This window comes from Monodon monoceros, unplaced genomic scaffold (genome assembly GCF_005190385.1).
Source record: "Monodon monoceros isolate NGI ecotype Baffin Bay Population unplaced genomic scaffold, NGI_Narwhal_1 Super_Scaffold_15, whole genome shotgun sequence".
NCBI classification, from domain to species: Eukaryota; Metazoa; Chordata; class Mammalia; order Artiodactyla; family Monodontidae; genus Monodon; species Monodon monoceros.
Genome location: NW_021703771.1, coordinates 2,687,538 through 2,759,626, shown reverse-complemented (window position 1 = coordinate 2,759,626; position 72,089 = coordinate 2,687,538).

Sequence of the window (72,089 nt, the reverse complement as noted above, 5' to 3'; positions counted from 1 at the left end):
TTTCCTTGGGTAAGGATTTCCTCTCCTAACTAGAGAGCTGCAGGTTCTGCTTATTAAAAGAAGGCAAGGCAACTTCCTATCCTAAGAATATTATTTCTTAATTATATATATCCAAAATACAGATAAAATTAACAGTAGAATTATGTGAACAAGAAAAAAATTAACTCTCTTGCATTTTTAAATTTGTGTGTATATATTTAGAGCTGCTTTATTTAAATTTTTATGAATCATCTATGGTGAAGTAGAAGCCATGAAAACTGAAATTAAAAATTATCTAGGCAGGACCTTCAAGATGGTGGAGGAGTAAGACATGGAGATCACCTTTTTCCCCACAAATACATCAGAAATACACCTACATGTGGAACAACTCCTACAGAACACTTACTGAACGCTGGCAGAAGACCTCAGACTTCCCAAAAGGTCAGAAACTTCCCACGTACCTGGGTAGGGCTAAAGAAAAAAGAAAAAACAGAGACAAAAGAATAGGGATGGGACCTGCACCTCTGGGAGGGAGCTGTGAAGGAGGAAAAGTTTCCACACACTAGGATCCCCTTCATTGGTGGAGATGGGGTGTGGCAGGGGTGGGGGGGAAGCTTCGGAGCCATGGAAGAGAGTGCAGCAACAGGGGTGCAGAGGGCAGAGTGGAGAGTTTGCTGCACAGAGGATCAGTGCCAACCAGCACTCACCAGCCCGAGGGTTGAGGTTGGGAGCTGAGGCTCGGGCTTTGTAGATCAAATCCCAGGGAGAGGACTGGGCTTGGCGGCATGAACACAGCCTGAAGGGGGTTAGTGCACCACAGCTAGCCAGGAGGGAGTCCAGGAAAAAGTCTGGAACTGTCTAAGAGGCAAGAAACCATTGTTTTGGGGTGCATAAGGAGAGGAGATTCAGAGCACCACCTAAACGAGCTCCAGAGATGGGCACAAGCCACGGATATCAGCGTGGATACCAGAGACCAGCATGAAATGCTAAGGCTGCTGCTGCAGCCACCAAGAAGCCTGTGTGCAAGCACAGGTCACTATCCACAACTCCCCTCCTGGAAGCCTGTGCAGTCGGCCACTGCCAGGGTCCCGTGATCCAGGGACAACTTCCCCAAGAGAACACACAGTGTGCCTCAGGATGTGGCAACGTTATGCTGGCTTCTGCCGCTGCAGGCTCGCCCCGCATTCTGTACCCCTCCCTCCCCCAGGCCTGACTGAGCCAGAGTCACCTAATCAGCCACTCCTTTAACCCCCTCCTAACTGGGTGAAGAATGGCTGCCAGAGGGTGTCCTACAAGCAGAGGCAGGGTCAAACCCAAAGCTGAGACCCAGGAGCTGTGCGAACAAAGAAGAGAAAAGGAAATCTCTCCCAGCAGCCTCAGGAGTAGCAGACCAAATCTCCACAATCAACTTGATGTACCCTGCATCTGTGGAATACCTGAAGAGACAACAAATCATCCCAAAACTGAGATGGTGGACTTTAGGAGCAACTGTAGACTTGTGGTCGGCTTTCTGTGCCTAATTTGTTTCTAGATTTATGTATATCTTGGTTTAGTATTTAGACCTTATTATCATTGATAGATTAGTTTACTGATTTGGTTGCTCTCTTCCTTTTTAATATATATATATATATATATTTTTTATTTTCTTCTTTTTTTGTGAGTGTGTATGTGTATGCATCTTTGTGTGATTTTGTCTGTATAGGTTGGCTTTTACCATTTGTCCTAAGGTTCCATCTGTCCATTATTTTTAGTATAGTTTTTAGTGCTTGTTATTATTGTGGATTTGTTTATTGGTGGGGTTGCTCTCTCCTTTTTTTGTAATTACTTTTTTATTTTAAAACTATATTTTTAATAACTTTATTTTATTTTTTTCCTTCTTTCTTTTTCTTTTCTCTTTTCTTCCTTTTATTCTGAGCAGTGTTGCTGACAGAGTCTTTGTGCTCTGGCTGGGTGTGAGGCCTGAGCCTCTGAGGTTGGAGAGCTGAGTTCAGGACCTTGGTCCACCAGAGACCTCCGAGCCCCTCATAATATCAATCAGCAAGAGCTCTCCTAGAGATCTCCATCTCAAGGCTAAGACCCAGCTCCACACAACGACCAGCAAGCTCCAGTGCTGGACACCCCCTGCCAAATGATAAGCAAGAAAGGAACACAAGCTCACCCATAAGCAGAGAAGCTGCCTAAAATCATACATTCACAAACACTCCAAAACACACGACCAGATGTGGTCTTGCCCACCAGAAAGACAAACCTCATCCACCAGAACACAGGCACTAGTCCCCACCAACAGGAAGCCTAGACAAGCCACTGAACCAAACTTACCAACTGGGGGCTGACACCAAAAACGATGGGAACTACAAACTTCCAGCCTGCATAAAGGAGACCTCAAACACAGGATGTAAAGCAAAATGAGAAGACAGAGTAATACACATATGAAGGAGCAAGATAAAAACCCACTAGATGAAACAAATGAAGAGGAAATAGGCAGTCTACCCGAAAAATAATTCAGAGTAATGATCATAAATATGATCCAAAATCTTGGAAATAGAATGGAGAAAATACAAGAAATGTTTAACATGGACCTGAAAGAAATAAAAAGTAAACAAACAATGATGGACAACACAATGAATGAAATTAAAAATTCTCTAGAAGGAATCAATAGCAGAATAACTGAGGCAGAAGAATGGATAAGTGATTGGGAAGATAAAAAAGTGGAAAAAACTACCATAGAGCAGAGTAAAGAAAAATGAATGAAAAGAATTGAGGAGAGTCTCAGGGACCTTTGGGACAGTAAATGCACCAATGTTTGAATTATAGAGGTCCCAGGAGAAGACGAGAAGAAGAAAGGGACTGAGAAAATACTGGAAATGATTAAGATTGAAAATATCCCTATTATGGGAAGGAAAATAGTCCAATCAAGTCCAGGAAGCACAGAGAGTCCCATCCAAGATAAATCCAAGGAGAAACATGTCAAGACACATATTCATCAAACTATCAAAAATTAAATACAAACAGAAAATATTAAAAGCAGTAAGGGAAAAACAACAAATAACATACAAGGGACTCCACATAAGTTTCACAGCTGATCTTTCAGAAGAAATTCTGCATGGCAGAAGGGAGTGGAAGGACATACATAAACTGATGAAAGGGAAAAAGCTACAAACAAGATTACTCTAACCAGCAAGGATCTCATTCAGATTTGGTAGAGAAATTAAAAACTTTACAGACAAGGAAAAGCTAAGAGAATTCAGCACCACCAAACCAGCTCTACAACAAATGCCAAAGCAACTTCTCTAGGCAGAAAACACAAGAGAAGGAAAAGACACACAATAACAAACCCAAAACAATTAAGAAAATGATAATAGGAACATACATATCGATAATTACCTTAAATGTAAATGGATTAAATGTCCCAACCAAACGACATAGACTGGCTGAATGGATACAAAAACAAGACCCATATGTATGCTGTCTACAACAGACCCATTTCAGACCTAGGGACACATACAGACTGAAAGTGAGGGGATGGAAAAACTTATTCCATGGAAATGGAAATCAAAAAAAGCTGGAGTAGCAATTCTCATACAGACAAAATATACTTTAAAATAAAGACTATTATAAGAGACAAAGAATGACACTATATAATAATTAAGGGATCATCCAAGAAGAAGATATAACAATTGTAAATATTTATGCGCCCAACATCGGAGCACCTCAATACATAAGGTAAATACTACAATCATAACAGGGGAAGCTGACAGTAACACAATCATAATAGGGGAGTTTAACACCCCATTTTAACCAATGGATAGATCATTCAAGATGAAAATAAATAAGGAAACACAAGCTTTAAGTGACACATTAAACAAGATGGAGTTAATTGATATTTATAGGACATTCCATTCAAAAACAACAGAATACACAGTCTTCCAAAGTGCTCATGGAACATTCACCAGGATAGATCATATCTTGGGTCACAAATCAAGCCTTGGTAACTTTAAGAAAACTGAAATAATATCAAGTATCTCTTCTGACCAGAACACTATGAGATTAGTTAACAATTACAGGAAAGAAACTGTAAAAAATACAAACACATGGAGGCTAAACAATACACTACTAAATAACAAAGAGATCAGTGAGGGAATCAAAGAAAATATTTAAAAAATACCTAGAAATAAATGACAATGAAAAGCAATGACCCAACACTAATGGGATGCAGCAAAAGCAGTTCTAAGAGGGAAGTTATAGCAATACAGTCCTACCTCAAGAAACAAGAAACATCTCAAATAAACAACCTAAACTTACACCTAAAGCAAGTAGAGAAAGAAGAACCAAAAACCCCAAAGTTAGCAGAAGGAAAGAAATCATTAAGATCACCTCAGAAATAAAAGAAATGAAGGAAACAATAGCAAAGATCAATAAAACTAAAAGCTGGTTCTTTGAGAAGACAAACAAAATTGATAAATCATTAGCCAGACTTAAAAAAAAAAGGAGAGACTAAAATCAACAGAATTAGAAAAGAAAAAGAAATAACCACTGACACTGCAGAAATACAAAGGATCATGAGAATTTACTACAAGCAACTATATGCAAATAAAATAAACAAGCTGGAAGAAATGGACAAAGTCTTAGAGAAGCACAACCTTCTGAGACTGAACCAGGAAGAAATAGAAAATATAAACAGGCCAATTACAAGCACTGAAATTGAAAGTTTGATTTAAAATCTTCCAACAAACAAAAGCACTGGACCAGCTGGCTTCACAGGTGAATTCTTTCAAACATTTAGAGAAGAGCTAACACTTATCCTTCTCAAACTCTTCCAAAATATAGCAGAGGTAAGAACACTCCCAAACACATTCTACAAGCCCACCATCACCCTGATATCAAAACCAGAAAGAGATGTCACAACAAAAGAAAAATACAGGCCAGTATCACTGATGAACATAGATGCAAAAATCCTCAACAAAATACTAGCAAACAGAATCCAACAGCACATTAAAAAGATCATATACTATGATCAAGTGGGGTTTAACCCAGGGATGCAAAGATTCTTCAATATATGCAAATCAATCAATGTGCTACAACATGCTAATAAATTGAAGGATAAAATTCATATGATTATCTCAACAGATGCAGAAAAATCTTTTGACAAAATTCAACATTCATTTATGATAAAAACCCTCCAGAATGTAGGCATAATGGGAAGTTACCTCAACAGAGTAAAGGCCATAAATTACAGACTCACAGCCAACATCATTCTCAATGGTAAAAAACTGAAATTATTTACACTAAAATCAGGAACAAGACAAGGTTGCCCACTTTCACCACTATTATTCAACTTGGTTTTGGAAGTTTTTGCCACAGCAATCAGAAGAAAAAGAAATAAAAGGAATCCAAATTGGCAAAGAAGAAGTAAAATTGACAGTGTTTGCCGATGACATGATACTATACATAGAGAATACTAAAGATGCTACCAGAAAACTACTAGAGCTAATCAATGAATTTGGTAAAGTATCAGGATACAAAGTTAATGCACAGAAATCTCTGAGATTCCTCTACACTAATGATAAAAACTCTGAAAGAGAAATTAAGGAAGCACTCCCATTTACCACTGAAACACAAAGAATAAAATACCTAGGAATTAACCTCCCTAAGGACACAAAAGACTTGTATGCAGAAAACTATAAGGCACTGATGAATGAAATTAATGATGATACAAACAGATGGAGAGATATACCATATTTTTGGGTTGGAAGAATCAACTCTGTGAAAATGATGATACTACCTAAAGCAATCTACAGATTCAGTGCAATCCCTATCAAACTACCAATGGCATTTTTCACAGAACTAGAACAAAAATTTTCACAATTTGTATGGAAACACAAAACACCCCAAATAGACAAAACAATCAAGAGAAAGAAAAACAAAGCTGGAAGAATCAGACTGCTGGACTTCAGACTCTATTACAAAGCTATGGTAATCAAGACAGTATGGTACTGGCACACAAACAGAAATATAGATCAATGGAACAGGATAGAAAGCCCAGAGATAAACTCACACACATATGGTCACCTTATCTTTAATAAAGGAGGCAAGAATATACAATGAAGAAAAGACAGCCTCTTAAATAATTTGGGCTGGGAAAATTGGACAGCTACATGTAAAAGAATGAAATTAGAACATTCTGTAAGACCGTACACAAAAATAAACTCAAAATGGATTAAAGACCTAAATGTGAGGGCAGACACTATAAAACTCTTAGAGGAAAACATAAGCAGAACACTCCATGACATAAATCATAGCAAGATCCTTTTTAACCCACCTACTAGAGAAATGGAAATCAAATCAAATTAAACAAATGGGACCTAATGAAACTTAAAATCTTTTGCACAACAAAGGAATCCATAAACAAGATGAAAAGACAACCTTCAGAAAGGGAGAAAATATTTGTAAATGAAGCAACTGACAATGGATTAATCTCCAATATATACAAGCAGCTCATGCAGCTCAATGTCAAAAAACAAAAATCCCAATCCAGAAATGGGCAGAAGACCTAAATAAACATTTCTCCAAAAACGATATACACTTTGCCAGAACACATTAAAGGATTCCCAACATCTGTAATCATTAGATAAATGAAAATCAAAAGTACAATGAGGTATCACCTCACACCAGTCAGAATGGCCATCATCAAAAAATCTATAAATAAATGTTAGAGAGGGTGTGGAGAAAAGGAAATCCTCTTGCACTGTTGGTGGGAATGTGAATTGATACAGGCACTATGGAGAACAATATGAAGGTTCCTTAAAACCTAAAAATAGAACTACCATATGACCCAGCAATCCCACTACTGGGCATATACCCTGAGAAAACCATAATTCAAAAAGAGTCATGTACCACAATGTTCACTGCCCCTCTATTTACAATAGCCTGGACATAGAAGCAACCTAACTGTACATTGACAGATGAATGGATAAAGAAGATGTTGCACATATATACAATGGAATGTTACTCAGCCATGAAAAGAAACAAAATTGAGTTATTTGTATTGAGGTGGATAGACATAGAGACTCTCATACAGAGTGAAGTAAGTCAGAAAGAAAAACAAATATCGTATGTTAACACATATATATGGAATCTAAAAAAAAAAAAAAAGGTTCTGCAGAACCTCGGGGCAGGACAGGAATAAAGACACAGACATAGAGAATGGACTTGAGGACAAAGGGAGGGGGAAGGGTAAGCTGGGATGAAGTGAGAGAGTGGCATGGACTTATATATACTACCCAAAGTAAAATAGATAGCTAGTGGGAAGGAGCCACATAGCACCGGGAGATCAGCTCGGTGCTTTGTGACCACCTAGAGGGGTGGGATAGGGAGGGTGGGAAGGAGATGCACGAGGGAGGAGATATGGGGATGTATTTATATGTATAGCTGAGTCACTTTATTTTAAAGCATAAACTAACACACCATTTTAAAATAATTATACACCTATAAAGATGTTAAAAAAAAAAAAAAAAGACATCAGAGGTTTGACTCCTGAATGAACCTCATATAGAACCAAGAGTCATCTTGCTTGGAAAAATTCCAAGATGTCTGAGACTCCCGCAAATGCTTTCTTTCAATAACATACATAAACTACAATTTGCATCCTATTTTAGACTCATGATCTAGGATTAGATGAATTCCACCACAGAGGAAGTCAGAATTGAAAGCTAATTAAAGTGTACTCTGCCTTTTCTCTATGTAAATGATGGTATACGTTTGCTAAAAGAAGGGTGCAATTTTCATTAGCTCTTTCTCAAATGATACATTTTATATACTGTTATTGTAACTGCCTATAATAAACTGGTATATAATTCTTCAGTAACTAGGCACAGATAATTAATGGACTCCAGTTATTTTTTGCACAGATCTAGTCCTTTTATTTTAGAAGTCATTTTGGTTTCCTCAGATATAACAATTTCAAACCTAAAATGGAATTATGCTAAACATATACTTATTTTTTTAACTTCTTGTCTGTGTAACAATATTTTATTCTCCTTTTTTGCTTTTATGTTTATATCTGAATTAAAAGAAGAACTTTGTGTGAAAATAAATTATCTAGAAAAAAATTACAGTTCCTTGCTAAATTTAAATATTAATGAGTAGTAAATATAATTACATATTTATATAGCTGTGATTATATTAGTGTGCATTAGATTACACAATATACATGTATTGCTTATAATATTTTACCTATTACTATATGTTATATACCATTTAAAACACAGTGCTTCATATTTTCATACTAGTTCATAATATGACTATAGTCTCTGACATACTTAACACATTCGTTGTCATTGGACATTGAAATAGTTTTCATTTGTCTTTACCTTTAATAAAACTGCACTGAACAGGCTTGGAAATAAATATATGTATGGGTGTCTTATCAGTTTGTGAAGATATATTACTTGAAGGATATTGGGTGAGACAAAATAATCACCATATTTAAGGGATTTTTTGTGAGACAATTTATAATTTACATTTATACTCATATATGTATATCAATATATACTACTTTACACTACTCATATGAATTTAAATTGTATTCAGGTATATAGAATTATGTATATGTGTGTATGTGTTTATACACACACATATATATATAGGTGTTTTTATACATATACATATGTATATGCATATTGTGTCTATAAACCTGATAGAATTTAAATTCACATTAGTAGTATATAATGGTGCTCATTTCTTCATACTTCCTCCATCCTGATTACTAACTTTATTGTTACTTTTAATAAATGATGATATAATAAATGGTGCTATTTTAGATTTTTTTCTTTCTCTGAGGTTTTGATAATATTGAATATTTTCCAAATTTATCTTCATCACTAATGTTTTGAAGGTAATATCTCTACTCACACTTGATGTCATTTTGTCTTTTGAGTTGCTTTCTTTCACTTGCTTGTAAAAAATCTTTTTTTCTTTTTTTTTACATCTTTATTGGAGTATAATTTCTTTACAATGGTGTGTTAGTTTCTGCTTTATAAAAAAGTGAATCAGTTATACATATACATATGTTCCCACATCTCTTCCCTCTTGCATCTCACTCCATCCCACCCTCCTTATCCCACACCTCTAGGTGGTCAAAAAGCACCGAGCTGATCTCCTTGTGCTATGCGGCTGCTTCCCACTAGCTATCTATTTTACGTTTGGTACTGTATATATGTCCATGCCACCCTCTCACTTTGTCACAGCTTACCTTTCCCCTCCCCATATTCTCAAGTCCATTCTCTAGTAGGTCTGTTTCTTTATTCCCGTCTTACCCCTAGGTTCTTGATGATATTTTTTTTCTCTTAGATTCCATATATATGTGTTAGCATACGGTATTTGTCTTTCTCTTTCTGACTTACTTCACTCTGTATGATAGACTCTAGTTCCAACCACCTCACTACAAATAACTCAATTTCATTTATTTTTATGGCTGAGTAATATTCCATTGTATATATGTGCCACATCTTCTTTATTCATTCATCCAATGATGGACAGTTAGGTTGCTTCCATCTCCTAGCTATTGAAAATAGAGCTGCAATGAGCATTTTGGTACATGACTCTTTTTTTTAATTATGGTTTTCTCAGGGTATATGCCCAGTAGTGGGATTGCTCAGTCATATGGTAGTTCTATTTGTAGTTTAAAAAATCATTTTTATGTAATAGGAAAAAAAAATCTATGCTTCTGATTAGAAGATAAGTTAATCTTAACAATTATACTCCCAAATAATTTCAGACCGGGATTTAATAGAAACAAAGAAAATACAATTTTGACCGACACACTTTTAGTTTTTCCTCTGTTTAAAAGAGGTCACCCAGATTGTTAACTTGGAAAATAAACACTAAACAGAAAATAGTAATAGATCCAAGAAACAATTGCTTGTTATCATGAAAAATTTAGCAATTGGAGTAGATTCTAAGGGTGCAAACACTTCTGTAAATTATACCAAAATTGAAGCTGCAAAGCTAGGAAAAACAGTGTTTTGATGGGTTTGCAATAGTAGGTTCAACTAATGCATATTGAAATAGATACGGTAAAGAAACTGAGATACCAGAGGCCTATAAAGGCAATTTTGAAAGAACATTTAACAGAATAATCTGCCAAATTCCAATAAGAAAAATAGAATACATTTGAAAAATGTTCAATGAAGAGTAACTGAGAACATGGTGAATCTCTCCATCTATTTGTATCATCTTTAATTTCTTTCATCAGTGTCTTATAATTTTCTGCATACAGGTCTTTTGTCTCCTTAGGTAGGTTTATTCCTAGATGTTTTATTCTTTATGTTGCAATGGTAAATGGGAGTGCTTTCTTAATTTCTCTTTCAGATTATTCATCATTAGTGTATAGGAATGCCAGAGATTTCTGGGCATTAATTGTGTATCCTGCTACTTTACCAAATTCATTGATTAGTTCTAGTAGTTTTCTGGTAGCAACTTTAGGATTCTCTATGTATAGTATCATGTCATCTGCAAACAGTGACAGCTTTACTACTTCTTTTCTGATTTGGATTCCTTTTATTTCCTTTTCTTCTCTGATTGCTGTGGCTAAAACTTCCAAAACTATGTTGAATAAGAGTGGTGAGAGTGGGCAACCTTGTCTTGTTCCTGATCTTAGTGGAAATGCTTTCAGTTTTTCACCATTTAGGACGATGTTGGCTGTGGGTTTGTCATATATGGCCTTTATTATGTTGAGGAAAGTTCCCTCTATGCCTACTTTCTGCAGCGTTTTTATCATAAATTGGTGTTGAAGTTTTTTGAAAGCTTTCTCTGCATCTATTGAGATGATCATATGGTTTTTCTCCTTCAATTTGTTAATATGGTTTATCACGTTGATTGATTGGCATATATTGAAGAAGCCTTGCATCCCTGGAATAAACCCCACTTGATCATGGTGTATGATCCTTTTTATGTGCTGTTGGATTTTGTTTGCTAGCATTTTGCTGAGGAGTTTTACATCTATGTTCATCAGTGATATTGGCCTGTAGTTTTACTTCTTTGTGACATCTTTTCTGGTTTTGGTATCAGGGTGATTGTGGCCTCATAGAATGAGTTTGGGAGTGTTCTTCCCTCTGCTATATTTTGGAAGAGTTTGAGAAGGATAGGTGTTAGCCCTTCTCTAAATGTTTGATAGAATTCACCTGTGAAGCAAGCTGGTCCTGGACTTTTGTTTGTTGGAAGATTTTTAATCAAAGTTTCAATTTCAGTGCTTGTGCTTTGTCTGTTCATATTTTCTATTTCTTCCTGATTCAGTCTTGGCAGGTTGTGAATTTCTAAGAATTTGTCCATTTGTTCCAGGTTGTCCATTTTATTGGCATAGAGTTGCTTTTAGTAATCTCTCGTGATCTTTTGCATTTCTGCAGTGTCAGTTGTTACTTCTCCTTTTTCATTTCTAATTCTATTGATTTGAGTCTTCTCCATTTTTATCTTGATGAGCCTGGCTAATGGTTTATCAATTTTGTTTATCTTCTCAAAGAACCAGCTTTTAGTTTTATTTATATTTGCTATTGAACTGGAAAGTACATGTAAAAGTATGAGATTAGAACACTCCCTAACACCATACACAAATATAAGCTCAAAATGGATTAAAGACCTAAATGTAAGGCCCGAAACTATCAAACTCTTAGAGGAAAACATAGACAGGACACTCTATGACATAAATTACAACAAGATCCTTTTTGACCCACCTCCTAGAGAAATGGAAATAAAAACAAAAATAAACAAATGGAACCTAATGAAACTTGAAAGCTTTTGCACAACAAAGGAAACCATAAACAAGACCAAAAAACAACTCTCAGAATGGGACAAAATATTTGCAAATGAAGCAACTGACAAAGGATTAATCTCCAAAATTTACAAGCAGCTCATGCAGCTCAATAACAAAAAAACAAACAACCCAATCCAAAAATGGGCAGAAGACCTAAATAGATATTTCTCCAAAGAAGATATACAGATTGCCAACAAACACATGAAAGAATGCTCAACATCATTAATCATTAGAGAAATGCATATCAAAACTACAATGAGATATCATCTCCCACCAGTCAGAATGGCCATCATCAAAAAATCTAGAAATAATAAATGCTGGAGAGGGTGTGGAGAAAAGGGAACACTCTTTCACTGCTGGTGGGAATGTGAATTGGTACAGCCACTATGGAGAACAGTACGGAGGTTCCTTAAAAATCTACAAATAGAACTACCATACGACCCAGCAATCCCAGTACTGAGCATATACCCTGAGAAAGCCATAATTCAAAAAGAGTCATGTACTAAAATGTTCATTGCAGCTCTATTTACAATAGCCAGGATGTCAAGCATCCTAAGTGTCCATCATCGGATTAATGGATAAAGAAGATGTGGCACATATATACAATGGAATATTAGCCATAAAAAGAAACGAAACTGAATTATTTGTAGTGAGGTGGATGGACCTAGAGTCTGTCATACAGAGTGAAGTAAGTCAGAAAGAGAAAGACAAATACCGTATGCTAACACATATATATTGTATTTATGAAAAAAAAATGTCATGAAGAACCTAGGGGTAAGACGGGAATAAAGACACAGAACTAGAGAATGGACTTGAGGATATGGGGAGGAGAAAGGGTAAGCTGTGACAAAGTGAGAGAGTAGCATGGACATATATACACTACAAAACATAAAATAGATAGCTAGTGGGAAGCCACTGCATAGCACAGGGAGATCAGCTCCGTGCTTTGTGACCACCCAGCGGGGTGGGATAGTGAGGGTGACAGGGAGTGAGACACTAGAGGGAAGAGATGTGGGAGCATATGTATATGTATAACTGATTCACTCTGATATAAAGGTGAAACTAACACACCATTGTAAAGCAATTATACTCCAATAAAGATGTTAAAAAAAAAAAGTAAATTTCAACATTAAAAAAAAAAAAGTAACTGAGAAGTAAACACACTGCTGCAAAGATGTCAGTTAATTACCTGATGTGGAGAGAAAACACTGGCGACCATCGGCGAAAAAGTTTTTAGATAAAAGCATATAATGTTAACTTCATAGAGAGAAACAAATTTTATAGCCCCATTTTTGAGTGTTAGAGTTATTTGCAACAGTTTTTTAATGTTGTGAAAATATCATGGTTAACGTATTTTATTTTATTATATCATGGTTTTCTCATGCTAGATTGAAGTAACAGTTTTGAACTCTCATATATATCAGACTTTAAGACATATTTTCACATATTTTTTTCAATCCTGTATAACAGAATGAGATATCACCGCACTTTCCCCAACACAACCAGAAATATTTTTAGCCTGTAAACTGATACATATAAAGTAAACAAAACAAAACAAAAAAAGAAACCAAAGGAGTTACTTTATAGTGGCTGAAATAAGCTTTCTTCTATGATAGTAAGGCACAAGAAATACCGCAGTTGAATAGGAGGCTTAGAGTAGTTTACAACATGTGACATACTTAACATATCCAAATTTTGATTTAGGAAACACAGGCCCACTCTATCTCCTTTCCTCACTCAATTCAGAATGAAATCTTCCCTCACCACCAAATTCAAGACAAAAGGCACAGGCCACCGGGTCAGAGCATAGCTGGTGTTTTGCTTCTCTTATAACCACCACTCCTGGAGTCATGGGCTGATATCACCAACCACAACTGAGGTAAAGTGTTTTCTGGGAAGGAGGACCTTATTCAGGAAGCTCCCTTGTGTAGACTGAGTTTTGAATGATGTGAAAAATCATGAAATAAGGTCCTGGAGTACACATTCTTCTGAATTGCCTGTCTTTGCTCAGGAAACTAGTAGTAATGATGTTTAATGAAGAACCAAAGTATTTACTTCTCCTACCTTTATGAGAGGTTACACTGCGTAAGGACTCTGAGAAGTAAATATTAGCAGGCAGATTGGTAATGGAAGCTAAAATTTGAAAAACAGCAAGACAAGAGCAGTGGCAATGAGTTTCTGGGTTGCGTTTCTCTCATTATCTCCCAGTTTTGATATAAGAGCAGACTAAATCAAGAAATGCACGGCAGATGATTTTAGTAAACCCATGGAGAGGATCTCATCTTTCTGATAAAAGGAACTTCAAAACCAAAATGTTTGCCAGCCCCGGTGTGTGAGGAGAAGCCTCATTTTTTCGTGTGTGTTGGGGCATGAGGGACATTTCCATAATTTTTCTCCTTTTTATTTATTGGCCTTACCCTGAAGCAAACCTCAGCTGGGGAACTACACTACTGCTGTGCAGTAGGGGAAGCTGAACACCTAAAACTCTTACATTTGTCCCTCTAATAGAGGAAAACTTTCCCTACTGTTAAAATTAAATACAAAATGGAAACTGGACTTGAGAATTCCTTGAGCAGACAAAGACATTTAAACTATGTTAGCAAAATTAAATCTAGTTTATGTCATGAACATAAGCAAAACTTAACTTTGGTTATTCATTATAAATGCCTCTGATAATCGTGAAAGAAACATGTCAGCTTTCTAAAAATGACATAATATAATCACTTCAAAACAATCCTTGCCACCTGGAAACCTCCATTGTAATAACCAATCATTGTAAATGGTAAATAACCTTCTTATTTTTCACTTTATAAGCTGTCCTATAACTTCATAACCATGAACATCTTCATATCAGTCTTTGATTTTGAAGCTTCCAGTTCCCAAACTGTTCTTACATGCACAATAAACTCTTACTAAATGCTATTTATTAATCTGGTGATTTTAGTTTTGCTATTTCTGGGTTTTTGGCAGTTTCTGGTGTCAGACTTGGAACACAAAGATGACTGCCAAAGTCTCTGAGGCCACTGAGAAACTAGGTGCTGTTATCCACAGAGCCCACTGATCTCACTTGCTTTCTCGCTGACCCTGGAGTTTGAAGGTATGTCTCTCTCTGCATTTTGAGCTGTATGATTTTATTGTGAATACCTGTATTTTGTTTGTTGAAGTCACCCTATTCTGTCCAAAGTTGATGGGGGGCAATGTGTGAGTCCCTGTGTTTTGGAACAGCTGTTCAAAAAAAGTTCTCTCATAGTTAAGATCTCTTAGGAAATCTAAAGGCAAGGATGGGTTCTACCTGGTCTAAGACTCTCCACCACCCCCCAAAAACCTCCTACTTCCTATATGTATGCCCACTATGGACCAAGATCTTGCATCTTCTTGGAAAATGGGTGAACTTTTGGATAATTGAGAACTGTAATGGCCACACTGAGGAATATTTAACTTAGGTAATATAGTCCACCTTAAGAGGTACCCTTGAAAAGACAGGATCCTAAACTACTTAAAGATAATGGAATTCATTCTTTTATCTGCATGCAGAAGCTTCTTAAAAACAAAACAACTTTAAAAATAGATCTGAAAGGATCCTTACAGAATGCAAATAAAAAGTCTTTAGTAAAAAATTTTGGCCATCTAAACATGTAAACTTAACGTAGTCCAAATGCCAGAAAAACAATTTGGATCCAATTTTTTTTTTTTTTTGAGCTTTTATTTTGGTACCTGAGGCATGGCAAAATTTTTAATGGAAGCAATAAATTCAGTTTCTGTCTACATGTTTATATATATAGTCATATGTCTATACGTATACTATGTATAAGTGATATTTTTTGAAGAGCTCTAATTGATTGGCTTAAAGAAAACTAAGAATTTATATAAAATAAGTATTCCTAAAACTTTCAGAAATATAAAAACTAACCCAAATGTTTTTCAAGTTCACATGACCCATGATAAACTTTGATAATTAAAAGCTAGTGTAAGTTTGTTGGTTTAGTAAAAGCAGGCATTTCTTCTTCAGAGTTGTCTATATTAAATATAATGCAAACATAACTTTTTCTACCTGGGTTTACAAGTCAAGCTTATTCGATCTCTGTGGCACAGAATTTGTCAACAAGAAAAATGAAATGTTTGTTAGCTGTTTGATGTCTAATCTAAACAAAATTGTTAAAAACAAGTTAATTTAATTCAATGTAAATAAAATAAAATTTTATACTGTTAAATTGAATAAAGGATATTCTTTGAATATCTAGATCATTTCCAAATAAGATAATATACTGAGACATTGATTGTGAAACATATTTAAACTTATCTTTTTGACTTAAATTTTAGAGAGACAAAGAATATTTGGTTCTATTAATAAATATATGTTTTGCCACATTAAAATTATATTATGAAAAACATATGTAAATTGTAAGTTATAAGTGTTTATAATTATGTATTTATAAGTTTGCTAATCTACTACAGGATACTAATATATGACAGACAGTTCACAATTTCCTGCTTCCTAGTTTTCACTGGAAACTAAAGGTTACTAACACTCACAACTTATAATCAAATACATAAAAATAAAACCACTAGGAACAATAAGAAGAAAGGGAAACAAATATGCATACAAATATGGAAAGAAAATAGGATATGTTTTTAAATGAAAAGAATGCAAAGAATATAGAATCTGCTTTTGTCAGAGAAAAAGGAGAGTAACTTTGTCCTAAAAGAAAATGACTGGCAGGCTTCCTGACTTCAGACTATACTACAAAGCTACAGCAATCAAAAGAGTATGGTACTGGCACTAAAACAGAAATATAGATCAATGGAACAGGATAGAAAGTCCAGAGATAAACCCACACACATATGGTCAACTTATTTTTGATAAAGGAGGCAGGAATATACAATGAAGAAAAGACAGCCACTTAAATAAATGGTACTGGGAAAACTGGACAGCTACATGTAAAAGAATGAAATTAGAATACTCCCTAACACTGTACACAAAAGTAAACTCAAAATGATTAAAGACTTAAATGTAAGACCAGACACTATAAATCTCTTAGAGGAAAACATAGGCAGAACACTCTATGACATACATCACAGCAAGATCCTTTTTGACCCACCTCCTAGAGAAATGGAAATAAAAACAAAAATAAACAAATGGGACCTAATGAAGCTTAAATGCTTTTGCACAGCAAAGGAAACCATAAACAAGATGAAAAGACAACCCTCAGAATGGGAGAAAATATTTGCAGGTGAAGCAACTGACAAAGGATTAATCTCCAAAATATACAACAGCTCAATGTCAAAAAACAAACAACCCACCCCATAAATAGGCAGAAGACCTAAATAGACATTTGTCCAAAGAAGATTTGTCCATTTTGTTTGTCCAAGAAGAAGACATTGTCCAACACATGAAAGTATGCTCAACATCACTAATCATTACAGAAATGCAAATCAAAACTACAATGAGATATCATCTCACACTTGTCAGAATGGCCGTCATCAAAAAGTCTAAAACAATAAATTCTGGAAATGGTGTAGAGAAAAGGGAACACTCTTGCACTGTTGGTGGGAATGTAAATTGATACTCCCACTATGGAGAACAGTATGGAGTTTCCTTAAAAAACTAAAAATAGAACTACCATAGGACCCAGCAATCCCACTCCTGGGCATATACCCTGAGAAAACTATAATTAAAAAAGAGTCATGTACCACAATGTTCATTGCAGCTCTATTTACAATAGCCAGGATATGGAAGCAACCTAAATTGTCCATCAACAGATGAATGGATAAAGAAGATGTGGCACATATATACAATGGAATATTACTCAGCCATAAAAAGAAACAAAATTGAGTTATTGGTAGTGAAGTGGATGGACTTAGAGCCTATCATACAGAGTGAAGTAAGTCAGAAAGAGAAAAACAAATACCATATGCTAACACATATATATGGAATATAAAAAAAATAAAATGTTTCTGAAGAACTTAGGGGCAGGACAGGAATAAAGGCACAGACGTAGAGAATGAACTTGAGGACACGGGGAGGGGGAAGTGTAAGCTGGGAAGAAGTGAGAGAGTGGCATGGACTTATATATACTACCAAATGTAAAATAGATCGCTAGTGGGAAGCAACAGCATAGCACAGGGAGATCAGCTCAGTGCTTTGTGACCACCTAAAGGGGTGGGATAGGGAGGGTAGGAGGGGGATGAAAGCCGGAGGAGATATGGGGATACATGCTTATGTATAGCTGAGTCACTTTGTTATAAAGCAGAAACTAACACCATTTTAAAGCAGTTATGCTCCAATAAAAATGTTAAAAAAAAAATAAAGAAATAAAGAAACTGGTGTTTCCAGAATAGGAAAGAGAAAAAATGACAGACCTAAATGGATATAGAAAATTTCAGAAGGATCATGGAAAATAAATTTTATGTTATGAGATCAAAGCTAGGTAGAATTTAATATGTTTATTTATAAAGGATTTTTAATGTGTTCAATAATGTAGATACAAAACTGATGTTTAATTTTCTCTCTGTTAAAATAATAAATTGTCTTAGATTATTGCCCTGATCTTAGTAAAATATTATAAAATGTTTTTCTTTACATATAATGTAATTTGCCTAGGAAACAAAGACTCTGTTCCTTATGAAAATATTTTTATGCTTCATGTTGTCTGTATAAAGTTTTTGATTACTTAGAAAAACTGAGTCTTTTCAATACTAAAATACCTTAAGTTTTTTTTTTGTTTGTTTGCTTTTACAACTATATAACTTTCTGTATTTGCTTTTAAAGTCTTTTAATTGTCACTTTGGAAGAGTGGATAACTGAGTATTGTTTCACAGTGACCTGTGGTCCTATTTGATCAAGTGTTTTAAATTTTTTGACATTTTTAACAAACTTCCCCAAATCAAACTCTATATGAAGTCCATTTGACCTCAAACTAGGTGTCCAGAAGGCCCCAAAAGATCTGAGAGTTGCTCTCTTTCCTTATAAAAAGAGAAATATTAATTTATTTAGGTTTATTTGATGTGTTAAATTGCATGGGAAACATTATCATATAAAAATAGTGTTTAACAGTCTTAGATTTTATATAATGTGTATACATTATTAATATGTGTTCTTGAAATTATACGAAACTTCTAAAATTTTGGCATGTCTTGGTGTAATATCTCATAGTTCCAGTATTATTTTATAATACTGTATATCATAAAAATAACAATTTGCTTCTCAATTGCCTCATTTTTTTTGGTGAACACTCACCAAATCTTTAACCATGGCTATTTACATGTCTTTTGTTGCTCACAGACAATTATTGTTTTACTCTTGATTCTGATCTGAAAGCATTTACAATCAACTGTACACAAAAATGCTTCATCATCAAAGAGATTCATGGAAAAGACTCTAGCAAGTACTCTAGAATACAGGTTTGGTGTCTCTAAGATCATAACACTGAACTAAGTAAGAATTTCTAATGGAAAACTGATTGATTCATAACTCTGATAACCCAAGATGTAACAAAACAAGAATTAGTTACAGGAGACTGAATGAACTGATGAAGATGATTATAATTTGTATGACTTGTTCTGTTCGTAACTCTCGACTGATTTTATCCTTTCTATCCCATTCTATTTATTTGTTTTAATTTCTTCTGCATTTAACTTTCTCTACAAATGTTCTTTAGATTTTATTTAAAATACAGTTAAGATACATGAAAACAATTTGATCATTTCAGATCTTGCTTTATACTTTGTTAGGTAAGGTCAGGGCAGACTTCAGTTCAAGACTAGTTTTGCCCACTGCCTAGGCAATATCCTTTGGGGTACTCTCCCAAATACCGTATTGAATTATGAAGCATTCCATCCTGGCTGGTAGCAATGTGAACAGATCCTGGCCTTCTTAGAGACTGAATATTTTTTCATGGACTCCAGTAGTTCATTTGACACATATGTGCTCATCAGTAGTCAGCTGAAGATTTGAGGGGAACACCCTGATTACCTCTAGGGTTCTCTTCTCTGTGCAGCTCTCTCCCATCTAGTACTCTGTCCTGTGTACTGAAAATGCCTTGGCCTATCTTGGGCCCCATGTCTATCTCCTCAAAACAGGGAGTCTACCAGCCTCTGACCGGGTTCACCCCTGCCCTGTGCCCCTGGACAGTCTCTCAAGGCTGTGATCTGGCAATTTTAGGGCTCACCTCCTTTATTTCCTCTCTCTCAGGAATCATTGTTTTTGTTGCCTGATATACAATTGCGCGAAACCATTGTTTCAGACATCTTGTCCATTTTGTTTGTTTTTATTTCAAAAGTGAGGGTAAATCTAATCACTGTTATTCCATCTTGGCTGGAAACTTTGATTATTTATTTTTATATGTGTGGATCAGAAGCCTGGCAGTAAAGAATGTAATTAAGGACACTCAAGTATAAACATATCAAAAAGGATGAATTTCATATTTGGGAAGATACCCACTTATACACCTTTAAAAAAAGAGAAAAAGGTGTAATTAGAAACATAAGATCAGCTTCAGCTGAGGCTTGAGAACAACTGGCAATGCATTAAAACCACTCTCCCGGAATAGCAAAATGTTAATAACAGAAAATCTGCCAACCAACCTCCACACTCAACCAACTATGCTTCAAAAGAGTTTGGAAAGTCTGAGAAAAGAAGCACGGAGAGAAACACATTAATTTTTGTTGACCCATGAGCTCCACCATTTTAAAGAGGGTGATGGTTTGACTTTCCTGCTCTTTATTATAGGTCTGGTAACAGGTAGTAAGTAGAATCACCTAGCTTGAAATCTGTCCCTGAAGCAGACCTATGTCTGTCCTCACCTTTCAAATCTAAAATCAAGAGAGTTGCATTGCCTAGATGCTGAGGGGTGAACCAAATTTGGAGGGCTATATTTACCATCCTGCACTTTTAGATTTTATTAAGGTAAACAGTATGTTTTCTGTTGCCTATCAACCTGATGTAAAGCACAAGTGACATAGAGTCAGCATGGGGCTATACAGAATTCTTTCTAAGAGCAAAGGTGAACAGATCTTGCCAGAGTACCTAGGGGTATTATTAGATACCTGGGTGGAGATATGTTAGAAAGCAATGATCCAGGGAGAAACTCTCCAAAATTGAAGGTGAGAGGTTCCCAGCCATGTATCTGAGGAATGCATGGTAACAGTCATGTAAGAGACTGGGGCTTATACAGTTCCCAAAGTCATAGGTATGATGCTACCTGTTGACTGAACCCTTTACTGCCTACTTAAGTCTTCACTGTTCCTGTGCACTAGCACCGCAAGTTCAGAATCCAATTGGGTGGAGGAGAAATAGGCAAGAAATCAAAGGAGGAGAAACATACCATACTTTTTCGTGAATGCGGGCATCAAAGTTTGCTCACATTTGAGTGAGGGGTGGAGTGGTTTAGGGACAGAAGAATAGCCATGACATGAAGTCACTCAAAGTGTTCACTGCTATGTTGGGGTAGACATTTTAATTCCTGATGAGAGGAGCCTGAATTATTTTAGGATTATCAAAAATGTTTGGGACCTGATAATGTCCCCCTTCCCAGTCCAAGGGAGCAATGACTAATCCAGCCAAATTTAAAAATGAAAAGCACTTTAGGATTACATTCCATCAGTTATGCTTGTTCAGGGAAACAGTTCTATACTCACAGCAAAGCACAGGCATATCTCTCCATTCAAAGATGAGGTATTTGGATTCATGGATATGGGACTGGATTTCACATGACCTTGTCTGCTTGACTCACTAAATATTACACTATTTACTAATAGTAAGGCCAATTGATGTAGCATGATTTTGACTTCTTTCCTATTGTTTTATATCTGGGCTTTTTGTCCCATGAAGGCTTTTTCATATCTGTGTTCCAATTATGTCTGTGAGCATGAGTGGTGATTTCCTCATTGGGAAAACGGGAGAGACCTATTGGTCTCGCAAATGGTGACTATGGTACTGGTGATGGCCAAGGCTGTGTCAGTGTCTCAGGACTCTGCTTGGTAGGAAGCCAAACTTGCTATCAGGTACTATCTGGTCTATAGCAACTAGCAGCACATCTAAGGGGAGTTAATTATTCATCAGTGTCAGTAGAGCCTACTTTGCAGCAAAGTTTAATCTGGATGATTAATGACCCTTAGCTTCCCAGAACTGTAGGACTACATATGTAGATTAGGGGAATATCAGACACTTCATCAATTTCCTTGCCTTTGTCTTGACTTGTCCTGTGACTACATCTACTAATTAGTTCTAAATGCCACAAGCCCATCTCCAGCTTTCAATCCAGTCATCAAAGGGCAGACAGCATCTCAGAAGGGATTGTGGAGCCTGCTGTGTATCTCCATCATAACCAACATTTCCCCTTGATACTGAACCTCAACATTTTATCTGAGGCTCTGATATTCTGCTAAATGCTTGCCATATTCATCTTTTAAACAAGTATTTATTGAATGTTATCATGTTCCAGGTATTGTGTGACTTACTGGAAATACAAAAGCAAATATGGCAAAGACTAACCCTCAATTATTTTGAAGTGTAACCCCAAAGTTAAACCTTGGCTATGCAAGCAGATAAGCTCTTTTGTTGTCATAGTTAAGATGTTTACTAATGCAAAGATTAGAAACCCAATCTCAAAGAAGCCTAGCAAATAATGATCCCATTATCTCCAGTTGGAAAGTTTAGAAGTAGGGCAAACTTCAGGATATGTTTGTTGATTCAATTGCTTTAGAAGCCATTGAGGATTCAAGCTTTTTCTACTCCAGTTTTTTAAATTATGGAAATCTCAGGCAGCTTGTTTTGAAGTCACAGGCAAAACAGTCCTCCGACCAAACTGTCCTTATTTAGTCTCGCTTTTTAGATAGCCACCTTCAGACAAAACTAGCCTATTCCTTTATAAACTTGCCAAAGGCCACAAGAAATTGTGAACACACACCAATATTCTATAATTTGACTACAATTTGCAGAAATATTGTGGTCTCGGTTGGCTATTGGCCTGGAAACAATGCAGAACATACAGCAGCCTAGCCAACTTCACAACCAAGTTCTCAGACAGGAATTATGAAGACCTCATTGCTTAGAGTTCTACTTTTTCCTTACAAGTAACTCCATATTTTAGAATCTGTCCTTGCAGGGACCCAAGGATAGGACCTTATTTTGAATCAACTGATATATACTTTACTTTAATCAACAAAACCCCAGCTGAATGATCTTAAGTAATGCAGACAGAATCACACACGTGACAGGAGGTTTAGATGGAGGACAGACTTGAGGGTTCAAATGTGTCTTCAGGGTCCCAGGTTCCAAGCATCTCCTTGCATTTCTCTGTGTACTTTTAGCTTTACCCTAAGTTTGGTTCTCTTTATGGTCATGAAATAACTGCTACCAGAAACCAGGACAACATTCTTCCTTATTTTCAGCTACAGAGCAAAACTTACTTAACTTTCCTATAAGTGCCAAGCAAGCCTATTCTTGGAACAAAATGAGTGATGGCAAATTAAAAATGAAATTCAATCTCACAGTTAGATGTTAAGCCCACAATAATTGTATTTTTATAGTATAATGAGAAAAATTTTGATAAGGGAGTATAAGTATTTACATAATGAATTAGTGTTTGAATTTCAATAATACCCACCATCCTCCTCCTAATTTAAAAAATCGTTTGAGACATAGATGCATGATTCAGAATTACAATGGTCAGGATTTTGCTGCTACTCCTATAACAGAAAGTAGTTTGGTCAGATGGAGTTCCTCCATATTATTAATAACTTAGGTCCTCCAATTTGGATCTTGGGACATTTTGCATAAAGGAGAGTTTGTGTCTGAAGAAGATGCAACTGTAAGGAGGAATATTTGCCCTGTAGCTCTTGGGCAGTCAACAGTGTGCAGCATTAGGAATTTGCCTACTGGCTTGCCTCTAATAAGTAGAATCCAGCACACAACTGGTGAGCTCACTTTATGGAGGCCAGGAGAACTAGATGGATGTGTTGACCCCAGGATGATAGAGCCTGAAGTGAGAGAGAAAACCTATGCACAGATCATTTTTCCAGTCTCACCATCTTTAATTTTCATCCCTAGGGAAGAGTGAATGGGAGAGCCACACTTTTTAATATTTCCAAGATGTCTCAGGGGAGGATATTCTAATTCATAGACACAAAAATAAGACACTGAGATGCCTGCTTTCTACATTCTGTTGTCCCAGATTCTACACAATGTTGCCCTCACAGTTCCAAGTTGCTGAGCTCATACGCTCCCTGAGTGATGGAAGGTGCTGGCCATTAACTATAGCTCTGATGGAGCGTCTGGAATAGAGGTCCTTAATCCTCAGTGAGTGGTTCTTCTCTTTACCTGCTTTTTTTTTTTTTTTTTTTTTTGTGGTGCAAATCCTCACAAGGGGGCTAGAAGAAATTAAAAACTGGAAGAATAAATATGCACTCTGGTTATTACTGCTTTTTCTGATCCAAGTGGCCTTTGATGGTCAGATTCAAGAATGAAGAATTTAAGGATTTCTTTATTTGTTGACTAATTTGTAAGTCATCCATCAATGAACCAAGTGGTTATCAGAGGGTGATGGAGCAGCTAATATTGATGAGGATTGAGATTCCCACATAACATTTACCTCTATAATCAAAATGGAACATAATATAATGTTAAACTTGACACTATAAAATAATGCATTGCAATAAGTAGTGGCTGTATTTTTTGTTTTTTTTTTTTTAATACACATCCTGAAGGTATTAAAGATGCACAGCAAAATGACCCCAGAGGTATCTTTTCCTTACAGAGAATTTTTTAAATAACAGGCCTATCGACAGGTAATGAACATATCATAAAATTTTCCCTTTCAAGTGTACAATCCAAGTGTTTTTCAGTACATTTACAGAATTGTGCACCCATGACCACAATCTAATTTTAGCATATTTTTAATTGCCCCTCCAAAAAACTAATATGCATTAGCAATCACACCTCATACCCACCTCCCTTGAGCACTGGGAAATCATTAACCTAATTTCTGCCTCTGTGGATTGCCTATTCTGGAGATTTCATTTAAATGGACTTATAAAGTATGTGGCCTTTGGTGACTGGCTTCCTTCAGTTTACATAATGCATTTTGTAACATTGCATTATGTAAGGTTGTCCATGTTGTGGCACAATCAGTACTACATTCCATTTCATTGCTGAATAATATTTCATTGTATGAATATGCCATGTTTTGCTTATTTATTCATCAATTGATAGATAATTGTGCTGTATCTACTTCTTTGGCTATTATGAATAAAGTTGCTTTGGTCAATTACGTATAAATTTTTATATGGGCATATGTTTTCAGTTCTTTTTGGTATGTACCTAAGAGTGGAAATGCTGGGTCATGTTTAACATTTTGAGAAACTGTCAAACTGTTTCCCAAAGTGTGTGTATCACTTACAATCTTACTGGTAATGTATGAGGGTTCAAATTTCTCATCCTCATCAGCACTTGTTTTTGTCTGTCGTTTTAAATTTAGCTACTTTACTGGGGTTGAAAAAACAACCTCGTGTTTTTGATAGGCATTCCCCTACTGACTAATCATGTTGAGCATATGTGCCTATTTACCATTTCTGCACATTCATAGGAGAAATATCTGTTAATTCTTCTGCATGTTTTTTTTAATTGGGTTATTTGTCTTTTATGGTAATTTTATGAGTATATGTTCTGAATACCAGTCTCTTATCAGATATATAATTTGCAAATATTTTTCCATTCTATGAACTGTTATTTCACCTTTTTGATAGTAGTCTTTTGAAACAAAACTTTTTAAAAGTGGTGATGAAGTTCCATTTTTTTTATGTAGTGTCACATGGGCTTTTGATGTTATATTTAAGAAGTCATTATTTAATCCAAGATTAAAAGGTTTACTCCTATGTTTTCTTCTAAGAACTTTATAGTTTTACCTGTTAAATTTCCATGTGTAATTTTTGTATGTGATTTGAGATATGGTTCTAACTCCATCTTTTGCAGGTGGATATTCAGTTGTCTCACACTTTTTTTTTTTTTTTTGTGGTACGTGGGCCTCTCACTGTTGTGGCCTCTCCCGTTGCAGAGCACAGGCTCCAGACGCACAGGCTCGGGGGCCATGGCTCACGGGCCCAGCTGCTCTGTGGCATGTGGGATCTTCCCGGACCGGGGCACGATCCCGTGTCCCCTACATCGGCAGGCGGACTCTCAACCACTGTGCCACCAGGGAAGCCCAGTCACACTATTTTAAAAACTACTTCTTCTATTTAATTGTCTTGGTATTCTTGTCAAGTACCAAGATGATAAATGTGTAGATTTATTTCTGAACTCTCAAATCTATTCCATTGTCCTACATATCATTATACCAGCACCACACTGTCATGATTACTGTAGCTTCAAAGTAAGTTTTGAAGAAATGTGAGTCTTCCAACTTCATTTTTCTTCTGTAATATTGCTTTGACTATTCTGAGTCCCTTGCATTTTCATATGAGTTTAAGATCAGCTTGCCAATTTCTGCAAAAAGCTCTCTGGAATTTCAAGGGTATCATATTGAATATTAGATCACCTTGGGGAGTAATACCATCTCAACAATATTATGTCTTCCAATCTGTGAACATGGAGTACACTTATTTAGGTCTTCTTTAATTTGCTTCCATGCTGTTTTATAGGTCTCAGGGTACAAGTCTCAAACTTCATTTGTTAAATTTATTCCTCAGCATTGTGTTATTGTTGATGTTATTTTAAGTGGAATTATTTTCTTAATTCATTTTTGGATTGCTCTTTGCTAATGAATAGAAATACAATTGATTTTTGTATATTGGTCTTATATACTACAACTCTGATGAACTCTTTGATAAGTTCACAATCTTTCTGTGGATTCCATAGAAATATCTACAAAAAAGATCATATCCTTTCCAAAGAAAGAAAGTTTTACTTATTTTTTTCCCAATCAGGATTTCTTTTATTTATTTTCCTTTAGTAGTTCTTCTGATTAGAACCTCAAGAATAAGGTGGAATTAAAGTGATGAGAGCAGACATGAGAGTATTCTTCCTGCTCTTAGTGGTACAGTGATCAGCTTTTCACTATTAAGTATAATGTTAATTGTGTGGTTTTCATAGATGCTGTTTATCAGTTTGAGAATTTGCATTCTGTCCCTAGTTTATTTGAGTTTTTGTTTTATTTAGTTTTTAATCTTGAAAGGTACAGTCATCCCTTGGTATCCATGAGGGATTGGCTCCAGGACACCAAAATACCCTTGGATACCAAAATCCATGGATGCTCAAGTCCCTTATATAAAATGGCTAAGTATTTGCATACAACCTACACACATCCTCCCATATACTTTAAATCATCTCTAGATTACTTATAATGCCTAACACAATGTAAATACTATGTAAATGGTTGTAAATAAAATGTAAATGTTATGTAAATAGCTGTTGTCATACAACAAATTTAAGTTTTGCTTTTTAGCACTCTCTGGAATTATGTTTTCAAATATTTTTGATCCATGGTTCATAGAATCTATGGATGTAGAACCTATGTATTGCAGGGCGGACTACAATTAATTTTTGTCAAATACACTTTCTACATATTCTTAGATGATCATGTGGTTTTTTTCTTTATTCCATTGATATGGTGAAATACATTTTTTAAAAAATTGTTGAACCAGCTTTGCACGATAAATCCGCATCATTATGGTGTTCAATTCTTTTTATATTTTGCTTCATTCAGTGTTCTGGTATTAGAATTTTTGTACCTATATTCATAGGTATAATGTTCTATAGTCTTCTTAGGTTGTAGTTGTCTGATTTTTGTACCATGGTAATCCTAGCTTCATAGAATGTGTTAAGAAGTTTTGTTTTGTTTTGTTTTTCCTCTTCTGTTTTCGGAAGTTTGTAAAGAACTAGTGTTATATTCTCCTTTAAACATTTTGTAGAATTCACCAGTAATCTACAATTAGGCTTACTTTTGGGGAAGTTTTTGGTTATTAATTCAATATTGTATAGGTCAATTCAGATTTTCTGTTTCTTCTTGAGTCATATCAGTAATTTGTTCATTCAAAGGAATTTGTCCATTTCAGCTATGTTATCTAATTTGTTGCATACAATTGTTTATAATGTTTTCTCATAATCTTTTCTATTTCCCACAGTTGGAAGTAATGTATCCTCTTTTATTACTGACTTTGGTGATTTGATTCTCCTCTTGTAAACATATGATTTGTTAAGATAAAGTTTTGTTAATTTTATTTCTCCTTTTAATAATCCAATTTTGATTTTAATATCTTTTACTAGTAGGTGCAATGTCTGGTCATCTCAACAACAGTTTTATTGATTTTTTTCTCTATGTTTTGACCCTGCTTTCCTGTCTTTTTCATGACATGAATATTTTTGTTAAAAATTGGACATGTTAAATAGCATAGTTTAGGAGCTTTTGAAGTCACATTCTCCAGTTTCTTCCCCAAGATTTGCTCTTGTTGCTGTTTTTAGCAGCTTTCCTGCAGTCTGTAAGGTCTGTATTCTGTGTCATGTGTGACCACTGAAGTCTCAGCTTAGTTGGCTTAATTGTCAGGTCATGATTGGAAAGACGTTTCCTTAATTGTCTTAATCTACTGCCTTTTTTTTTTTTTTTTTTTCTGAAGGGCTCTGTGTGTGGTGTGTGTTTGGAATCTATCTTCAAGACTCTATCAGGTAGTTTCCATCTTGGCCTTATTGTTCACTTCCTGCTTGTGCAGAGCCTCCGCATCAGCCAGGGGTGAGAGATCCAGGCCTTCTCAGGTCATTCCTGGGCCTGCACACAGTCCTGCATGTGTCGCTGGCCTTCCAGATTCCCAGGATATATCTCAGACTTCAGAGTCCCATTTGCACATCTTTTTCTCTGGCTTTCATTTTGGGTACTCCTCCTCAGTCATCTGTGATGTTAGGCAATTGTTGATTATTTTAAGACGTACCTAGGCAAAAGACTATTTGAATTGAACAAAACCTGAGTCAGATCAATTAAGATGAGCCCAATAAGTGGGACTTTCAAGAACTACCACACAGGACAAGTACTGACAATTCTTTGGGATTGGGGCTTTTGGTGGAGCTCCAAACCTGTTCTCCATCCTCCAAGGGTGCTCGACTGTTGGTTTTCATCTACCGTGACTACAAGTCTAGTTTATTTTGTTGTTGTTGTTTGTTTGTTTTTGAGACTACCATGAGGCTGTTAGTGGAAGGATGAGAATAGGACAATTGAAAACGCTGTAACGTTTGCTTTTCTTTTTGTAGCTGTTTTCCTTTAATAAAAGTTTCTCAGATTGTTGCAAACCTTTGGCTAATTTTCAGAGTGCTGAAAGTTGATTTTGACCATTTTTGCCAACTTCTCATTGCTTTTAAAGAGGAGGAGAATTTTGCAGGTGCTTACAATGCCATTCTGGAAGTGCTTCCCAGTGACTAACTTTTAAAACACTCAATAAATAAAAAATATAATACCATGAGGGCAAGGTTTTTTTTTACTGTTTTTGAAACTAATTTTCCTTGGTTCCTAGGGGCTGCCACATATATGGGGACTCAATAAATATTTGTTGAATGAATCAATTCATTATTTTTTGTTGTTGATGAAACGAAAGTCAATATAAATTAAGTCTCAAGAAAAGTGGATTGAGGGTGCATAGCATATTGAGAATACCTCCAACATTTTTAGGCTGTGACTCTGGGACAGCAGTACACTTAGTGCTTGTTCCACACTATTTCATTTAACCCTCACAACAACCATTTGTGGTTTCACTGAAGTTAGAGATATCCTGTAACCTTCTCAAAGTAATACAGCTGGGCTTCCCTGGTGGCGCAGTGGTTGAGAGTCTGCCTGCCGATGCAGGGGACACGGGTTCATGCCCCGGTCTGGGAAGATCCCACATGCCGTGGTACGGCTGGGCCCATGAGCCATGGCTGCTGAGCCTGTGCATCCAGAGCCTGTGCTCTGCAACGGAAGAGGCCACAACAGTGAGACGCCCGTGTACCGAAAAAAAAAAAAAATCAAAGTAATACAGCTAGCAAGTGGTCAAATAAGGATTGCAAGTAAGAAACTGAAACTGGAAACAAATTTGTGTACATAACATAATATTGCCACTTCCCCAACTTATTGGATTTGAGAACTTTAAAATGTCATGGAAATATCAGAGAATAGATTTATTTAAAAAATAGATACAGATAAATTCCAGAAGTAATATTTTTCTTTTCTACTCTTTCTTTTCTTTTCTACTCCCGTCTTTCCTTACCTAAATCCTATCAGTTTTGTTTTTTACAAATTTATTTATTTATTTATTATTTTATTTTATTTATTTATTGTTTTTGGTTGCATTGGGTCTTTGTTGCTGCGTACGGGCTTTTCTCTGATTGTGGTAAGCCGGGTCTACTCTTCATTGCAGTGCATAGGCTTCTCATTGCAATGACCTCTCCCACTGCAGAGCATGGGCTCTAGGTGCATGGACTCACTAGTTGTGGCACATGGGCTTAGGTGCTCCGTGGCATGTGGGATCTTCCCAGACCAGGGCTTGAACCCGTGTCCCCCACATTGGCAGGTGGATTCCCAACCACTGTGCCACCAGGGAAGCCACCCTATCAGTTTTGAATTAAGAATAATTTACCAGACCTATACAATAGGTCACAATATACTAGCTTCATTATTCATCACTGAGAGGAGTCTTGTAAAAAATCAGCTGTTTACATGACAGAAAGCAAAATCCTTTCCTGGACAGCAGACACCTTTTCTTCCCCCAGCCTGGCTTATCCAGGGATCTCTTTTGCCTCAGACACCACTGTCATCATTCTCCTTTGTTCCTTCCTTCTCTCAGTTCTGTGATTTATGCCCCTAATAACTTCTGGTCTGATACATGTAAGAAAACATGATCACGTGATTTAATATAATTTCATTTAATTAACATGTTTGATTGTGTCTCTCCCTTTTTAAATTCCAGCAACTTCCTATTGTCTGAATAACAAATTCCAAACTATCTATCCCACCATAGGAGACTCCCTGTGTGTCTTCTTCCTTGCTACTCTCCTTAAACATAGATTTACTATTATCTGAAGATATATGTCACTGAAGTTGAAAGTAAAGGTTTTGAGTTCTCACATTTTGTCTTCAAATCTCCTTGCCATCCCTTTTGAGGTGTGTGACCATTGCCTAGTAAGGTCACTTTTGTGAGCCTCATTTTGTTCATCTATTAGATGGGCCAGATTATGCCACTTTAACAAGGTTATTGATAAGACTTAATGAGGTAATGCTTATACTTAGCAGGGTAAGAGCTCCATAAGTTCCCAGTATTTGGTAACTCTTGTAATTGGTAAATCCTTTTATTTGTCTCTCAGACCTTTTCTGTGGCTGTGTCCCCTCTGCTCCTCTTTCTTTGTCTTGGGGAAGAAGTTCTAGGATCTTGCGTCTCTTCTGCATCCCGTGAAGTCAGACCTGGCTCTGAGAGCCTCTGGTTTGTTTTCTCTAGGTCAGTGCCCTGAAGTGTCCCATTTGTGTATCTTCTCCCAGTGCAGCAAAATCCAGCTGGCTGGTGCTATTCGTGCGCTCTCTGAAGGAGCTTATGCGTGCCTAGGCAGAGGCTGCCCTGGTGCAGCCTGCAGGCGTCAAACTGCAACTGTGGGCAGTGCAAGATTCTGGGGGTATTGATGGCTGGCTGCAGGCATCCTCAGGTGGGCGGTCCTGTGAACTTTATGTGCAGTTCTCTGGGGAGCCCACGAGTCAGTAGGATCTGTGGCCAGTTGTTGAGATCCATGTGCTCTCTACTCTGAGCCTTTGCCCTTTTTCTCTGCCTCTGGTTGTTTCCAGACTACTCTGTTATGCTTAGTATTTTAGGTGGGGTAACACAGAATTGGACCAATGCAGCAAAGTCCCACAGGGCTGGGGAAGCTGGGTGGTCACTTCACTCTCACTTTCCAGATGGGAATAAGTGTGGACCAAAAAGACCTTCCTTGGCTCTTGGGGGATGGGGTCACACAGGCCAAGTGAAACTTTACTCTCTTCAGTGCGTCTGTTCTCAGATGTTTTCCTCCTAAGGTGCTGGGACCCCTGGGCTTCCGTGAAGGTAATTCTTGTTCATCGGCAGTTATTAAAATTAGTGTTTTTAGAGGGGGCAAGGAAAGAGAGCTGGAGCCTCCGATTCTACCATCTTGCTGATGTTAACTTGCTGTTCTCTGTTCCTCACTGAGCCAGACAGTATTTTATCTCCATCTTTTTAATTTAGCATCTCCTTACCATGGATTTACTTTTGTTTCTTGGGAATATCTGTCTTCCTAGAGCTTACAGAGATACTGGACAGTAAGCCCTGTGAGGGATGAGATTTAGATGGTCTTCCTCACTGTGTCCTACAATATCTATCAACTGTTAGTCATTCAATAAAGTTTAGTTAAATATTGGAAAAAAGCAGCAAATACAGATAGATGTTTTAATAATTACTTCTATTATGTGCAACAACTATTTCCAGATATCTGCTTTGCCTTGGCCTCTAGGATTTTCTCAGATTTCTGTGTTGCAGGTTTTATCAGGTGCTGTTTTTTTCCTGATTACTTACCCTTGAATTAGGAGAAATAGGTTTAGGTATTTTTCTGGGCACAGTTGTTATCATCCCTTTGTACACACAGGTTTTCTGGTGAAATACTTCCTTATACGTCACAGTCTGTAAAAGTATCAGTGCACAGATTTTAGCCAATATTTAGTGTATTATGACCATTCATTTAATATTCTCTGTAATATATTTGGACTTTTTTTTCCCCTTCAGAACTAAATTATTTAATTATATTAAAACACATGAGATAAAATCTTATTCTTTTCTGTATCTTTCTATTGTGAATTTAAAACTATTCTTACTCTCCTGGCCATGCTTCTTGGCAGGCTCTTTTGTCACTGAAACCACTTGTAACAGTTTCCCAAGGTGCCTTACACATTTCAGGATATAATGCACATCTCTGTATTATATCTTAGCCCTTTTCTCTGCCTGAGCTGAGTTCTGATACCTTCTGAATGGATTTAGTAGTAGAGTCCCTGACTGGGGTGGGTGGGAGGTTCACACAGAGACAACTGCCCGTTTATCCAGTTATTAGTGTTTTCCTTTACCATAGTGTCTGCAGTAAGCTTAAACCTCTTCCTTGCTGTTTCTCAAGTGTTGTACTATTCTGGTCAGTGGGTTATTTATTTATAGGACCTACCTTTATGTCTCATTCAAATCCATTAGTAGATTCATTAGTTGAGAGTTTCCCAAAGAAGCTATGCTTAGAATTTTGCTTTATATCTTCAGAATTGTATTGAGAAACCTGAAAAGATTATACAATGTATAAATAATATCACACCACGTAACTTTGGACAACTGCTGTGTTAATTTTATGTATCAACTTGACTGGGCTAACGGATGCACAGATAATTGATAAAACATTAATTTTGGGTGTGTCATGTCTGTGATGGTGTTTCTAGAAGAGATTAGTACTTAAATCCGCTGACTACGTAAAGATCTCCCCCATCAAATCGAGTTGGCATTATCCAATCTGTTACAGGTCTGAATAGAGCAAAAATACAGATGAAATTGGAATAATATAACAAATTGGAATAATATAAACTACTTCACTGTGTTTATTGTAAAGATGTGACCTCATGTGAGGTAAAACGTAAATAGATTAATGAAGCCTTAACACTAAGCTGTACTAACTCATGAGACAGCATAACTCTTTGTACCCTCTACAATTCTAAAAGTGTTTCCTTAAAGAGCATTTCCACCCCTCCCTTATAATACTCCTTTGAACCACTGAGGGAGACATAATATTGGCCAAACAGACATAAGATTTATTCTACTGTCTCACTGCTTAAGTTCTTAGGGTTTAATTTAAACTAACTTGAAAGCAAAAGCATCTCTGAGTAACACTAATAAAAAATGTAATGAATATAAGAGTTAAAGAACTTAACAAAAAATTCATCAATCTTAGAATCAGTTTACAGAAATTAAGAACAAAATCATATTTCACAGTAGATTTTAGGTTTTAACTGTACAGGCAATGTGAAAGTACAAACTGAACTACTTCTGCAAGGATGAGGGAAACTTAGAGATTTAAGTAGTCAAATATAATGTCCAGAAACTCAACATACATTTTAAAAATAAATGCTATTTTGACTCCCAAATTTTCTGCATAATTTTATCTTTTAATTTCATTTTCTCATTTTGACTTACCTGTTAAAATGTGTATCTTCAAAAATGAGCTAGAAAATCAAGGGAACGGGAGGATTGCCTTCAAAAAAAATCGGGGCTTCCCTGGTGGCGCAGTGGTTGAGAGTCCGCCTGCCGATGCAGGGGACACGGGTTCGCGTCCCGGTCCAGGAAGGTCCCACATGCCGTGGAGCGGCTGGGCCTGTGAGCCATGGCCACTGAGCCTGCGCATCCGGAGCCTGTGCTCCGCAGCGGGAGAGGCCACAACAGTGAGAGGCCTGCGTACTGAAAAAAAAAAAAAATTGGAACAAGTTTGTATGAAACTTGGTGTCCCAAAATATCCACTATATTGGAGAAATGTAAATTTGGGGAGAACCAAAACAACACTTTATAACTGCTAATCATGTAAAAACATCTGACAGGAGAGGAGGTAGTCTATTAAATCATTAGCCCTGAAAAATGTCTACAGAACATCTGGTACATGCAGAGAGGAATGAGGACATTATATATAAGGGAAAATCTCACAAGAAACAAGTAATTAATTTTCATTTACTATGTAACCTTGTTTCATGTAATGGAGAAAATAATCTTTGGAGATTTTATTTTACTTGATGTTTACTTCTACTTTTTGGCATTTTGGAGAAAAGAGTAATCAATTTAACTTACCTTGTATATACTTTACTAGATTTGTCCTAGCTTTTTGTATGGTTGCATGCTATACAAATTTATTAACGTAAAACTTCAAGCCTAGGGTGTAGCTCATTGGATTTAGATGCAGAAATATCCACTGGCATTTCTGACATTAAAATATTTATTCCCAATTCTCACCCTTACTCAGCTATCAGAAACACTTCTCACAATTGTCCCGTGTTCTCAAAGATAGGTCTTCAAGAGATAGGTGATTGCAATTTAAGACATACAACAACCTCTGTCATGAGAGTTAGACAAGTGCAGTGAGAATCAGAATGAAATTAGAATACTTCCTAACACCATACACAACAATAAACTCAAAATGAATTAAAGACCTAACTGTAAGGCCAGACACTATAAATCTCTTAGAGAAAACTACAGGCAGAACACTCTATGACATAAATCACAGCAAGATCCTTTTTAACCCACCTCCAAGAGAAATGGAAATAAAAACAAAAATAAACAAATGGGACCTAATGAAACTTAGAAGCTTTTGAACAGCAAAGGAAACCATAAAAAAGACAAAGACAACCCTCAGAATGGGAGAAAATATTTGCAAATGAAGCAACTGACAAAGGATGAATCTCCAAAATTTACAAGCAGCTCATGCAGCTCAATATCAAAAAAACAAACAACACAATCCAAAAATGGGCAGAAGACCTAAATAGACATTTCTCCAAAGAAGACATACAGATTGCCAACAAACATATGAAAGGATGCTCAAGATCACTAATTGTTAGAGAAATGCCAATCAAGTGACAATGAGGTGTCACTTCACACTGGTCAGATTGGTCATCATCAAAAAATCTACAAACAACAAATGCTGGAGAGGGTGTGGAGAAAAGGGAACTCTCTTGCACTGTTGGTGGGAATGTAAATTGATACTGCCACTATGGAGAACAATATGGAGGTTCCTTAAAAAACTAAAAATAGAACTACAATATGACCCAGCCATTCCACTACTGGACATATAACCTGAGAAAACCATAACTCAAAAAGAGTCATATACCACAATGTTCATTGCAGCTATATTTACAGTAGCCAGGACATGGAAGCAACCTAAGTATCCATCAACAGATGAATGGATAAAGAAGATGTGGCACATATATACAGTGGAATATTACTCAGCCATAAAAAGAAACAAAATTGAGTTATTTGTAGTGAGGTGGATGGACATAGAGTCTGTCATACAGAATGAAGTAAGTCAGAAAGAGAAAAACAATGTCGTATGCTAACACATATATATGGAATATAAAAAAAAAAGGTTCTGAAGAAACTAGGGGCAGGACAGGAATAAAGATGCAGATATAGAAAATGGACTTGAGGATATGGGGATGGGGAAGGGTAAGCTGGGACAAAGTGAGATAGTGACATGGACATATATACACTACCAAATGTAACATAGATAGCTAGTGGGAAGCAGTCTCATAGCACAGGGAGAACACCTCTGTGCTTTGTGACCACCTAGAGGGGTGAGATAGGGAGGGTGGCAGGCAGATGCAAGAGGGAGTGGATACAGGGATATATATATACATATATATATATATATAGATAGATAGATAGATTCACTTTGTTATACAGCAGAAACTAACACAACATGGTAAAGCAGTTATACTCGGAGAAAGATCTTAAAAAAAAAAGAAACAAAGCACAACATTTAGACTAGCAGAAGGTAACCAAATACTTTTTAAATGTCTCATGCTTTACCCTTCCTGCCTCCCTCCTTCCCTCCCTCTCTTGCTTTTCTAATTCTGTCTTTTCATTGTAACCAGTTATCTGTGATAATTCCTTTAGAAAAATATGTCCTCATTTGAATGTAAAAGAAACTCTAATATTTGTAGGTTTTTTTCTGAGTAGGAAATGTGTTCAGAATACGCTACGTACCTTAGAAAAGAATCATACTGACTAATATATCACCAGTGCTTCTGAAGTGCTTAGATTTACTAAAAATGGATTTTTTTTCCTTAAAGGTTTTCTTTCTATTTTTATTCTAATATTGAAAACCATGTTCTATGCACACACAGAAAAAGCAATATAACACATGGCTTCTAATATTTCTATTTAGATAGTTGCAGGACTCCTTTCAGTGACCACTGAGAGGGATTTCCTTCATTCTTCCTCAGTGAAAGTGACTGAAATGGAGAAATGGCTTCAGAATAATTTTGGACCTGCACATGTTTGAGCCAAGTATGAAATACTTTTTTAAAAAGGTGTTGGGGGTAGGAGTTTATTAATTAATTTATTTATTTTTGCTGTGTTGGGTTTTCTTTTCTGTGGGAGGACTTTCTCTATTTGTGGCAAGTGGGGGCCACTCTTCATCACAGAGCACGGGCCTCTCACTATCTTTAGTGAGATATCACTAAATATCTCAATATCTCACTATTTTTTTTCTGTCTTTTTTCTTATTTTCTGTCTGAATGATCTGACAGTTGATGTAAGTGGGGTATTAAAGTCCCCTACTGTTAATGTATTACTGTCAATATCTCTGTTGATGTCTGTCAATGTTTGTTTTATATATTTAGGTGCTCCTATATTAGGTGTGTATATGTTTACAAGTGTTATATCCTACTTTTGTATTGACCCCCTTATCATTATATAATGCCATTTTTTGTCTTTTGCTATAGACTTTGTTTTAAAGTATGCTTTGTCTGATGAGTGTTTTTACCCCAGTTTTCTTGTCATTACCATTTGCAAGAAATATCTTTTTCCATACCCTCACTTTCAGTCTGTTGTGTCTTTAGCTCTGATGTGATCCTTTTGTAGGCAGCATATAGATTTAGTCTTTTTTTTAATCCAATCAGCCACCTTATGTCTTTTGATTTGATCATTTATCCCATTGACATAAAAGTGATTATTGATAGATATGTTCTTATTGCCATTTTGTTATTTATTTTCCAGTTGCTTTTGTAGTTTTTCTCTATTATTTTCTCCTTTTAGTCTCTTCCCTAGTGATTTGATGATTTTCTTTAGTGTTATGTTTGTGTTCCTTTCTCTCTAGTTTTTGTGTATCTATTGTAGGTTTTTGATTTGTGGTTACTATGGGGTTCATATATGTTGACTTATAACTATATCTATTGTTTTAAACTGATAGTATTTTTTTAAAGGAAATGTTGGGGGTAGGAGTTTATTAATTAATTAATTAATTTTTGCTGTGTTGCATCTTCATTTCTGTGTGAGGGCTTTCTCTAGTTGTGGCAAGCGGGGGTCACTCTTCATCGAGGTGCACGGGCCTCTCACTATCATGGCCTCTCTTGTTGCGGAGCACAGGCTCCAGACGCGCAGGCTCAGTAGTTGTGGCTCATGGGCCTACTTGCTCTGCAACATGTGGGATCCTCCCAGACCAGGGCTCGAACCCGTGTCCCCTGCATTAGCAGGCAGATTCTCAACAACTGCGCCACCAGGGAGGCCCTGAAATACTTTTCTTGATGTTCATGTGGGTATATCTAGTCACTTAAAACTGCACATTTGATCAAACCCTTGCCCTCCAGCTCTGATTCTCACCTCTATATGACTATGTATAATTTCCTCATCATTCTCCAAAGATCCTTTGTTGTTTTTAAGATAAACCCTTAACAATCCTCAGCATGGCCTGTAAGATGTTTTATGGTTAAGCCTATGTTGACCTCTGTACACACACACACACACACACACACACACACACACACACACAATTCCTCTCTGCTATCTTTCAACTCATAGTAGCCTTCTGACTTGAATCCTAAGTTACCACTCTGTATAATTTTCCTTTCTGACACTTGCTATTGCTTGTAAATGCTAAGCTGTAAGCTATAGAATCTGGGGTCACATTTGTTTTGCTCACCAATATATTTCTAGCCCTTTGCAGAATATAGCTGGTACCAAACTATGTATTTTTAAAATAATGACTGGTTTGGTATTTATTTTTTTCTTTCAAAACGTGGTCATATTTTTCATACTTATATTTTTAGCCTTTTGATATTTCCAGTCTGGATTATGTCATTGTATTTAGATATAAACTATTGTGCTGCATAAACTTAAATTGTTAACTTTAATCCTGGTACTGTAGGGATTGATTCTTCCCTTCAGAATTCTACCTCTTTTTTTTTTTTTTTTTACTACTCAGACTCTTGCCTTTAAGTCTAATTATTGTACCTATGTGCTTTCACTTGGGAGTGCAGTTGGCAGATAGCCTGAGGTTGGTTTTAGGTTTGGAATTGTCAAGATTTGGCAAAGTTGACTCCTGCTATTCCTGCTGCTTCCTTTGGCTCTGACGACTTTGCTGGCCTGATTTATTTGCCCAAGTTCTGGAGTTTCACTCCGGTGGAGTAAGTCAGTTTTCTCATCATACCCTCTGTGAGTATTTCATGCTTTGCTGTCTGCTCTGATACTTGACCTCCTAACTTGCTTAGCATGTAATATGGGTCCCCTTTGACTTGAGTTCTAATATTCACAGCAGTGTTCACTTTGCCTTATGTAATTTGGCCTCAATCTCTGGTATTTTGTATTTCTCTAAATTATATTATGCATCTGGTTCCTAATAATATAGTTTAGGTTTTCTGGTAAAGAGGAAACTCTAATACTCTTCAATGCTTTTAGTATATGATGCCTCATTTCATTTTCAGATGTCAACATGTGAAAAATGAACAAAAAAGAATGCAATATGGTTCTTGACCATTAGTTAAACATTAAATATGTACTCAAAAATAACTCACTGCTGTGAAGCCTGACTCTTGTATGGGATTGCTGGATATAGCAAATAAAAATTCAGTACACTCAGTTACATATGTCCCCATAGTGCATTCCTATTTACTCATAGTAAAATAGTATTCTTTGTTTATCTGAAATTCATATTTAACTGGGAACCCTGTATTTATGTGGCAACTCCCCTACTCTATGCTATCTAATGTTAAAAATTAGATGAATTTATTTCTATAGTTACCAGACTCCACAAGAATCAGAAACCTTAGATATGGGTTTCTAGAAGGAAGTCTTGTTTAGTAGTATTATTAACTACTAAATGTTATTTCTGGTGAAGAATTTATTTTACAGAGTTATTTTCAAAATTATAGTTGTTTTTGACTTGAACTTATCTAAACCTTTGTCTCTAAATGAGCTCTTGAAATAATTACATAATTTAGTTTTTGTCTGATTTTTTCGACCATAACTTTTGTTCTTGCCTGTCTTTATTACTTCTGCCATTTTAACCTCTATTTACTTTTTCTCATAGGTGTTTTCTATTTCTTAATTAACTTTATTTGAATGAATTTTTCTTAATTCATTTTGAATTTTCAATTGCTTGCTTCTTATTATCTATTTTCCCTGAAGAGATCTCAAAAATCAACTATATAACTGATTTAGGTTAATGTTTTGTTGATTGATGACAATAAGGAATATTCTAATGACATCTTGATAATGTATAAACTTGAATCACTGACTGCATTGGTCAGTAAAAATTTCAATGTAAATATCCATTGGTAGATACATGAGAGGCATTTAGTTTCATAAGTAAAAATATTAATATGTATAAATAACAGAGCTATATATATATATGTTATTTTCAAAGGGGAGGGGATAACTTAAGAAACTGCCTTTATATTTAAATTATCATGTAGGAAAATATGTAATGAAATTGACAAATCTCCAAAAAAATGAAATATAATAAAAATCTATTACTGTGAAACATCTGCATAACACTAGGCTTATTTGTTCATGAACAATTCAGTTTTCAAGAAGTTAAACATTCCTAGGCAAACTTGTATAAAATTTCAGCAAAAAGTCATTGATGTATCAAAGCCAGTGTAATTATAACAGTGATATCATTACATTAATGACTTTGTAAGTGCTTAGTCTGGATTGGGACTTGGAGTTAGCAATTTACCTCCATTTCCATGTTTTATTTTTACTATAATGTTATGAGATGAACAATATCCCTCCTGTTTTTTAGAAGAGGAAATATTTGTTTTATTTCTTTAAAACAATTTTTTTTTTTTTTTTTTTGCGGTACGCTGGCCTCTCACTGTTGTGGCCTCTCCCGTTGCGGAGCACAGGCTCCGGACACGCACGCGAGGCTCAGCGGCCATGGCTCATGGGCCTAGCCACTCCGCTGCATGTGGGATCTTCCCGGACCAGGGCACGAAGCTGTGTTCGTGCGGACTCTTAACCACTGTGCCACAAGGGAAGTTATTTTTTAACTTAGGAAAACAGCTAAAATGTACATTAAACAGAACTATATTTAAACATGTTTTTGAACAACAATTAATGTTTCAGGCAACAATTCTTACTGTTATCACTCCTTGTTTTTTTTTCCTGGGACACCAACTCTCATTGCTCCTTTGAAGGGAAATAGAATACTGTGCTTAAGAGACCTGTCTGCTAACACAATCAGACCTACATTTCAACCCTAGTCTGCTAAATGCTAACAGTGATCTTCGACAAATTACTGTCAGGCTTCATTTCTCATATAATTTTGGATTAACAGGGCTTGTACCATAGGGCTATTGTAAAGACTAAATTAGATAATATATGAGATATACTTAGTACCTGGCTTATGCTAGTTACTCAGTAACTGGTAATAATTATAATTATTTGCTTAACCTATCATGGGCCAACTTTTTCCAGGTCATGTTTTGTCTCCTTTATCACCAGCATTTTCTTTCATTTATATTCAATTGAAAATGTCTCTGTGCAGCTTTCTTCAGTGTTTATCTCAACGTCAGTTATAAGAGGTCCTTTTTGCCTTCTTACATTCTTAGTTTTGCCTGTTTTTCATGATTCTAATCAGCTAAACAAATAGATCATTCTATTACCAGGGAATTTCTTTAATCTGACACTTATTTTTCTTTGTCACATTGCAGAGGCAGGAAAACAAAATGATCAGCTATGAAGCATGTGTTTGACAATGTAAAAATCCATGGGTGATTATATTTTCCTAATCTGAAAAATATAATTCTCAGAGTTTATCCCTTTAGAGGAGGAAGGGATAGTCAGGGGGGTGGGGTGGGGAAAGCAGGGGGCACTTACTAAATGTCTCTTCCATACAAGGAACTGCCTGGATTAATTGACACATAATGTGCCATTATATAGAAACCTTTAAAAATTTATTCAGTTTTTAAATTAACAAGTGAAAAAATGGTCTTTATACTAAATCAAGAGAATCAATGCTGTGCTAAGATCCATTTTTCTTAAGATAGTCATGGAAGTTCATCTAAGTTGCTACCATTTAACTTTTCTGAAAACTTTAACTTATCCAACATGTCTTAATAAATTACATCTTCATAATTTACCTAAAAATTATGCAAGGATATGTTGTAATATTAGATATATTAGATATAAATACAAAACATGTATATAGTGCTGCTTATGTTTATAAAATTGTACAGGGGCTTCCCTGGTGGCACAGTGGTTGAGAATCTGCCTGCTAATGCAGGGGACACGGGTTCGAGCCCACATGCTGCGGAGCAACTAGGCCTGTGAGCCACAACTACTGAGCCTGCTCATCTGGAGCCTGTGCTCTGCAACAAGAGAGGCCGCGATAGTGAGAGGCCCGCGCACCGCAATGAAGAGTGGCCCCCGCTTGCCACAACTAGAGAAAGCCCTCGCACAGAAACGAAGACCCAACACAGCCAAAAAATAAATAAATAAACAAATGTGGGGTTTAAAAAAAATAATAATAAAATAAAATTGTACAAATATAAGAACCGAGAGGAGGCACATTAAAATAGTAATCATTGTATATGGTAATTTGATTTCTCTTCTTGGTATGTATAATGAGTTGATATTTTCTAAATTTTCTGAAACAAACTCACGATCTTAAAATCAGAAATTAGCATAATCAAAAAAGAGAAAAGAAAATATAATACAAAGATAAAAAGACAAATAGAATTAATTACAAAAAGAACATTTCTAAAACTAATTTTTAATGATTAAAATGATTTGAAAAGAGGAATTAACAGGAAAAAGAAATAGTGAGCATGAAGACAATTCAATATTCAGCCTGCAATGAATGTAGCTAACACTATTAGATTTTGGCTTATATTTTTAATTTTTCAAAGGTAAAGTTAGAGAACAGATAGAAGACAATTCAACATATTGAAGGTTGCAAACGATTTTTAAAAGTTGATTAAAGTCTCATCTGTTTTTCCCTACTTACATTGCTTTCAATTTAGAGCCCGTGTCTCCACCAGCAGGAAAACTTAAAAGGACCAATTATATTAGTTTTAACTTTTAATTTTTAAAAAGGTGGAACTTAATAACAAAAAGAGGGACATCAGAGAGTATGATTAAAGAATCATGAGAGGTGGTTAAATAAAAGTCCAAGTCAAATAAATTTTAAAGCGTAGTCTAGTCACAGGGTGTGTTCAGGCCTCTGATGCTGATGTGTGCCACTGGTAAACTCACTTTTCATTATTTAGCTCAGGCAAGATTCTAGAATGCAACAGCCAGTTTTCCTCTGCACATTTAGGTTCTATTCAGACTTGTCCAGCTGTAGGCCTTGGCTCTGTCACACCCTCAATTCAGTTCTCCAGCCCATGGGTCCCCCTCTAGGCTTGGCCCTGTGGTTGACAAGTCCTATCACAGCTGGTCCTGTGGCCAACTGGCTGGCTCCAAGCTCAGTGTCGCAACCCCACCCTGAAAGAAAGAGGGGCTTGGGAAAACTTGCTCTCTCTCTCTGATCAAGCAACTTTGTCCCCTTGAATCGGCTTTGACTTCCTCACTTTGGTACAGAGCAGTCTAGATATAGGACTCTCAACCAGGGGTGTGTGAGTCTCTGTGCTGCCTTCCTCCTACCTAATACCTGCATCCATCTGAAATTCAGAGACCAGAAGTGAGAAAACATCTAAAAGTCTGATTCACCTACATCTCTGCCCATCTTTCTACTATAAATTCCCTGGAGGAAGGGAAATTTCCCTCTCCTTCATCCAGTCTAAATACTTCCTCCAGGGCATACTATTCTGTGTTCCTCCATAATCTGTGATCTCGTGTTGTAATTCTAAAACTGCAGATAAACTACCTTTTTGCCTCTATACAGTTTGTGTTCCTTAGAAGTGTTTACTTTAGAGTTGATTTTATTAATGCCTTTACTTCATAGAATTGGTGCTCTCATATTTGAAGAAATATGGATATTCATGTCAGTGAGATTACCTATGAGAAAATGCTAGAAGATATATCTGTATCACAGTGCCTTTTAATTTACAGATCTTTTCCCCAAAGAAACTGCCTCTTCCTTTGTAATTCTTTGTCTTACTATACAAATTATTTTAATTTCTTAGTGTTTTATCTTATTTCTACCATATGATTATACTTAATGTATATGACAATTTAGCACAATCTATTTTTAGAAGAATAATGTGTGCATTTTCCATGTAAAAATATATATCATTGAACACAAATAAACATACCAGTAGTTTGTTATTTTTATATGAATTCATTCTGAAAATACATTCTTTTCTGGGAATTGTCATAGATGCTAAATATTTTAAGATCTTTAGTTTCCAATGTAAAAAAAAAAAAAGTTAATTAGTGCATTTTCCCTTAAGGATAATCTTATTTAAAGAGTGTTTTGGGAATCAGTTGTTTCTATGGTAACTCAGAATTCAAGTGGAATTACAACCTGCTGAAGCGTGATCCATTTGATCAATCTCATGAAAGAGATTTAGAAATATACTACTTAAAAGGAGTGAAGGCATTAGTTTTCTTCAAGTAAATTCTTGGGAAAAAAGACAGCACTTCTTTGTGCTTACTGTGTTGTGTTCACTTCACTGTTTCAACCAAATTCCAGTATAATGTATAATGGTTCAATTACAGGAATAGGACTTAGGAGTTCTTCACTGATAAAGAAAAGTCCATAAAACAATATAATCACAGGTTATAATCACAGGTTATAGTGGTTAGGAGCCCAAATTTTATCATTACCCCAGCTTCCCTTGGAGTTCCAAACTTTTTCAGCTGTACACAAAGAACTGATCACAGAATCAGGAACTCAGTACAATTTTAACAGTTAAACATGCATACAATCTACTCAAATGCATAACAGTCTAAATTTTTAGAGAACAAAACTTAGATAAGGAAGCTTGAGTAAGGTTTTTCTCTTCTCATCTGAATATACATGGTTGATCCCCTCCAGATAGTGCCACACCACTTTACCTTTGAGATTCAGGTTTGATGACTGGTAATAAAGTGGCAAGAATAGGAAATATGCCTTACCAGATTTTGCCCTTGGATGAAGAGGAGCAAAGTACCCTGGGCACTGGGTATCCTATATGTCAAAAAATTGGAACAGCAATGATTTTTTTCTTAAAGTATGAAAGTGAATGTGGACTAAACAGAGAAAAAAGCATGGGAAGAGCACTGAAAGTTCTCTCTCCACTGTGGCTTCTTCAGGTTACTCAAATCTTTATTCATAATCTTCCAAATATAAATTAAGAAACGTCCTCAGATTCAGATTTTTTTATGAGAATTAAATTGACTCATCACATCTAGTAGGTTCTTATTGATCATAATAATTCATTACTATAAAACTGTTTATTTAAACAACATATTCTTGATTTTAAAGATTATACTGTAATATTGAATAAAATTTTGATTTGAAAAATGTACTGTTCACTAGCTGATTTTCTTTTTCCACATGAAAAGAGGAGTACATCCAGTTTATTAATTATTGAATTAAACATAGTGATGTTACCAGTCTTAGAAGGATAGTGTGAGTATTAGATAGTGTTTATAAAAAAGTTTTATGAACTCTAAAGGCATAGAAATTTTAACCGACATATTATCTTTTGCAGTGTGATAAAATCTTCCTATTTGAATTGGACAAGTAAAATAGGTATAAATATATTATATTTTTATTTTATAAATAAATATAGCAATTATGAATCTCTATCACAATAGTCAGATTCAGGCCTTCAAGAACTAAAGCTTTATTTTTAATATCTCATCCTCTAGTATTGTCTTCCATTGGACTGGCAGATAAACTGGGACCCACACATACAACCCCATCTGTATAGAATGGATTGTGCCCTAGTTGTTTCTTACAGACAGCTGAAGGATTAAAGGGAGTGAGGCTGACACTCAGACAACATGAGTTACTGCAAAACTATCTCTCATCACTTTCTTGATGATGTCTATGAGCTTAGTATGCTTCTACAGCTTCCCAAGATACTTTTTTTAAACTGCTTATCTTATCTATCTGCAGCTACTTATGCAACCAACCTCCCTCATTTTGTTGCCTTTCTCTAACACTTCCAACGTGAGTGAATGAACACTTTGTTCTAGTCTTACAGAAATATTTTTCTTGTCTTAGAGGAAAAGCTATACCCATAAAGATGCTTCTCCAAGGTGGCACTTCTATGATTCCAAATTTCCTCCTCCACTCTTACCTTTTTTATTGACTTTATGCTCTCCCAAGGAATTAGGTATTTAGTGTACAAAGAGTAGAATGGCTTGACCCTACATCTCATTTCTTCCCTACCACATACTTTCCAGACACCAGTAAAGAATATAACTTTCTAACTTCATGAAAGCAAGTAAGGAAAAGGTAACTATACTGGAAGAAACAGTATATGTTATTCATTCAAATTATCATCCAAGCAGATAGTTTAAATATGTAAGCACATTGAGAAAATTTGCTTTGTGCTTGTATCAATCAGAATAGTTAGGTTATGCTGAGATAGCAAATACTCCCTAAATTTTGTGCTTCAACAATAACCATTTTTGTTTTGTTTGGTTGTTGTTATTCATTTTACTGCAGGTCTTCTAGTGAGTCTTTTCTGTATCACTGCTGGCTTAACTCAGGGACCTGGGTTGCTAGGGCAGCTGCTGTCTGGAAAGTGCTATTGTTGTAATAGAGGGAAAAGAAAAGGTCTTGAATTGTCAATTACATATACTGGCTTAGAAATAAAATTATTTGGCCAATACAAGTCAACAAAATGGTTTCCTGCAAATCAAAGAACTTGCCTAGAAGAAAACATCTGAAAGTAACCCCAAGGGTCACCACAGTTCTGTGCATTAGTGTTAAATGTAGTTTCATGTCTGTCTTTGCAAAAAAGCATAATCATTTAATGGAAGCATTTAAAAATAAAGTGAATGAATGGAGTTAGTGTCTCCCCACAACTAGGGCACCTGCTGGCCGCTGGTGGAGGATTTTGATGCCCAAGAAGATGGGAGGCACCCCAAAGTGAACTAGTAGGATGTAGGGGACTGAAGGAGGAGGAGAAGTGGAGGCCAGACAGGCTCGGTGCCCCTGAGGCCAGGGAGATCAGGAGAGGCAGGCAGGAGGGGCCCTCCAAGAGGAAAGGGAGAGGAGTAGAAGGCATTTGCCCTGCCCACTCAGGCACGGGAAGCCTACTGAGCTCCCAGGCTGAACCTCTGCCCTTCAAAGCCTCCCCAGGCCACGTGGGTCCTTGGGGGCACAGGAGGGAGACCTGGGAGGTCAGGAGAAGCAGGTGGGAGGAGCCAACAGGAGGAGCAGGAGAGGAGAGGAGAGTGTCTGCCCTGAGCACTTGAGCCCTGGAAGCCTGCTGGGCTCCCAGGTGAGGTCCCCTCCCCTCTGAGACCAGGGGTGGAGGTACACCTGGGCCCCTTCTGTTCCTTGAGCCTAAGCCCCACCCCCCAGAGCTCCCAGAGCCTTTTCCAGCCCTGTGTGTGCTGAGCATTGGCCCCGCCCACCACCCAAACTTCACCCTTGCTTAGGCCTCACCCTCCACAGCCAAGGCCTTTTCCCTTTCCCCCACCCTCCTTTTTTTTTACTATTGTGGTACTAATATACCTTCTGGTTGTTGATTCATCTATATTTTTATTTTTGTATTCTTTCTAACATATCTGAAGTTTCCTAGTCTAATTTTATTTTTAACTTTGTTATTGTTCTCTAATTTTTTTTTTTTTTTGCTGCCCCACGTGGCTTGTGGGATCCTGGTTCATGAGCCAGGGGTCAGGCCAAAGCTCCTGGGGTGGGAGCTCTGAGTCCAAACCACTGGACTAACAGAGAACCTCAGACCCCAGGGAATATTCATCAGAGTGAGGTCTCACAGAGTTCCTTATCTCAGCACCAAGATCCAGCTCTACCCAATAATTTACAAACTCCAGTGTTGGAAGCCTCAGGCCAAACAACGAGTAAGACAGGAATACAATCCCACTCATAAAAAGAAAAAAAAAAAAGAAAAAAACAAAAGAAAATGAGATGGCAAAAGAATATGTCAAGATGAAGGAACAAGGTGAAAACTTACAAGACCAAATAAATGAAAAGGAAATAGGCAAATCTACCTGAAAAAGAATTCAGAGTAATAATAATAAGATGATCCAGAATCTCAGAAATAGAATGGTGGTATGGATTGAGAAAATACAAGAAATGTTTAATAAAGGTCTAGAAGAACTAAGGAACAAACAGAGATGAGCAATACAATAACTGAAATGAAAAATACAGTAGAAGGAATCAATAACAGAATAAGTGAGGCAGAGGAATGAATAAGTGAGCTGAAAGACAAAATTGTGGAAATAACTGCTGAGGAACAGAATAAAGAAAAGAGAATGAAAATAATTGAAGACAATCTCAGACACCTCTGAGACAACACTAAACACACCAACATTCGAATTATAGGTGTCCCAGAAGAAGAGAAAAAGAAAGGGTCTGAGAAAATATTTGAAGAGATTATAGTGAAAAACTTCCCTAACACGGGAAAGAAAATAGTCACCTAAGACCAGGAAGCACAGAGAATCACAAACAGGATAAACCCTAGGAAAAACACACCAAGACACATATTAATCAAACTAAAAAAAATATAAATTCAAAGAAAAAATATTAAAAGCAGCAAGGGAAAAAAAAAGTAACATACAAAGGAATCTGCATAAGGTTATCAGTTGATTTTTCAGTGGAAACACTGCTGGCCAGAAGGGAGTGACAAGATATACTTAAAGTGAGGAAAGAGAAAAACTTACAACCAAGATTACTCTACCCAGCAAGGATCTCATTCAGATTCGATGGAGAAGTCAAAAGCTTTTCAGGCATGCAAAAGCTAAGAGAATTCAGCACCACCAAACCAGCTTTACAGCAAATACTAAAGAAACTTCTCTAGGCAGGAAACACAAGAAAAGAAAAAGACACACACAAACAAACCTAAAACAATTAAGAAAATGGTAATAGGAACATAACATATGGATAATAACCTTGAATGTAAATGGATTAAATGCCCCAACCAAAAGACACAGACTGGCTGAATGGATACAAAACAAGACCCATATATATGCTGTCTATAAGACACTCACTTAGGACTTAGGGACACATACAGACTGGAAGTGAGGGGATGGAAAAAGATATTCCATGCAAATAGAAATCAAAAGAAAGCTGGAGTAGCAATACTCATATCAGATAAAATAGACTTTAAAATAAAGACTGTTGCAAGAGATAAGGAGGGATACTACATATTGATCAAAGGATCAATCCAAAAAGAATATACAACAATTATAAATGTTTATGCATCCAACATAGGAGCACCTCAATACATCAGGCAAATGCTAACAACCAAGAAAGGGGGAATCAACAGTAACATAATAATACTAGGTTATTTAACACCCCACTTATAACAATGGACAGATCTTGCAAAATGAAAATAAATAAGAAAACACAAGCTTTAAATGACACAATAGACCAGATAAATTTAATTGATATTTATATATCATTCCACCCAAAGTGGCAGACTACACTTTCTTCTCAAGTGCACATGAAACATTCTCCAGGATAGATCACATCTTGGGTCACAAATCAAGCTTTGGAATATTTAAGAAAATTGAAATCATATTAAGCATCTATTCTGACCACAACACAATGAGACTGGAAATCAATTACATGAAAAATACTGTAAAAAATCACAAATAAATGGAGGCTAAGCAGTGCACTACTAAATAAAAAAGAGATCACTGAAGAAATCAAGGAACAAATTAAAATACATAGAAACAAATGACAATGAAAACACGATGGCCCAAAACCTATGGGACGCAACAAAATTAGTTCTAAGAGGGAAGTTTATAGCAATTCAATTTCACTTCAAGAAACAAGAAAATCTCAAAAAAACAATCTAACACTACACTTAAAACAACTAGAGAAAGAAAAGCAAAGAAAACCCAAAGTCAGTAGAGGAAATAAATCATAAAGATCAGAGCAGAAATAAATGAAATAGGAATGAAGAAAACAATAACAAAGATAAATAAAACTAAAAGCTGGTTGTTTGAGAAGATAAACAAAATTGATAAACCATTAGCCAGACTCATCAAGAAAAAAAGGGAGAGGATGCAAATCATAAAATTAGAAATGAAAAAGGAGAAATCATAATTGACACTGAAGAAATACAAAGGATTATAAGAGACTACTACAAACAACTATATGCCAATAAAACGGGCAACCATGAAGAAATGGACAACCATGAAGAAATGGACAAATTCTTGGAAAGGTACAATTTTTCAAGATTGAACCAGGAAGAATTAGAAAATATAAACAGACCTATCACAAGTAATGAAATTGAAACCGTAATTTAAAATCTTCTAACAAACTAAAGTCCAAGATGAGATGGCTTCACAGGTCAATTCTCTCAAACATTTAGAGAAAACACTGAACCTTCTCAAACACTTCCAAAGAATTGCACAGGGAGAAAAATTCCTAAATTCATTCTATGAAGCCACCATCACACTGATACCAAAACCAGAAAAAAAATCACAAAAAAAGAAAATTATAGACCAATATCACTGATGAACATAGATGCAAAAATCCTGAACAAAATACTAGCAAATAGAAGCCAACAGCACATTGAAAGGATCATACACCCTGATCAAGTGGGATTTATCCCAGGGATGCAAACGTTCTTCAATGTATGCAAATCAATCAATGTGATATTAACAAATTAAGGAATAAAAACCACACAATCATCTCAATAGATGCAGAAAAAGCTTTTTGACAAAATTCAACACCTATTTATGATAAAAAAAAGCTCTCCAGAAAATGGGCATAGACAGAACCTACCTCAACATAATAAAGGCTGTATATGACAAACACATGGTGAAAAAACTGAAAGCATTTCCACTAAGATCAGGAATAAGACAAGGATGTGCACTCTCACTACACTTATTCAACATAGTTTTGGAAGTCCTAGCCACAGCAATCAGAGAAGAAAAAGAAATAAAAGGAATACAAATTGGAAAAGAAGAAGTAAAATTGTCACTGTTTGCCGATGACATGATACTATACATAGAAAATCCTAAAGATGCCACCATAAAACTACTAGAACTAATCAATGAATTTGGTAAGGTTGCAGGATACAAAATTAATGAACAGAAATCTCTGGCATTGCTATACACCAACAACAAAAAATCAGCAAGAGAAATTAAGGAAATTCTCTCATTTACCATTGCAACAAAAATCATAAAATACCTAGGAATAAGCCTGCCTAAGGAGGTGAAAGACTTGTACTTAGAAAACTATAAAACACTGACAAAAGAAATAAAAGATGACATAAACAAGATGGAGAAGTATACCATGTTCTTGGATTGGAAAAATCAATATTGTAAAATGACTATACCACCCAAAGCAATCTACAGATTCTATGCAATACCTATCAAACTACCAATGGCATTCTTCACAGAATTAGAACAAAAAATTTTACAGTTTGTATGGAAACACAAAACACTCTGAATATCCAAAGCAATCTTGAGAAAGAAAAACGGAGCTGGAGGAATGAGGCTCCCTGACTTCAAACTATACCACAAAGCTGCAGTTATCAAGCCAGTATGGTACCGGCACAAAAATAGAAATATAGATCAATGGTACAGGATAGAATGCCCAGAGGCAAACCCATGCATATATGGGCACCTAATTTATGACAAAGGAGGCAAGAACATACAGTGGAGAAAAGACAGCCTCTTCAATAAGTTGTGCTGGGAAACTGGATAACTACATGTAAAAGAATTAACTTAGAACACTACCTAACACCATACACAAAATAAGCTCCAAATGGATTAAAGACTTAAATGTAAGACCAGACATTATAAAACTCTTAGAGGAAAATATAGGAAAAACATTCATTGACATAAGCCACAGCACGATCTTTTGTGACCCACCTACTAGAGTAACAGAAATAAAAAAAAATAAACAAATGCAACTTAAACTTAAAATATCTTGCACAGCAAAGGAAACCATAAACAAGACAGAAAGAAAACCCTCAAAATGGGAGAAAATATTCACAGATGAAACAAGAGACAAAGAGTTAATCTCCAAAATATACAAACAGCTCATGGAGCTCAATATCAAGAAAACAAAATTTCCAGTTATAAAATGTGCAGAAGACCTACATAGACATTTCACCAAGGAAGACATACAGATGGCCAAGAGGCACATGGAAAGATGATCAACATCACTAATTATTAGAGAAATGCAAATCAAAACTGCAATGAGGTATCACCTCATGCCAGTCAGAATGGCCATTATCAAAATATCTAGAAACATTTCTTGGCAAGGGTGTGGTGAAATGGGAACCCTCTTGCACTGTTGGTGCGAATGTAAATTGATATAACCAATATGGAAAACGGTTTGGAGTTTCCTTAAAAAATTAAAAATAGAACTACCTTATGAACCAGCAATCTCACTACTGGGCATACACCCCGAGAAAACCTTAATTCATAAAGAGACATGTACCACAATGTTCATTGCAGCACTATTTAAAATAGCCAGGGCATGGAACCAACCTATATGTTCATCAACAGATGAAAGGGTAAAGAAGATGTGGCACATATATACAATGAAATATTAGCCATAAAAAGGAATGAAATTGAGTTATTTGTAGTGAGGTGGATGGACTTAGAGTCTGTCATACAGGGTGAAGTAAGTCAGAAAGAGAAAAACAAATACTGTATGCTAATGCATATATATGAAATCTAAATAAAATAAAATAAAATGGTACTTATGAATCTAGTGGCAGGGCAGGAATAAAGAGGTGGACAGAGAATGGACTTGAGGACATGGGGTGGGAGGGGGAAGCTGGGGCAAAGTGAGAGTAACATCAACTACATACACTACAGAATATTAAATAGTTGGCTAGTGGGAAGCAGCATCATAGCACAGGGAGATGGGCTTAGTGCTTTGTAGTGACCTAGAGGGGTGGGATACGAAAGATGGGAGGGAGGATCAAGAGGGAAGGGACATAGGGACATGTGTATGCATATGGCTGATTCGCTTTGTTGTGCAGCAGAATCTAACACATTATTGTGAAGCAATTATAGTCCAATAAATATCTATCAAAAAAATAATAAACGGAATGATTTTGACATCCTCTAATTCTCTAAAAATTTTAGACCAACCTAAAATAGGCAACTTAGTAAGCCAAACAGTTTGAAAATTGAGAGCTGCTTTTTCTTCTTGACATCACTCAATAAATTTTTTCCAAAATATTGATTAAGTATTTATTTGGAAAGTACTAAGCAACTTGCCTTGGAAAACACATCATAAAAATGGCTGATATTGACATCAAGGGATTTAGAATTTAATGATGAAGAAAATTTATGTAAATAACTTTTACTCTGCAATTCCAATAAAATCACCCTTGTGAAATTCACAAATACCTACTTGATTGCATAATTATTGGTCAACTCCTAGTTCTCTTTTTAATAGACCCTCTCCAGCTTGTAACATATCATTATTATTACTTCCTCTTTAAGTACCTCCCTCTACCCCACCACCTGTACCTTATCTTTTAGCACATTCTTTTTGTTGCAGATATACAAGTAATTTTTCTAGCTGCATTTTTTCTTTTGATCTCCAGACTTCTATAATCCACCATCTAATTTAGATCAACACTGCTATAGCTAAAAGAAAACTCAAAAGTACCATGCCTAAAATTTTACTCTGAGTTTTCCCTCCCCAAATACATCTTTCTCTCACTTTACTCATCTCATTAAGAAACACAACCATTCATTTATTATGAGCGACTTTCTTAAAGTCACATTTGAAGGTTCTCTATAGTTGTTACACACTCCAAACTCCTCATCCAACACTTCAGCAAATGTTATCAACTATACATTCAACTGTACATGATAACTTCATTACCTTCACCATTAAGTACACACACACACACACACACACACACACACACACACACATGTCCAATGTACTATTATTTCTATGTGAATTTGTTCTGTTGACCTAAAACAAATAGACTGCCAGCAAAGATGAGTTGACTTGTGAAGAGCAGAGAATTGCAAATCGGATTCTGCAAGCATATTTGCCAGCAAGGGAAGGAGAACGCTATTATAGAGGCAGAAACAAAGTTGGGGGGCTACAGTAAACAAACAGCCATGGATTTTCACTGCCTAAGTCCTTGCCAGAAAACAAGAGGAGCCTTCCTGTTGGGCTCTGATATCATCACAGGGCATGAGAGTTCCTCCTTCGTGCTTCATGACTCTGTTTAATTGAGGTTTCTGTTTATCAATTTTTAACATTTTCCCTTCTTAGGATTTTTCTCTGAAAGCATTGTTGATCAGGAGTCAGGCTTTCTGGGTTCAGTTACTCTTTGTCCCTCAATGTCAGGAAAGATCTTCCTGGATGAAGTGTCTGACATCCAAAGGAAAGTTCACGGCTTGAAATCTATTAAAGTCACATGTGAGCAATACAGGGAGGGGTAGGAGGGAGAGCTTTCAGATTTTTTTTATCTGAAGTCCGTATGTGATCAGGATCATAGACACTGAAGATCATCTGATGTGTTATGTCATCATCAAAGGTTGGTTACGAACTTGCAACAGGCCTGTCTGGATATCTTGGGAAAGCTGTCATCAGATGTCATCTGCTTTATCTCCAAGAAATCTTTACTCTCTGGGTTACCAGATAATGTGCAGATCCAGTCAGGGTTTTGTACTTTCTTTAGGTGCGTCACGTGACTCCAAAAGTCAATTCTTTGGAGTTTGGCATCACAAGGATTGATTGGCAGTATCTGATGAAGAGAGTCCTTCTGGAGGTGCCTTTCTAACAGATAAAATCTCCAGGTAGCAAGGTGTGATGCTTAAGGTCTTCATCTCCAAACAGTGCAGTGTGAAAAGATTGTTCCACCAAAACATGGATATTTTTAATAGATGTAATTAAGCACCTGAAATATTGGAGTATCTTTTACTTTTATTGATTGTTGGTCAAAAAAAGCAGGAGCCAAGTGCATTAGGCATCCCATGACTATCTCAAAGGATGAGTTTATGAGTTCCAAAAGGGGTGGATCTGAGATTTAGAAAGACCGACAGCAATGTTTTTGCCAATGTATTCTGAGAGCCTTTAAAATGTTGCCAACTGAGAATTAACAGTGCCATTAGAGCATTTGACTAAACCAGAGGAATGAGGGTAGGAGGCACAGTAGAAGTGTTGTAAAATCAGATGAAGTTAAATAGTCTGTACAGACGTGTACCTGACCAATAAAATGGGTCCTTCTGCCACAATAAAGTATAGAGGAGTTTCCCAGGTAGGAATAATGCTTTTTTTTTTTTTCCAAAAGGATTACAAGGGATGGCTTCAGTCCAGTTTGAAAACATACAGACCATGCCTGCAATATATTTATATCGATGAGATGGAGAATGTTGCATGAAAGCCTTTTGCCAGACCTCGAATGGTTCATTGAGCAGTTTAAAATGTCTGGGAGCAGTACAAACAGACTTTCCTGGGTTGTACTTCAGACAACTAGGACAAGTGAGTTAGGCAGTTTTGTGGCCTTGCTAATGTTTCCCCAACAATATAGATTTATTAAAGCTATCATTTTGTCAGTAGACCAATGGTTGAATCATGTACATTGGTGAAGAGTGGAAATTTAGAGTCTCCAGTAGGGCTGGGTTATTTGGTTTAAACCAGAATTTTCTATTTTTATCAAACTAACAATTGTTGAATTTCCAATCTTGTTTTTTCCTTTTCTGAGGCTAATTGTTGGGGTTCTCTAGACAGTGTTTCTAATTTATCACTTAGGTAAATAGTCCATTGGACCATGGCAGATATTTGGCTGCTGTTGGCCCCTTTAGGGCATCATTCCTTATGGAAATATCAGCAATGTGATTATCCTTAACTTCCAGAGAGACACATTTATAATATCTTGGAATCTTAATAACAGCTAAAATGGTAGGTTAAAGTATTGCATTCAATAATTTTTAAACATAGGGGCCATTTTAAATTTTATTTCCACTGGAAGTAAGAAAGCCACACTGTTTCCAGAACATTTCAAAATCATGAGTTACTCCAAATGCATATCTTTATCAGTATAAATGTTGATAGTTTTGCCCTTAGCTGAAGTACAAGCTCATGTAAGAGCATATAATTAAGCTTGCTGGGCTGAAGTAACCATAGGTAAAAGATGCTGCCTCAACAATATCAAAAGGAGTTGAAATAGCATACCCTATTTGTATGTACAAATAGAAATGTGAACTACAAGTCAGTGTTACCCAGAGAAATTTCCTGTAGATCACAAAGAGTCAGAAGGTCTTCCATCAGCATCAATCAGTCATGAGGCACTTTGGTGGTAGACAGAGGAGAGAAGGGTAACAGGTTTAAAGTCATTATAATCTAAATGAGTTATGTGAGGAGCAGTCAACAAAAGGACTTCCTAGGAGGTGAAACCACTGACTGAGAAATGTTGAGTGTGATGAGAATTCATGAGAATTTGGTCTTAACCCAAAGGGAAGTGGCTGTTATTTCAAGGCAAAGGGGGTATCCCTGGGCCACAGGGTCCAGTTTCTGGCTGTAATACCCTATGAGTCAATGGTGTTCCCTATGTTTTTGGATGAGTACCCCAAGAGTATCCCCTTCCTTTTCATATACAAAGAGGAGAAAGGGATCTGATAATTGGAATGCCCAAGGGCAAGTGGAATTAGCAATTCTCTTTTAAGGCCTTAAAATCTATGTCATCTGATTCTTCCCATAAAATTGGGTGAGGGTTGTTATTTCTTAGTAAAACTTACAGAGGTTTGACCACAAGAGAGAAGTTTGTAATCCAAGTTTGAAAATAATTAATTAGCCTCAGAAAACCTTGCAATTGTCACTTAATTTTGGGTTTGGAAAAATTAGGACACCATGAAGTCTGTCTGGATCTAGGTGTTTCCAGTGTTCTGACATCTGATACCCTAAATATCAAACCTGGGTTTGGACAAACTGCAATTTTTTTTGGCAACCTTATGTCTCTTTAAGGCTAAAAGCTTTAGCAAGTGGATGCTGTCTTTTTGTGTGGAAGCTTGAGAAGGAGAGCAAAGGAGCAAATGATCCACATCCTGAAACTAGTAGAAACTCAAGGAAACTTTATGTCATACAGGTCAGCCTTTATTTACTGGGAGAAACAGAAAGGACTTGCAGTACAACCCTGAGGCATTACTGTCCAGATGATTTTTTTCTTTTCCCAAATGTACTGGCTAACTTCAACTGGAATACTAAAGAATGTACTGCATAAATCAATTACAGTAAAGAATTTTCTTCAGGTGAGAATGGGTCTTAGTAATGTATGAGGATTAGACAGAACACTATGTTGAGGGATAACAAGGTTGTTTATTGCTCAGAGTCCTGGAAAATCCTCCATCCTCAGCCCTTAGGTTTTCTCAATGGGAAAATAGGAGTATTACAGGGACTAATACAAGATATAAAAAGGCCTTGAGTCTTATAATTTTCTATAATATATTTTATGCTTTAAAAGACCTCTTTACCTATAGGATATTGATTACTTCTTGGAAGAGGTTTTGCGGGATCTATCTGAATATTAATGGGATGTATGCTATAAACTTTGCCAATATCACTTAGAGATTTTTCCCATAAGGAGGTTGGTAGCTGATTCAATGGAAACAAATGATCATTGTTTTAGAATCAGCTCTAGTACCGTCAGAGAGAGGGAGAGAGGGAGTAAAAAAGTCAAAGGGTCATTTCATTCACCTTGTTGGTTACTTTTATGGCTATTGTCAAGTTCTAGAATTAGTTTCCTCTTTTGGGAGAAAGACATTTCTGAATGATACTTCCCTGAGATGTCTTGGCCTAGATGGACAGGGTTGGAAGAACTAAGGAGGAAAGGGAAAAGGCTGGTTAAAAGACTGAAGGTGCCTAAAGTGCTTCAATTTGTAACAATCTCTTTTCCAATGTCTTGGCTCTTTGCAATAATAGCAGAAATTAGGACGGTTTTGATTTCACTAAGGGGCGTCCATTTGCTGGAGTTAAAGGATTTTGGCAGTCTTCCTTTGACGTGGCTCATCTAGAGTGTGAAGAGAGATGGTTTGCCAATCTAGAGTGGACATAGTTTCCTATTCCATCCTGGTCCTTTTTAAGAGAAAGGGAATGTCCTGGCTCAGCCCATTAACAGAGTTGAAAGCTACCCAGGTGAAATCAACATCTGAAGAATGACTAGAATTTTCTTTAAAAATAATCTGAGGGGCTTCCCTGGTGGTGCAGTGGCTGATGCAGGGGACACAGGTTCGTGCCCCGGTCCGGGAGGATCCCACGTGCCACGGAGCGGCTGGCCCCGCGAGCCATGTCCGCTGAGGCCACGCGTCCTGAGCCTGTGCTCTGCAACGGGAGAGACCACAACAGTGAGAGGCCCGCGTACCGCAAAAATAAATAAATAAATAAATAAATAAATAAATAAATAAATAAAATAAATAATAATCTGAACTTGATTGTAATAGTCATAAACAGGTTCATCAGATTTTTGTGTGGCAGCCTGAATGTTGTTCTTATCGACAGGCTTTGGAAAAGCCTTAGGAATTGCTCTATGAAGTTGCCTGGAAATTGCCTGATCCTGGTCATATAATAAGTAGTTAGAAGCCTGGTCTCCCAGTTGTAATTCTAGAGATCTCAAAGGATTTCCCAATTAGAGATTTTCACCCAATATTGTGTTTGGCCTTCATCAACAAACATATGGACTAGCTCATACAGGTCAGAGAATCCAGGTTGATAAGTCTGAATGACTATATTAAATTCCTCAGCAAATCTGTGAGGATCTTTAAAACTTTGGGAAAGTCTTTGACTTTGACTCTCAGTACAGTTTTAATCCAGGGAATTTAATTCAGGCCCAAAATTTAATTGTTTGACCTCTGGATCCTTCATTTTCAAAGGGATATATTTGACAAGTTCAGAGAAAAAGGGAGAGTGAAAGTTTCAGGGAAAATGGAAAGTTTGGCAAGAGAATTAATATTCCGGAACTGTGGGTATAATGGGGCTTAGGGGTGAGTTTAGATCCAGGAGAAGGATGTAACTTCAAACTACAAGGTTGGTGAGAAAAGCAGTGAGCAACAATGGGTTCAAGTGTGGGTACCACACCTGTTTGCTCACCAATCCATGAACGTTCAGTTTTTATGTTTTCTGGACCCCATATGGGCCACCAAAATGTTGAGCTGAAATAGACTGCCAGATATTTCTCCAGCAAAAATAGGCTTCTTTGGGATCAGCAGAGAATTGCAATCCAAGGTCTGCAGCCATATTGAGCCACACCCAAGTTCCCCACCCAGCAAGGGAAGGAGAAAGATTTAATAGAGAGAAAAATGAAGTTGGGAGGGCTATAGGAAAAAATAAAAGTTCATAGGTTATTTTTGGCTGAGTCTTTGCCAGGAAAGAAGAGGGCTTCTCCTTCCTGTTGGGCTCTGCTATTGTCACAGGGTGTATAAAATGTTTCTTTCTGGTCTTCCAGCTCTATTTAATTTAGGATTCTGTTTATTATTTTTTTATAGTACAATAGCTGTTTGGCTTCTGTTTTGCAACTTTCTACCAACTTCACAATGAATGCCTGTACATGGAAAATAATTACTGAGTGGTGATTGTACACATCAGGCTTGCAGTCAGTCATTTAGCTTGTTATTAACTCTATTGAATGCCTGCTATACAAAAGGGAGTGAACTAGAAATAAAGATGACACACCTATGCCCTTAAAGACTGAATAAAGGCTCAATTATATTTAATGTAAGCATCCATTTTTATGCTTTTGTGTTTATAAAGGTGATTCTATTGTGTTTCAGAGAGTCTCATAGTTCTTCTGAGTGTTGTAAAATACCTCCAATAAAAATCAGTCAAAAATATTTCAATAAATCTGGTTTCAATTTATTTTCTCTCTAATCCTCTCAATAATTTAGAGAGGGAAAACCAGCACGGCGCTGAATGAAATAAAGGTTCCCATCAGTAAATTTTTGCAAATGCAGGTTCAAACATTTGTTTTGATTAAGTCAAACTTAATCTTCTGATAGAATTAACTCCACCATATAACTGACAATTTTTTCAATAGATAAAAGAAAATAGTTTCACTTACACGTTTTTTTCAGAAAGTCACTAAAATCTTCTAATTTTAACTTGCAATGTGTTTATGAATGGTGATAAGCTCACACACTGGAAATAATAGTTCAATAACTTTAAAGTGAATAATTTTATTATAAATTGGAAAATTTAAACTGGAAAAGTATGCCAAGCTTTTATTTATTTTCTACCCATTAACTTTATTTTATTTTATGTTTTATTATTTACCATCTTTATTGGAGTATAATTATTTACAGTGTCGTGTTAGTTTCTGCTGTTTAACAAAGTAAATCAGCTATATGTATACATATAGGCCAATATCCCCTCCCTCTTGCATCTCCCTCTCACCCTCCCTATCCCACCCCTCTAGGTGGTCACAAAGCACCTAGTTGATCTCCCTATGCTATGCAGCTGCTTCCCACTAGCTATCTATTTTACATTTGGTAGTGTATATATGTCCATGCTACTCTCTCACTTTGTCCCAGCTTACTCTTCCCCCTAACCGTGTCCTCAAGTTCAATCTCTACATCTGCGTCTTTATTTCTGTCCTGCCCCTGTGTTCATTAGAACCTTTTTTTTTTTTAGATTCCATATATATGTGTTAGCATACAGTATTTGTTTTTCTCTTTCTGACTTACTTCACTCTGTATGACAGACTCTAGGTAATTCCACCTAACTAGAAATAACTCAATTTCATTTCTTTTTAAAGCTGAGTAATATTCCATTGTATATATGTGCCACATCTTCTTTATCCATTCATCTGTCGGTGGACACTTGGGTTGCATCCATGTCCTGGATATTGTAAATCGAGCTGCAATGAACATTGTGGTACATGACTTTTTTTTTTTTTTTTTTTTTAACATACTTACTGGAGTATAATTGCTTTACAATGGTGTGTCAGTTTCTGCTTTATAACAAAGTGACTCAGCTTTACATATACATATATCCCATGTCTCCTCCCTCTTGTGTCTCCCTTCTTCCCACCCTCTCTATCCCAACCCTCTAGGTGGTCACAAATCACCTAGTTGATCTCCCTGTGCGATCTGGCTGCTTCTCACTAGCTATCTATTTTACATTTAGTAGTGTATGTATGTCAGTGCTACTCTCTCACTTCACCCCACCTTACCCTTCCCCCTCCCCGTGTCTTCAAGTACATTCTCTACGTCTGTGTCTTTATTCTTGTCCTGCGCCTAGTTTCTTCAGAACATTTTTTTTTCTTTTTTAGATTCCATATATATGTGTTAGCATACAGTATTTGTTTTACTCTTTCGGACTTACTTCACTCTGTATGACAGACTCTAGGTCCATCCACCTCACTACAAATAACTCAATTTTGCTGTTTTTTATGGGTAACATTCCATTTTACATATGTGCCACATCTTCCTTATCCATTCATCTGTCAAAGGACACTTAGGCTGTTTCCATGTCCTGGCTACTGTAAATAGAGCTGCAATGAACATTGTGGTACATGGCTTTTTTTGAATTATGGTTCTCAGAGGGTATATGCCCAGTACTGGAATTTCTGGGTCATATGGTAGTTCTATTTTCAGTTTTAGTTTTATAAGGAACCTCCATACTGTTTTCCATAGTGGCTGTAACAATTTACATTCCCACCAACAGTGCAAGAGAGTTCCCTTTTCTCCACACCCTTTCCAACATTAATTATTTGTAGATTTTTTGATGATGGTCATTTTGACCAGTGTGAGATGATATCTCATTGTAGTTTTGATTTGCATTTCGCTAATGATTAGTGATTTTACGCATTCTTTCATGTGTTTGTTGGCCATATGTATATCTTCTTTAGAGAAAGGTCTATATAGGTCCTCTGCCCATTTCTGGATCGGGTTGTTTGTTTATTTGATATTGAGCTGCATGAGCTGCTTATAAATTTTGGAGATTAATCCTTTCTCAGTTGCTTCATTTGCAAATATTTTTTCCCATTCTGAGGGTTGTCTTTTCGCCTTGTTTCTGGTTTCCTTTGCTGTGCAAAAGCTTTTACGTTTTATTAAGTCTCATGTGTTTATTTTTGTTTTTATTTCCATTTCTCTAGGAGGTGGGTCAAAAAGGATCTTGCTGTGATGTATGTCATGGAGTGTTCTGCCTATGTTTTCCTCTAATAGTTTTATAGTGTCTGGCCTTACATTTAGGTCTTTAATCCATTTTGAGTTTATTTTTGTGTATGGTGTCAAGAAGTGTTCTCATTTCATTCTTTTACATGTCGGTGTTCAGTTTTCCCAGCACCACTTATTGAAGAGGCTGTCTTTTCTCCATTGTATATGCTTGCCTCCTTTATCAAAAATAAGGTGTCCATATGTGCCTGGGTTTATCTCTGGGCTTTCTATCCTATTCCATTGATCTATATTTCTGGTTTTGTGCCAGTACCATATTGTCTTGATTACTGTAGCTTTGTAGCAGAGTCTGAAATCAGGAACTCTGATTCCTCCAGCTCTCTTTTTCTTTCTCAAGTTTGCTTTTTCTATTCAGAGTCTTTTTTGTTTCCATACAAATTGTGAACTTTTTGGTTCTAGTTCTGTGAAAAATGACATTGGTAGTTTGAAAGGGGTTGCCTTGAATCTGTAGATGGTTCTGGCTAGTATAGTCATTTTCCCAATGTTGATTCTTCCAATCCAAGAACATGGTCTATCTCTCCATCTGTTTGTATCATCTTTAATTTCTTTCATCAGTGTCATAGTTTTCTGCATACAGGTCTTTTGTCTCCTTAGGTAGGTTTATTCCTAGGTATTTTATTCTTTTTGTTTCAATGGTAAATGGGAGTTTTTCCTTAATTTCTCTTTCAGATTTTTCATCATTAGTGTATAGGAATACAAGAGATTTCTGTGCATAAATTTTGTATCCTGCTACTTTACCAAATTCATTGATTAGCTCTAGTAGTTGTCTGGTAGCATCTTTAGGATTCTCTACGTATAGTATGTCATCTGCAAACAGTGACAGCTTTACTTCTTCTTTTCCAATTTGGATTAATTTTATTTATTTTTCTTCTATGACTGCTGTGGCTAAAACTTCCAAAACTATGTTGAATAATAGTGGTGAGAGTTGGCAACTGTGTCTTGTTCCTGATCGTAGTGGAAATGGTTTCAGTTTTTCACCATTGAGAACAATGTTGGCTGTGGGTTTGTCATATATGTCCTTTATTATGTTGAGGGAGGGTCACTCTATGTCTACTTTCTGGAGAGTTTTTGTCTTAAATAGGTGTTAAATTTTGTCAAAAGCTTTTTCTGCATGTATTGAGGTTTTCATATGGTTTTTATCCTTCAATTTGTTAATTTGGCATATCACATTGATTGATTTGCAAATATTGAAGAATCCATGCCTTTCTGGGATAAACCCCACTTGATAATGGTGTATGATCCTTTTAATGTGCTACTGGATTCTGTTGACTAGTATTTTGTTGAGAATTTCTGCATCTATGTTCATCAGTGATATTGGCCTGTTGTTTTCTTTTGTTGTGACATCTTTGTCTGGTTTTGGTATCAGGGTGATGGTGGTCTTGTAGAATGAGTTTGGGAGTGATCCTTCCTCTGTGATTTCTTGGAAGAGTTTGAGAAGGATGGGTGTTAGCTCTTCTTTAAATGTTTGAAAGAATTCACCTCTGAACCGTCTGACCCTGGACTTTTGTTTGTTGCAAGATTTTTAATCACAGTTTCAATTTCATTACTTGTGATTGGTCTGTTTGTATTTTCTTTTACTTCCTGGTTCAGTCTTGGAAGATTATAACTTTCTAACAATTTGTCCATTTCTTCTAGGTTGTCCATTTTATTGGCATGTATTTGCTTGTTATCTCTCATGATCTTTTGTATTTCTGCAGTGTCAGGTGTTACTTCTTTTTCATTTCTAATTCTGTTGATTTGAGTCTTCTTCCTTTTCTTGATGAGTCTGGCTAATGGTTTATCAATTTTGTTTATATTCACAAAGAAAAAGGTTTTAGTTTTACTGATCTTTGCAATTGTTTCCTTCATTTCTTTTTCATTTATTTCTGATCTGATCTTTATGATTTCATTCCTTCTGCTAACTTTGGGTTTTTTTTGCTCTTTTTTCTCAAGTTGCTTTAGGTGTAAGGTTAGGTTGTTTATTTGAGATTTTTCTTGTATCTTGAGGTAGGAGTGTATTGCTATAAACTTCCCTCTTAGAAATGCTTTTCCTGCATCCCATAAGTTTTGGGTTGTCATGTTTTCATTGTCATTTTTTCCTAGGTATATTTTGATTTCCTCTTTGATTTCTTCAGTGATCTCTTGGTTATTTAGTAGCATATTGTTTAGCTTTCTTGTGTTTGTATTTTTTACAGTTATTTTTCTGTAATTGATATTTAGTCTCATAGTGCTGTGGTAGGAAAAGGCACTTGATATGATTTCAATTTTCTTAAATTTACCAAGGCTTGATTTGTGACCCAAATATGATCTATCCTGGAGAATGTTCCATGAGCACTTGAGAAGAAAGTGTATTCTGTTGTTTTTCGATGGAATGTCCTATAAATATCAATTAAGTCCATCTTGTTTAATATATTACTTAAAGCTTGTGTTCCCTTATTTATTTTCATTTTGGATGATCTGTCCATTTGTGAAAGTGGGGTGTTAAAGTCCCCTATTATTATTTTGTTACTGTTGATTTCCCCTTTTATGGCTATTAGCATTTGTCTTATGTATTGAGGTGCTGCTACTTTGGATGCAAAAATATTTACAATTGTTATATATCATCTGGAATTGATCCCTTGATCATTATGTAGTGTCCTTCTTTGTCTCTTGTAGTAGTCTTTATTTTGAAATCTATTTTACCTGATATGAGTATTGCTACTCAACCTTTCTTTTGATTTACATTTCCGTGGAATATCTTGTTCCATCTCTTCACTTTCAGTCTGCATGTGTCCCTAGGTCTGAAGTGGGTCTCTTGTAGACTGTTTATATATGGCTTTTGTTTTTTTAATCCATTCAGCCAGTCTCTCTTTTGGTTGGAGCATTTAATTCATTTACATTTAAGGTAATCATCGATATGTATGTTCCTATTGCCATTTCCTTAATTGTTTTGGGTTTATTTTTGTAGGTCTTTATTCTTCCCTTCCTCTTTTGTTCTCTTCTCTTGTATTTCTTGCTAGAGAAATTCCTTTATCATTTGTTGTAAAGCTGGTTTGGTGGTGCTGATTTCTATTAACTTTTGCTTGTCTGTAAAGTTTTTATTTTCTCCCTTGAATCTGAATGAGATCTTTGCTGGGTTGAGTTATCTTGGTTGTAGGTTTTTCCCTTTCATCACTTTAAATATGTTGCCACTCCCTTCTGGCTTGCAGAGTTTCTGCTGAAAGATCAGCTGTTAACCTTATGGGGATTCCCTTGTATGTTCTTTGTTTCTTTTCCCTTGCTGCTTTTAATATGTTTTCTTTGTATTTAATTTTTCATAGTTTGATTAATATGTGTCTTGGCATGTTTCTCCTTGGATTTTACCCACATGGGACTCTCTGCACTTCCTGGACTTTATTGACTATTTCCTTTCCCATCTTAGGGAAGTTTTCAACTATAATTTCTTCAAATATTTTCTCATACCCTTTCTTTTTCTCTTCTTCTTGTGGGACCCCTATAATTCGAATGTTGGTGTGTTTGATATTGTCCCAGAAGTCTCTGAGACTGCCCTCAATTCTTTTTATTCTCTTTTTCTTTATTATGCTCTGTGGTAGTTATTCCCACTATTTTATCTTCCATGTCACTTATCCATTCTTCTGTCTTGGTTATTCTGGTACTGATTCCTTCTAGAGTATTTTTTTTTTTTTTTTTTTTGTGGCATGCGGGCCTCTCACTGTTGTGGCCTTTCCCATTGTGGAGCCCAGGCTCTGGATATGCAGGCTCAGCAGCCGTAGCTCATGAGCCCAGCTGCTCCATGGCATGTGGGATCTTCCCAGGCCAGGACATGAACCCGTGTCCCCTGCATCGCAGGCAGACTCTCAACCACTGTGCCACCAGGGAAGCCCTAGAGTATTTTTAATTTTATTTATTGTGTTGTTCATCATTGTTTGTTTGCTCTTTAGTTCTTCTAGGTCCTTGTTAAACATTTCTTGTATTTTTTCCATTCTATTTCCCAGATTTTGGATCATGTTTACTATCACTACTCTGAATTCTTTTTCAGGTAGACTGATTATTTCCTCTTCATTTGTTTGGTCTGTTGGGTTTTTACCTTGTTCCTTCATCTGCTGTGTATTTCTCTGTCTTCTTATTTTGCTTAACTTACTGTGCTTGGGGTCTCCTTTTTGCCAGCTGCAGCTTTGTAGTTCCTGTTGTTTCTGGTGTCTGCCCCCAGTGGGTAAGGTTGGTTCAGTGACTTTTGTAGGCTTCCTGGTAGAGGGGACTGGTGCCTGTGTTCTGGTGGGTGGGCCTGGATCTTTTCTTTCTGGTGGGCAGGGCCATGTCCAGTGGTGTGTTTTGGCATGTCTGTGAACTTAGTATATTTTTATGCAGCCTCTCTCCTAATTGGTGGGGTTGTGTTCCTTTTTTGCTAGTTGTTTTGTATGGGATGTCCAGCACTGGAGCTCACTGACCATTGGGTTGAGCAGGTCTTAGTGTTGAGACGGCGGTCTCTGGGAGAGCTCTCACCAATTGATATTATGTGGGGCTTGCAGGTCTCTGGTAGCCCAATGTCCTGAATTCCACTTTCCCTTCTTGGAGGCTCTGGTCTGACATCAGGCCAGAGCCCCAAGACCCTGTCAGCCACACAGAGGTTCCAGTGATTTAAATGTTGACATCATTTGAGATCGATGATTATGCCCATCACAGTACTCTATAGTAATTATGCTGCCAGGGACATATCATTTTATTTCCTTCCTGCTTCACCTAGTTTCACTTGCTCATAGGGTGTAATGTAGAGGCCTTGTACCCGTCACTTTAGACCAGAGTTCCTAGTGCAAAACAGCTGTACCTCCCCATGCTTTTATGAAATAAGATTTTAAAAGTAATTTAAATTTCCATTATTTTGAGAATTATTTCTTTTTGTATGGAATTCTTCTAAGTCCCAAGTACAAAGGCACTCTTGGTATTTCGGGGAATGGTTCACCTCAAGAGACTCTTATGTCAACACTAAATCATTTAAATTCTTCAGAGTTTTATCTATGCTTCACTGCAGTCCCAGTATTGATGCTCTGCTGAAGAACTTTGAGGTACTTGTGTATTTTCCAATTGATTTCTTGGGAGATCACTGCAAAGCACTGCAAGTGTGAGCTTTATAATGACTTCCATGAGGTTTAATGGCTGATGGTTATTTCTTGATGTACCGCTTGTCTGTTCTTGAGCTCTGGAGAGCTAAGTTGTTGTCATCATAGCTGTATAAATTTACATTTCTTCATAACATTAAGGAAAGCCTAAGACTCATTCTCAGGAGACTTTTCTGGTCCTATTTTTGTCTAGTGGTAAAAATATCAAAAGATAGTCCATGCAGAGATACTGTAATCTTGATAGTTTTTTAGTACTTTAATAAAATTTAAATACTGAAACGAGTAGGGAAATAGAGGAAGTTAGCAGAATGTATATGTTTAATGTATATGTTTATTATATAATTAAATTAATTAAATATTATATATATATATGTATTTTTTTACTTAGATGTTTGAAATGAAGCAAAAAAAAAAAAAAAAAGGTTACAAGCTTTTGTGTCCAAAGTCTCACAATGATTCATCAATCATAAAGTTTTCTGATGCTTCTTAAAATACATTGCCTTGCCTGATTAAATAGTCATGCCTTTTTTTTTTTTGTTAGCTGAAGCATCACTGAACATTCCAGAAATGAGAAGTAAACATTAATACTTCTTTGTTATAGCTGAATATAGAATTTTGTATTGATTTTTTTTTTTTTTTTTTTTTTTTTTGCGGTACACAGGCCTCTCACTGCTGTGGCTGCTCCCGTTGCAGAGCACAGGCTCCAGACGTGCAGGCTCAGTGGCCATGGCCCACGGGCCCAGCCGCTCTGCGGTATGCGGGATCCTTCCGAACAGGGCACGAACCCATGTCCCCTGCATCGGCAGGCGGACTCTCAACCACTGCACCACCAGGGAAGCCCTTGTATTGATTTTTAACAGAACTTCCAACCTGGACTGGCAACAAGCTTCATATTGAGCAATTCTACTTCATATTTTTTTAGATAATTTCAGCAATGATTTTAGTTTACTTTTAAATTCTAATGAAACATATTGGCAAATATTATGGAGCAATATAACCTCTCCCGACCAAACAAAAACTTCCTGTGAAGTAAATGGCTTACTCTTACAATGCAATTTAAAATTCTGTGCACTAATTTTTTTTTTTTAACATCTTTATTGGGGTATAATTGCTTTACAATGGTGTGTTAGTTTCTGCTTTATAACAAAGTGAATCAGTTATACATATACTTATGTTCCCATATCTCTTCCCTCTTACATCTCCCTCCCTCCCACCCTCCCTATCCCACCCCTCCATGCGGTCACAAAGCACCAAGCTGATATCCCTGTGCCACGCGGCTGTTTCCCAATAGCTATCTACCTTACGTTTGTTAGTGTGTATATGTCCATGACTCTCTCTCGCCCTGTCACAGCTCACCCTTCCCCCTCCCCATATGCTCAAGTCCGTTCTCCAGTAGGTCTCAGTCTTTATTCCTGTCTTACCCCTTGTTCTTCATGACATTTTTTTTCTTTTCTTAATTTCCATATATATGTGTTAGCATACGGTATTTGTCTTTTTCTTTCTGACTTACTTCACTCTGTATGACAGACTCTAGGTCTATCCACCTCATTACAAATAGCTCAATTTCGTTTCTTTTTATGGCTGAGTAATATTCCACTGTATATATGTGCCACATCTTCTTTATCCATTCATCCGATGATGGGCACTTAGGTTGTTTCCATCTCCGGGCTATTGTAAATAGAGCTGCAATGAACATTTTGGTACATGACTCTTTTTGAATTATGGTTTTCTCAGGGTATATGCCCAGTAGTGGGATTGCTGGGTCATATGGTAGTTCTATGTGTAGTTTTTTAAGGAACCTCCATACTGTTCTCCGTAGTGGCTGAACCAATTCACATTCCAACCAGCAGTGCAAGAGTGCTCCCTTTTCTCCACACCCTCTCCAGCATTTATTGTTTCTACATTTTTTGATGATGAACATTCTGACTGGTGTGAGATGATATCTCATTGTAGTTTTGATTTGCATTTCTCTAATGATTAATGATGTTGAGCATTCTTCATGTGTTTGTTGGCAGTCTGTATATCTTCTTTGGAGAAATGTCTATTTAGGTCTTCTGCCCATTTTTGGATTGGGTTGTTTGTTTTTTTGTTATTGAGCTGCATGAGCTGCTTGTAAATTTTGGAGATTAATCGTTTGTCAGTTGCTTCATTTGCAAATATTTTCTCCCATTCTGAGGGTTGTCTTTTGGTCTTGTTTATGGTTTCCTTTGCTGTGCAAAAGCTTTGAAGTTTCATTAGGTCCCATTTGTTTATTTTTGTTTTTATTTCCATTTCTCTAGGAGGTGGGTCAGAAAGGATCTTGCTGTGATTTATGTCATAGAGTGTTCTGCCTATGTTTTCCTCTAAGAGTTTGATAGTTTCTGGCCTTGCATTTAGGTCTTTCATCCATTTTGAGCTTATTTTTATGTATGGTGTTAGGGAGTGATCTAATCTCATACTTTTACATGTGTCTGTCCAGTTTTCCCGGCACCACTTATTGAAGAGGCTGTCCTTTCTCCACTGTACATTTCTGCCACCTTTATCAAAGATAAGGTGTCCATATGTGCATGGGCTTATCTCTGGGCTTTCTATCCTGTTCCATTGATCTATCTTTCTGTTTTTGTGCCAGTACCATACTGTATTGATTACTGTAGCTTTGTAGCAGAGTCTGAAGTCAGAGAGCCTGATTCCTCCAGCTCCTTTTTTCGTTTTCAAGAATGATTTGGCTTTTCGGGGTCTTTTGTGTTTCCATACAAATTGCGAAATTTTTTGTTCTAGTTCTGTGAAAAATGCTAGTGGTAGTTTGATAGGGATTGCATTGAATCTATAGATTGCTTTGGGTAGTAGAGTCATTTTCACAATGTTGATTCTTCCAATCCAAGAACATGGTATATCTCTCGATCTATTTGTATCATCTTTAATTTCTTTCATCAGTGTCTTATAATTTTCTGCATACAGGTCTTTTGTCTCCTTAGGTAGGTTTATTCCTAGATATTTTATTCTTTTTGTTGCAGTGGTAAATGGGAGTGTTTTCTTGATTTCACTTTCAGAGTTTTCATCATTAGTATATAGGAATGCCAGAGATTTCTGTGCATTAATTTTGTATCCTGCTACTTTACCAAATTCATTGATTAGCTCTAGTAGTTTCCTGGTAGCATCTTTAGGATTCTCTATATATAGTATCATGTCATATGCAAACAGTGACACCTTTACTTCTTTTCTAATTTGTATTCCTTTTATTTCCTTTTCTTCTCTGATTGCTGTGGCTAAAAATTCCAAGACTATGTTGAATAGAGTGGTGAGAGTGGGCAACTTGTCTTGTTCCTGATCTTAGTGGAAATGCTTTCAGTTTTTTACCATTGAGGATGATTTTGGCTGTGGGCTTGTCATATGTGGCCTTTATTATGTTGAGGAAAGTTCCCTCTATGCCTACTTTCTGCTGGGTTTTTATCATAAATGGGTGTTGAATTTTGTCAATAGCTTTCTCTGCATCTATTGAGATGATCATATGGTTTTTCTCCTTCAATTTGTTAATATGGTTTATCACATTGATAGATTTGCGTATATTGAAGAATCCTTGCATTCCTGGAATAAACCCCACTTGATCATGGTGTATGATCCTTTTAATGTGCTGTTGGATTCTGTTTGCTAGTATTTTGTTGAGGATTTTTGCATCTATTTTCATCAGTGATATTGGCCTGTAGTTTTCTTTCTTTGTGACATCCTTGTCTGGTTTTGGTATCAAGGTGATGGTGGCCTCATAGAATGAATTTGGGAGTGTTCCTCCCTCTGCTATATTTTGAAAGAGTTTGAGAAGGATAGGTGTTAGCGCTTCTCTAAATGTTTGATAGAATTTGCCTGTGAAGCCATCTGGTCCTGGGCTTTTGTTTGTTGGAAGATTTTAATCACAGTTTCAATTTCAGTGCTTGTGATTGGTCTGTTCATATTTTCTATGTCTTCCTGATTCAGTCTTGGCAGGTTGTGCATTTCTAAGAATTTATCCATTTGTTCCAGGTTGTCCATTTTATTGGCATAGAGTTGCTTGTAGTAATCTCTCATGATCTTTTTTTATTTCTGCAGTGTCAGTTGTTACTTCTCCTTTTTCATTTCTAATACTATTGATTTGAGTCTTCTCCCTTTTTTTCTTGATGAGTCTGGCTAGTGGTTTAGTTATTTTGTTTATCTTCTCAATGAACCAGCTTTTAGTTTTATTGATCTTTGCTATTGTTTCCTTCATTTCTTTTTCATTTATTTCTGATCTGAATTTTATGATTTCTTTCCTTCTGCTAGCTTTGGGTTTTTTTTGTTCTTCTTTCTCTAATTGCTTGAGGTGCAAGGTTAGGTTGTTTATTCGAGATGTTTCCTGCTTCTTAAGGTGGGCTTGTATTGCTATAAACTTCCCCCTTAGAACTGCTTTTGCTGCATCCCATAGGTTTTGGGTCGTTGTGTCTCCATTGTCATTTGTTTCTAGGTATTTTTTATTTCCTCTTTGATTTCTTCAGTGATCACGTCATTATTAAGTAGTGTTTAGCCTACTTAATAATTGTTTAGCCTCCATGTGTTTGTATTTTTTACAGATCTTTTCCTGTAATTGATATCTAGTCTCATGGCGTTGTGGTCAGAAAAGATACTTGATACAATTTCAATTTTTTTAAATTTACCAAGGCTTGATTTGTGACCCAAGATATGATCTATCCTGGAGAATGTTCCATGAGCCCTTGAGAAAAATGTGTATTCTGTTGTTTTTGGTTGGAGTGTCCTATAAATATCAATTAAGTCCATCTTGTTTAATGTATCATTTAAAGCTTGTGTTTCCTTATTTATTTTCATTTTGGATGATCTGTCCATGAGTGAAAGTGGGGTGTTAAAGTACCCTACTATGAATGTGTTATTGTCGATTTCCCTTTTATGGCTGTTAGTATTTGCCTTATGTATTGAGGTGCTCCTATGTTGGGTGCATAAATATTTACAATTGTTATATCTTCTTCTTGGATCGATCCCTTGATCATTATGTAGTGTCCTTCTTTGTCTCTTCTAATAGTCCTTATTTTAAAGTCTATTTT